The sequence below is a fragment of the Ambystoma mexicanum genome, chromosome 3p, assembly GCF_040938575.1.
Source record: "Ambystoma mexicanum isolate Mex_15411 chromosome 3p, UKY_AmexF1_1, whole genome shotgun sequence".
NCBI classification, from domain to species: domain Eukaryota; kingdom Metazoa; phylum Chordata; class Amphibia; order Caudata; family Ambystomatidae; genus Ambystoma; species Ambystoma mexicanum.
Window position 1 is genome coordinate 230,845,076 of NC_090925.1, and position 72,089 is coordinate 230,917,164.

Here is a 72,089-nt window from a genome sequence, read left to right on the forward strand (position 1 = left end):
AAAAGGAAACGCTGCCTTCACTTTGCACAGTGGAGTGCAAACATGCAGGGCAAAAGGCTACGTACACACATGTACATCACCATTGTCCCTGCACTTTTGCGCTTTGCCATTCAACCTACAAGTCAATACATAACAGCTCTCCACTGCCAAATTACACCTTTAAAGAACAATTGGAGAAGAAGTGGCATATTATTTTGAACAACTTGTCATGTTATAATTATTTTTACTACTGTTATTTTATTATATTTTATTTTAATGTTATGTAATTTACAGGCTAATCATAACATAAGAGTTCACATTTTAAAGCAGAACATCTCGAGCATTGGTTGAGCTGTGTGAATACAACTGCTGGAACGGCTCCCTTTGTCCAAAGTTGAATGCATGAACCTCTACACTAAAAGTTCCCTTGTTGTGAATCACAGACACACATATATAGGATTAAACACCGCCAGAATGGCACTATGCAGCAGGATGCATCTTGCGAATACTATTGATCACCAACACTTAGGAATGTAAATAGTGGTACATTTTGCATATCACTAAGATCTTGTGCTTGTGCCGAGACTTTTTCTTTTAGTACTTCACTGTGGAGAGATTGAAAAGGTGGAGTTGAGCATACTCAGGATGGGAAATAAAGAACTACTCATGGGTTAGGCAGCCCACTGAGATGTACGGTAAGGTAAGGAGGGAAAAGAGAATGCTTATCATGTCATTTGATATTGCAAATGTCAATGACAAGTACTGTAGCCTGCAAGATTCACTTGTGTCAGGAAAGACTCATGCCATGAAAACACACATGGATGCAACGTGAGTTCAACTGCACACTTGCTGTTGTAATGCTTTTTCCATGTGGTATTTCCATATCTCTCTTTGTTCTCTCGACACTTCTCTCTCTCTATCATTCAACACCTCCCTGCTCTGATATTCTGCTAACTCCTTTGTTCCCTGGTGTAGCCACATCTCCATCTCCCCGTCTCACTCTGTTGCTTCCCAGTCACTCTCTCTCTAGCGCTCTTCTCTTTCACCATATCTCACACTCTCTATAGTCTTTCTTCTTGGATTACCCCAGTCAGATCTTTTCTTAGCACGCATCTTCTCTCTGCCCACCTCTCTTTCTTGCTCCTTTCCTTCTGTGCCTGCGCCCTTCATGTTTAGCATATCTCAATCATGTTGTCTGATCTTTCACCGTCTTTTTCTGGTCAACCCAGACTCTAAACTGCTCTCTCTGGAGTAGACCACACCACTCATCTCTCTGTCTATCCCTCTCCCGCTCTCCCTCTCCCTCGGCCTCTCTCTATATCGTCTCATCACTGCCTACACTTCACACAGTTGTCCCAGTTCAGTCTCTGCGCCTACTCTGTATGTCTTTGTCTTGTTTCTCTTTCCCAATGTATCTACACCTTTGATCTCTTCCTATATGAAGCTCTCTCTCCATTTTCGTTGCCTCTTTCTGAAATGTCCCTTTCCTTTCTCATCTCTCTCCCTGGCCCTATCCTTTAATTCAAACACGGTTTAATCTATCTGTCTCGCGTTCACTCTTACTCTCCTCATCTCACGTTTCTGCTGCCCCGTATTTCTTCCTCTGTCACTGCCTCTCTTCTATCCGTGTAGTTTTGCACCATCATTGTGATGCCACCCTAGCTTTAGCTATCTCTACTAACACTTTCTCCAACTACCCTATCTTTCGTATCAATTTCTCTACTTCATCCTATGACTCTACTGTTTCAAAATCGGTCTTGTATTTCCCCAAATTGCCTCTTCTCCCCTCTCCATTGTTTCCCCTCTCAGTCCCTCTGACCTTTTAATATTTATTTTGATTGCCCCTTTCTCTTTCACTATCCTTTCTTTCACTGTGACCTCTCTCTATCTATCTGCCACTGCCCCTTCTCCATCTGCCTCTCCTTCTCTGGCCATTCCCTCATTGTCTTCTGTCTATACCTATTGCATTTCCCCTGTTGCATCTATGTGCCTTCCTCGGCACCGTTTATTTTCTGTCTTCATGTCTCCCTTTCTCTGCGTTCACACCCCTTCGTACTCTATCTCTATCCGCATGGGTTCTCTCTGTTCCTACCCATATCTTTCCTTTTCTCTCTCTCTCTCTCTCTCTCTCTCTCTCTCTCTCTCTCTCTCATTCTCTGCTTCTCACCTTCTCTCCTTATCTCCTTCTTTCCTTCTCTCTTTTTCTCTTTCGCTCTTTCTCTTTCTCTCTTCTCCCCATCGTTTTTGCACCGTGGCAACTTCTCTCTTCTTCCCATCTCGAGCTTTCTCAAAGTCTCTCTGAAGCCTGAGGGCTCTTGTGTTAATACAATAAATGGTAAAAGACATATATTTGCTTCTAACTCATCAGTAACTTAAACACATATATCCTTTCTTTCAAAGCGAGCCTTTTCTCATGCAGCCTGTGGCAAAAGCCTTGCGAAAACGAGCCCGCAGCTATGAAAGCAACGATTCCATCAAAACTCAATGCAGATAAAAATCCCCTCTCTTTAGGAAGGCGGCTCGAAGATCCCTTCTTGATACATGCCTTTCATAATCTCTTTGCAATTGTTTTCTTCTATTTCCTTGAAGTTCTGAATAATTCTGCCGTTCCCGAGTTTTGCATAATCTGGGCCTCCATTTCTCATTACCGCTTTACGAGGAGATGGTTCTATTTCCTTAAGTTTGTCTCTGTCTCTTTCATGTTCTCTTGTACAAAATTAATTACCTCCTCCCTCGGAGCGCTGTTGCCAGCGCTGTCTACCTTGTGCTGGAGCCGGCTCTAATTAAGGCATTTGTAATGCAGCTTTCAGAGGCAAATGATGCGATATTCTGACCATCAAAGGCATAAAAGACCCAGCCAAGAAGCAAATGAAGAAAACCTTCAAACGCTGTGTGGCACGGACCTCTGTGCTGACCCTCTGATCTCAGAATGGCGTCCCCAGGTGAAGCGCCTTATTTATAGGAAGGGAGAGATCACACCTCCTAGAAGGTGTGGTTTGCCATTGCACTTCCTTAATATTGATTGGCAGGTGGAGTCTCTGCTTTCTGTTGCACGCACCAGGGTCAAATGATCCCATGTCGAATTTGGGAGCATCCCCAACATCCCAAAGGCTCGACAAGGCTGATAGTGATTGAAAAGTCTATTTCATGCGAAGCCTGGCATGCCACTCGATTTGTTCCCAACTTCTCCATAGCCAGTCCACCTATACATCATAGCAACAGTTAAGGGGACAGATTATCAAAGATTTGCACTGGTGCTAAAAAGTGACCAAATGCTTTGATTATCCGAAATGGAACAAACAGATTTTGTCACAATCGATATGATCTAAAATCTTTTGCACACAGCAACAATGAATCTGGCGGGTTTTTTTGTACTGCTTGCTGCATATTATACTGCAAAAGGTGTCTACTACATTTCTTTTTATGGTACGCGGCACACATCGTAAACAAAACAACCTGCTCCAATTTGGCGCAGGTGAAAACATTTGAGATAATATTGATTGGGGCTAAACCTTTTTGCACCATTCTCTATTAACAACGCAGCACAATTGGTGCTAAATTCATTTACTCTGCTTTTTTGCACAAGTGCAAATCGTTGATAATCTGGCCATTGATGGAATATTCAATGATGTTGCAGTATCAGTATCTTGTATCTTGCTTGCACTGAATGCAACATAGCAAGTTTGCATTTAGCTGCAGAAGATATTCTCCTATTGTATATTTACCAGAGAGCCTGTGACATGCTCTTTTGGCATGTGACATCCAAGAGGGTTATTAATTAATTTCCATAACTGTTGAAAATGACTGTTTCTTCTATCTGCAAGTTTCATGTTAATGGAATAAGAAGCAGATATTACCATCAGATGATATAATACCCAGTCAGCGTGGAGAATTACATTCCTGTGCCGTCCCACAGGAACCCACACTCTTGCAGTTCTAACAGACCTCACCTCTTTCCTCATAGCCATCATGGGGAGGACTCCAGTGGTATACAGTGTCCTCTCACAGCACCTTCACACCAGCACCTCGCGCTGAATGGCCAATCATTTCACATGAATTGCTTCTGAGAAATGTGTTTCATCAATGTATGAAATAAAACAACAGGACATTATGCATTGTGTGGGAATCACACATTATGCATGTGTGGTGATCATTGTTGGTGAGAAGGCCACTGATGAAGGATAATGTCTGAATGATTAGTTTAATTTATTTCAATGATGTGTGCAAGAAAAGTACTACAAAAGAGTTTGCTGTTAAGATGGGCCCAAATACACCAATAAGGAGAAAAAACAAATAACTCCAAGTGCACGAGAAACCCAGCTTTATTCAAATACAAATAGCCACTGGGAGAGTGTTCAAAGGACAATCCCAAAATGGTGATAGGAACAAAAAGGCTTTAAGCCAGATATACATCATCGCTGATATCATAGTTAGTAATAGTTAGTAATCATCATACAAACTTCCTCTCTCGCTGTATTGGTAATTGTAATGTAGAACATATCGTTTTCTATAGGTGAATCTTTTACTCTTGGTTCTTCTACAACTAATAACTCCTTCTAGGTTCATGTTTCTACAAATGATACATTTCAATCTAACATGCTATTGGTTGGCACTTCGCTACACTAGAAAAACAAAATTTGACTGCCCAGTAATTTGCTCATTCGGCCGAGACCACTTTTGTGCAGTGCCAAGTTATGTGGTAGGGAAGGAGAGGTGGATGAACCACTATGATCCAGTTTAATGAAGGTTCTCTCTTCTCGTGCCCAGGTGTGAGGCCTTATATGCCAGTTGTTTGTGGCCTTGGCATGTTGTCTCTGTGTCTGGATGTGCTAAGGACGTGGCAGGTGCACTATCTAATTGGGCCTGGAATAAGTGACCATTGTTTCCGTCATATGGTAGAGGACCACTGTTCAGAGCACAATTTAATCTATTTATTATTTTTTCTGCTATTCTAACGTGTGTGCTTTCGTTCTGTAGCCACTTGGAGCGCTGCATATTCATTCATTACGGGATCCATTGGCACAGTAGCTTTTTGCACCTGACATTCAAGGATATATCTATTTCACATTGCTATCAAATGAAACTAATTAACCTTAATGACTGCATTTTGTGTGCCTATGTGGTGTTATCTGGTGTGGATTCAGCCTATAAGCAGAACTCCTCTCGGCACACTGACCATGGTTCTTGGGATTACTGTGTGAGCATTGTGAGGCCTAGAATTTCATGTTAAGCAATTTTATGTCTGGATGAAGTATTTCAGAATTGGGGCCTTGCAGGGTTTGGTCTGAACAATGGTGGTTCTTTGTTTCTTTTTCTGCCATGTGAGTTCTTCAAGTCCTTTGCCTGGCTCCATTCATTATTCCCTGCTTGTGTATACTGCAACCTCTCCCTGCCTGGCCATCTCTATAGCATCTTGCATAACCCTGTCTGAGAATTCTGCAACCTTTTTTTTACATATGAATGCAAACTACTTCTCACACTGTTTGTGTCGTGAAACCTATTCTACTGTTCATGGCGGCTGCTTGACCAGTAGTGGTTTACTGAACGTTTCTCAGCCTGTACTTTTGTTCATGCTCAGGAATGGGCGGGGGCATGGCCAGACCCGGTGAAACTCTCCTTTCCATGATCACATTGTTTTTTTGTGTAACTTTGAATTGTCTGCACATCATGCATTACAAATTGAATCACTGTCATAAACCTTGACACTAATCTGCAGCAGAGAATCTCATCACATGTCTTAAAAGTATTATTGCATTAAGAAACAGTTTTTTTAAGGTACACAAGATTTTGCATTCTGGTGTGTGTTGTCTGCCATTTATAGTGCTTATAAAAAAGTTATACATACTTTCTAGAAATTCCAATGACCAGTTAATTTATGTTAATTGCAGAATCTCACACACAAGTTTTTGAAAAACAAGTCTGTGAATAAACAATGCATCTAAGAACATTGACCAATGGCTTATATGCATTAATTTCACTAATCGGCCTCAGAATAATCACATTTAGCACACGTAGTTATTGTTCATGCAGATCACCAGTCTATGACACAAGAGGAAAAAAAAACAATGATCATCAAATGCGGTCCTCTTAATTGGCATGGTGCACAGTATATTTAGATCGGGTTACCAGACATTTCGTCGAAAAAAAATGGTTGACAGGACATTTGGTCGAAACCATTTGGTCAAATGTTCGAATGTTGTTCATTTTTTTTCACTTTTTTCTTTTTTTTTGGGGGGGGTCTAAAAAAATGGTCGACAGGACATTTGGTCGAAACCATTTGGTCAAATGGTCGAATATTTATTTATTTATTTTTTGGGGGGGGGGTTTGGGGGGTCCCCCCCAACCCCCTTTTTTTTCTAAAAAAAACCTTTTTTTCCGTAAACTAAAACCTAAAAAATATATATATAAATTTTAAAAAAAATTCGACCATTTGGTTTTCGACCAAATTCCGTCGACCAAATGTCTTTCGACCAAATGTCTGGACACCTTTAGATCACTGTGATCTGTAGAGATCGCTGTGCAACCAGAATCTACAAGTCGGAAAACCAGCGAGGGAACACAGGGCATCCATTTTTTTTACAGCAGAATTGTCACAGTGGAATGTATTAACCATACTTGTTTTTTTATTTTTTTTATTCTATTAGGTTTTTAACAAAACAGGTTACACAATGTACAGCTATTGAAAGAAGTTGAACATATCTGTCACAATCCAATCCCATCTAGTCACTTCTGAAAGCAAATACCTGCACATTATCTCAAAAAAGAACATCACCCAGCCCATTCTCAGCCCCCCCAGGAACGCGGTATATTATAATGTCTCTTCTGACAGAACGTGATCTTACTTGGAGTTTGGGGATCACATTCGAAGTTGGGTCTCTTTTTTGCATTTTTGGGCTGTCTTTTCAGCGTGCACACAAGGGTACATTCTTGATCCACATGGATCCGGAATTTACAGAGTAATACCTCATCTCATCCCACTTTGACCATGCATATCATCCATTTCATTGTCTCAGAAATCATTTTTACCTTTGATGACGTACTGGTTACATATTGACTCACAAAATCAGCCCACAAGGTCTCATATTGTGCTGATTTTCCATGTAAGGCAGCTGTGATTTTTTCCATCACTACTATATTGGTGGCCACATTCATCCATTCCCTCTTGGCCGGGACCATGGTAGCCTTCCATCGCAAAACACAACACACGCTTGTGCAGCGAGAAGGAGGGGGGCCGCTGTTGCGGTCACCCTTCTGAACTCATCCTCACATTTTTCCAGGCCAAATAACATCTGAAGTGGTGTAAATTCTCGGTGGATCCCGTCTAGATCTCTAATCCATCAGAGAACCTCATCCCAATACCCTCGAATGCGTGGGAATCCCCACCACACATGTCAATAGTCGGTTCGTTGTCCACATTGCCTCCAGCATAGAGGACTCATTGTTTGATACATCGTGGATAACCTGTGGGGGTCTTATTGCCATCTGTGGAGAAGTTTGATGGTATGCAATTTATGCTGAGATGCAATTGAAAATAGGAAGGCCCCCTTACATATTTTCGTCCACAACTCAGAGTCTATTTTTAGAATCATGTCTTTCTCCCATTTACTCTTCAATTGGGCCGTGAATCCTCTCCCTGCATTTATTCATGTTATATACATAATAGATATGAGACCCTTGATCTCCATGAAGGTTTTGAGAATAGTCTCGAAGGGGGTGATGTCCCTTTGAATCTTCTCCCTCCATGGTTCTCTCGTCAGTGTGCCCTTAAGTTGCAGAAAATGAAAAACAGGGAGGGGCTCTATTCCCAATGTGTTCTCAAGATCTGTAATTGTAAGGAAGTTGCCCTCCCTCCAAAGATGTCCCACCATCTCCAGGCCTGCCTCAAACAAGGATTGGAATTGACTATGGTCTGAAATCTTATCTCAGATTCCTGGTGCCCAAATATGACTCAAGGGCAATGGCCATGTGGTAATGCCTCTCATCTCTGCTCCCTCCCTCCAGATTTCCCAAATGGTACCTAATATGGGATGGTGTCTAATCCTCCTGGTACCCGGAGCCATTTGGATAGAGTGGCCGATGTGAAGTTGTAATTGTCAAGGTGTATCCACTGCAGGTGCAAGTGGTTTCACATTTGGGGTACTAGGATCCACAGTTGTACCTCTATATAGTAATTTCTAAGGTCAGGTAGGCCTACTCCCTCCTGTTCCTTGGGAAGGGATAAGGTCTCATACACTATCCTCATCTTTTTCCCTTGCCAGAAAAATCTCAAATGGCCCACCTCACTTCACCAAAAGAACGATTTTGGGATTTTGATGGGAAGCATCTGAAACGGGTATAGGAATCTGGGAAGGCACACCATTTTAACTGTGTTTAGCCTCCCCATCCATGAAATCCTGAGCTTCTGCCATATGGCTAGTTCCGCATGAAATTGGGCAAGTAGATGGGGGAAGTTGTCCTTGTATAGGGCATCTAAGTTTCGCGTGAGGTTTATCCCCAAATATCTCAATGTTGTTTCTCTAATGGTGAGACCAAGTGTAGAGTATTTGTCATTGTCTTGTTGGGCAGGTTTTGTGAAGGGGAACAGGATAGACATGGATCTATTAATTTTAAAGCCGAACAGCAGTCCATATTTTTCAATCAGCCGTATGGCTCTTCGTATTGATGTTAAAGGGTTTGATACATGCAACAATAGGTCATTGGCATTTAAGGCTATCTTATATTCTTTTCCATGGACTTTCAGACCTTCAACTAGGTGGTTGGCTCAAATTGTCTGTGCGAGGGGCTCAAGGGATGAAGCGCAGAGCATCGCGGGTAGAGGGCAGCCCTGCCTCGTTCCTCTACCTAGAGCAAACCATCTGGAATAGTCTGAATTAAATAATACTGAGGCTCTAGGGGATGTTTAGACTGCCTTCACCCCACTTCTGAATCTCTCACCTAGTCGCACCTTAGTCAGGACAGCTTTGAGAAAGCCCCACTCCACCCTGTCAAAGGCTTTTTCTGCGTCAACAGACAGGAGGACTGGATCCTCCGTCATCTTTTTTACTTCATGGATCAGGTGTAGTGTTTTGCTCATCGTATCTGCTCCCAATATGAATCCTACTTGGTCTAAGTGTTTTAATCTAGGCATGTATATCTCCAGCCTAGCTGCCAATATCCTTGTGTAAATATTTGCATTGATATTGAGTAGTGCAATCGGGTAGTATGATACGCAGTGTCTTGGATCCCTGCCTTCTTTGGGGATGACCGTGATCACCGCCTCGGAGAAGGAGTCTGGGGCTAACCCCGTCTCCAGTATATCATTAAATAACTCTACCATGAATGGGTGGAAAACTGAGAGGAAAGTCTTATAGAAGCCAGCCGTATATCCATCGTTCCTCGGGGATTTCCCAAGAGGTAGCCTCTTCACCGCCCGCTCCACTTCTTCAACCGTGATTGGGGCATCCATTGTGTCTGCCTCTGCAAGAGTGAGTTTCGGCATCTCCACACTTTCTAGATACCGCTCCATTTCCGCTGCATCTTGAGTCACCTCAGAGCTATACAGGTGCACATAGAATCATGCAAACGCCTCTGGGATGTCCTCTCTCTGCCTATCACAGGCAGTGTCCCCTGTAGTGTCTATGGCGGTCAGCTATCTATCTTCCCTCTGACCCCTCAGTCTAGCTGCCAACAGGGCATCTGCTTTGTCTCCCTTCTCATAATATCTCTGTTTGAGGAGCTGCAATTTGTGGACGACGTGTCCCTCCTCGAGGAGACAGAGTTCTTCCCTTTTCTATCTGGCTGCTGAGATTTTTTCTGCCCTGTCGTCGGTAGTGGTCTGTGTGGCCCAATCCAAGTGAGTGCTCTTTCTCAGTCTATTTTCAATAACAGCTCTCTTTCTTTTCCTTCACGCACCTTCCCTGATCAATACCCCTTGCCATGTTGCCTTCCTTGCCTCCCACACCGTTCTCTTCAATGTCTCCCCCGTGCAATTTGTCTTAAAGTATTCTTCAATCTCGGTGGTCATTTCTGTTCGGAAGATAGAATCCTTCCAGAGTGTTTCATTACACTGCCATTTCAACCCCCCATGTGGGAGGGCTACTAGATTTACATTGGCGGTGACCATGTCGTAGTCTGACCACGAAATAGGGACAATATCTGAGGCAGTGGTGACCTGCACAAACTCTTCCAAAATATACACATAATCAATTCTGGTAAAGTTGCCATGGGGTGCCGAATAGAAGGTATAGTCTGTTTTGCCCAGATGAAATCCCTGCCATATATCTCGTAACCCATATGTTGTCATCATCTCAACTACCGCTGCCCGCCCACCATCACCTGGATTGATCTGATCTGGGTAGCTAGCCTGTCTGTCCTCTCTAGTGTTCACCCAGAGGTCTAAGTCACCACGAGCACTACATGGCCAATAGCTTCTAACATTATCTTCGATATTGTGCGCAGTAGAAATCTAGCTTGGCCAGTATTGGGGGCATAGATTGTCACAAACTTAAACGTGATTTCGCACACAGTACCCACCACTATAAGTGCCCTACCCTTCACATCGGCCCAGGCCTGGCTGACCTTAAGATTCAATCCCTTTCTAACTAGCATCCCCAAACCCACTTTCTTGAGGGGGGCTGACCTCCAGTATTCCATCCCCACCTTAGATTGCAGGACTCTCCGTTCATCCCCAAGTGCATATTTAGTTTCTTGGAGGAAGAGTACATCTACCTCTGATCTCTGAAATTCCCTAGACACCAAGGACCTCTTTGTAGGGGAGTTTAGCCCCTTGACATTGAGCGTATTCACTCTGAGAAACGTACCCTTCATTACATTGGGGTTCACCGCCATTTTACCATTTTTGTCTGTAACACTCTCCTCGCAACTCTGAACCACTCCAGCCCAGATTTGTAACATCTCGAACCGTTTGTACCACTCTCACATAGACATTTGTCCCTGCCCTCCCCCTCCCCTTACCCAATCCCCCTCCCTGAACCCTTAGTGGCATCCGACTCAGCTCGGTTAACATCACCCGGCTATCATCGGACCACCAGTGAGAACCAGATCCGTCCCGGTCCCATCAAAAACCAATCAAATAACCAATGAGCCCCTGTCATCCAAAACCCCACGCAATCTTCAAAACCATTGTTTTTCTCTCTCAAGTCAATTTGGACATATCCCCTTCGTCAGTACGTCACCTGGTTCATCAGAGTTCAAGGCTTCGACAATCCTGTCTCCCCATCTGTTGCCTCTTCTCCGATGCTGGTCCCAGGTACGTTGTGAAGCGCTAAAGGGGTACCGCCACTCCAATATAGAACACCTGGAGTGTCAGTCGTGTGTTAAATGTTGCTGGTGGCACATGTGGCTTTCAACAATCTTCTTTTAGCCGATGTTTGTGTGTTGCGACAGTAAATCGAGTGAGTCCCAAGGCTGGTCTGAGCTGTTTTGCTGTGCAGTGGTATGGTGTTCAAAGATCTGCACCTGGCGAGGCCTTTCATTCTCCTATACTTCCTAGACCTTGAAATGAGCCTGTGCCTCAGGACCTGAATGCGCCATTGCCTGTCCTCTTTTCCTTTTTCCCCTTGTTTCACTCCATTCTCCTGGTTTCTCGGTAGGTCAGTCGTGCAGTTCTGAATCTCTCTCTCAGATCATAGTCTCACCGTAGACCCCTCCCATTCAAATGTAAGTGAGAATGGGTAACCCAAACGGTACCGGACACCATTTTCTTTTAGCCATTTGGTGAGAGGCATACACATCCTTCTCATGGCGAGAGTCAAAGAAGACATACCTTGAAAGATTGTCACTCTAGCTGAATCCAAGAGGATCTGTTGGCTGTGTTTGGCTTTCTCGAGGACCCTGGTCTTGTCTGCATAATTGTGGAATTGCGCTAACACTGTCTTTGGGCCACCCGCAGTTCCGCCAGCCCTGTGTATGCGGTCAATTTCCGGTTAATTAATGGATTTGTCTTCAAACAGAAGTTTCATGATCGTGTGGAGGGTCTTCTTCAAATCCTGCTCGTTCTCCCCCTCTCTGTCCGGAATGCCAAAAATGCGCAGGTTGTTCCGTCGCTGCCTGTTTTCCAGGTCATCCAATTTCAGTCGGAACTCCCCCCTCCCTATTTTCAATTTCAGTGATCCCTTGTTCCATTTGGGACTTGAGTATGCCAAGTGAGATTTGGTTGTTTTCAACCTCTTCCAGTAGTGTGTCCATCTTGTCGATTTGTTGTGATATTCTATCGACATTTCCGCATACGTCTGCTCTCATGCTTCTCATTTCGGATAGCATGACTGCAATATCAGCTTTCATAGCTGCTGGTTCCACCTCCTTTGCTGCCATTGCAGGTTCTGGAGAGGGGGTTGGATCGGCACGGTGTGAGGCAAACCAACACGTTGCAAATTTCGGCCTTATGTCCATGTGATTCTTCCCTGGGCCTTGTCAGCGTTACATGCACTGCTTCACTGTACTATGCCAACGTAATCTCTGTTGTTCTCAGAGGACAGTCCTTTTGTCGGATCAGTTATGGTCCACCTTTAGGCCTAATTCCGCTAGTGCGAAGAGGGGTACACTACTCCATCAAAGGATTCTGCCAGCGGAAGAGGGCACATGCCCCAGAAAATGGGGGCCCAACCTTTGCAATGGGAGGGGCAGTCCGAAGCCAGGATGAAATCTGTCTGTTTCTGGACCTTTACCCAGAATCTAAGCGAGTTTGCCCCTTGTTCCGTCCCGTTTCAACAGTGGAGGGTTTATCCACACCAGTGGGTGGGGGCGCAATTCACATGCCTCACGGGACTAAGATAATCCACCAGGACGCATTATACATCTCTGTGGGGCGTTACCTTGACTGGAATGCTCAGTTTGCGTAATCATTTATTTCATGCACATGTATAATTAGGCAGCACCCAGGAAAGTTTAGGTCGGCAGAGAGGGGGTGGGAGGACTCTTCACTTGAGTCTGGACGTGCCTTTTCCGTTCACATGTAAACCCACTCTGTTTCTTATTTAATCACCGCGCTCTTAGCTGGTTCCGTGGGGAGGTTCGCCTCGTGGACCAGTCTGGGTTGCTGAGAGTTCATTGTGTGATAGGACAGGTTCCGTTTCCCCTTTTCAGGACAGTCCAAAAGTTAGGGGTGGGTCAAAGTCAGGCTCTCATGGTCTTCTGTGGGGTGTGAAGTGTTCTATACGTGGCTCAGGACGTGTAGATAGAATAGACTTCTGTGTTCGCTGGGAACGGAGGTTCGCAGGGAAGCATTCAGGTGTGTCACCTAGCGGGTGAGGTCTCAGGTAAGCTGTTGTAGCATCAGTCTATTGCCCCTTTCAATTGTTGATATGGTGGGGCCTTGTGAGTGTTGCTGGAGGTGGACTGCGTTGTGCGCGGTCAGTCCATGCTTGGGGTGTCACGGGGATGGAATACTCAGGCAGATACACAATCTGCTGCTCCGTTGAGGCGTGTGTCTCAGGGGTTCATGCTCATGCTACAAATAGCAGGCAGTGCATGGGAGATGGTCACGCCAAGCATGCACAGAGTCTCCGAGGGCATAGCAGACTTCTGTATATCTCTGGTTTATTTCCAAAGCCAGCAGAGCCGGATCGCCTCGCCTGACGGCATACAAATGTTTACATAGCATGCTGCCTCAGTCAGCGGCGGAGGGTGGATCGGGTCTCCACAAGGAAAGTATGGGCAGGGTGAGCTCCCACTTGTCCAGTCTCTTCGGGCGGGGAGCCCACCCGACCCACTAGGTCCCTTTTCGCACTAATATCTACAACTGGTGCGCGGAGGGGGAAGCCGGGTGCCCACGATCAAGAAACAGACGCTGCCTGCCAGCTCACCTTCAGCAGGTCCATGGGAGGGCCTCCGTCAACCAGCTCCGCCTCCACGACGCCTCACCTCATGGGCTCCAGGGGGGGCGGACAGGCCGTCGATCTCAGAAGGGACGCCTCACCCAGTGGGGATCATCTGGGGCCGCAGACCCCTTCCAAATGTTGTGGGAGTCTTCAGATCGCAAGCTCCCCTCGCAGCAGGGCTCCCCTGGAATCTTATGGGTGTGCACGTCAACGCCAAGCAATTTCAGTTTCAAGTCACGTGGATGGCACAGCACAGTGACACACTATTAGCTTTTCTCGGGATGTCTTGGTCCGATTTAGCATGCCGCTTTTGGGAGCTCAGGAAGTGGAGCTCACACGGAGGTCAGATTCATCCATGCGCCCCCCTGGTGGCCAGTCAACCATACTTGCTTTTAATCAAAAAATTGATGCATAATACGATTGGAGTGCAAGGGAGAGGTAATATTGGATGGGGAAACGATGGAGGGTAGGTGGGGGAAGGGGAGAGGGCGATAAAGAGTCACATTTTGTCGAAAATCAAATGCAGCAAAACATACTGTGGCAACATTTCTGCATTAAAAACTGAAGGAACTGTGTGTGACTTCATCATTGTAATGACAATACAATTGTTACCAGTGTGTTGGGTAATAGTAACAACTGCTATTTACAGGATTATAAAAAAGAAAGCCTGTGATAGAAAAGGGAACTCTTTTGCCACGAGGCCTCCTCCCAGAGGCCAGGGAGCAAACTGCATGGCCAACGCAGCACCTTCACCAGAGATGTGATGCCACCTGACACCTTGCTCCTGGTGCCTTTCAGGGTGCACTTTCTGTGGCATGCCACATCAGATTTATGTAATATATATATATATGTGTCTCCTTCTGATTGGCACTAAAATGTCACCCAGGAGTTAAAATGTATGTTGCTCAAAAGCAATCACCTATGAGCCAAAACGATTGGTAATGCTAAAAAACCACCTTTCAGTCAAAATTTTGTAAAGTCGCCTTATATTACTAAAGCGCTCCCGATGAGCAAAAATGAATCCTGTAAGAAAAGGTCACTTATGAGCCTAAACTGGTAGCCGCGCTAAAGATCCTCCTGTAAGCCAACATACAAACAAGACAGTTGGGGCCTGATTCACTTTGCAGTGCCAACCAACACCCTGATTCCCAGAGTGTTGCAAAGTGTATTTTTGCAGTGCAAAGTGACTTTGAGCTGCAAAAAAAAAAAAAAAAACCTTTTCACCGCTCTATGAATCAGGGTGGTCACGTTGCACCGCGATAACAATTCCATGAATCAGGCACTAATTATGAGGAGACCTAAGTAAGGCCACCCTGGAAAATAGGGGGTATGGAATAGTAGTTACAGACATTGGCTGGGGTAGATGGGGAAGATGTGACAGAAAGATTAAGGTTTTAGCATATGTCTGATAGTAAAGTAGCTGCCAATGCAGCACCCAATCCCCTAATGTATTTTCTGTATATATGCATAAAATTATATAAGAGATTTTCTATGGTGCAAATGCGTCTGGGAAGCAAGGAAGTGCTCTACAAACGGTATGTACAATATTGGGATATGGTTGGGGGTGGGGAGTTTGAGCATTTGTTTAAACTCTGTGATTATCTGTTGGCAAAATGTTCTACAATTTCTTGCTAAATGCAAAAGTGGGGCTTGTGAGAAACCTGAAGGTGTCTCACTAGCAAATTCCCAGGAGTCTGTCATCCAGGTGGCCAGGACACAGCTATGGCTATTGCATCCAGTTCCTGGGGGGTTCACCAGTGAGGGAGAATCCCCTGGATGCGGGACCCTTGGGGAGTGGAAGTGGGACACTGATGGGTGAGAAGCGGCAACCCCCTTATTATGATACCTTTTCCACAATCAACCACACACAATACACAAAACAGTTACCGCCCCTTTTCTGACAAAAACACGTTTGCTTATCAAAAAGGATGACGGACTAACCCTCGAGCCATTTACCTAACATGTCCCAAAGCAAAGGTCAGGCAAAGTCAGGCAATTGACCAAAATCACACAGCTGACGGCCCTTTGGCTTCCCCACAGGGATCAAAAGTGGAGCACAAGAGGGAAATTCATGCAAGGCAGACAGCACGCCCACAGAGCTAAATTAGCACGGCAGTTCAAGAGGAGGAGAAAGATGGCAAATACGGAGAGGCTGTCAAGGGGAGAAGCGGCCTTGCCCTTTCTAACCAAGGCTTGTGGTACCTCCGCAGAAGGAATCGTAAGACTGCAAACAATAGCCACTGTGTGTTGCAGCAGATATCAACGGTACACAAGACCCTCCTCCGCTGATAACCAAGCCAGGGAAAGATGCATGTCTCTGTGGTACCAACCTTGACTACAAAGAGAAAGAAAGCCAAGTGGTTCATCAAAGCCAGTCAGTCAAGGGGAATGGTTATAAGAAACCAAACTGTGTTGAACGAAAAGTGGCAAATGGATAATTGAACCTTGAAAGATGGAAAAGAACTATTGATGTTAAAAGGGGAAAAAAAAGCAAGAGAGGAGTCCGGCACCACGTGGGTGCTCACTTTGGAAACTCTGGGTGATTACTTGATTGTGGAAACTACCATAACCAGAAGGCCTTAGAAAAGGTGAGAAGGGGGTCAAAGTGGTCATACAGTGGTCCTGTAAAATCCTCTCTACAGTTGAAAGTCTTTGACCGACAGATGATCGTGAATTAAAGGGAAACGGATCCCACATCATAAGAGTTGAATAAGACAGACAAGATTGACAAGAGTGAACCCGATCGACGGATGCTGATAAAGACGGGGCAAAGTCTAACGTCCCGAAATACAGTATGTTGACATGAGTGAACTGTACAAAAGGACATTGAGATTTGTGAATGTCACAAAGAAGATTGTGTTGAAGGCCATAGTGAACCCGGTGGAGGGAGGCTGATGAATGAGAAAGTTCTGAACCCTTAAGAGGGGAAACCCAGGGGTGAAAGACGACTACCCAAAGAAAGAGAAGAACTTTCTGTTGAAATTTTGCTTTCATGCTTTGAACCATAGGCCCTCAAAAGCAAAGGAAAATAACTATTGGAGATCCTGGTATCAGGAAGGAAACTTTTTGGGGATCTGCACCCCGGAAGAGGGTGCTTCAGGGGTGAAAGACATCACCCAATGTACATGTGAAAAGGGACTTTCTTTATTATTTATTATTTGAATACATCCAGCCTACGGCGGCAAGAGGCATTTTACCAGAAAAGAGAAATAACCATTGAATTCCCTGATTGCTGAATGCAAAACTGTTAGCTCTTGCTGGGAAAGCTCAAGTGTGTGCGCTGTGCTCCACAAGCCCCACCTTGTCCCGTGCTGAAATGTGGGGAAGGGAGACCCTATGTACTGCATCCTGACGTCTTATTTGTGAACACTTTTTCTTAAGAACATTAACCAATACTACTTTTGTATTTAGAGTAAGGATTTGGAAATAGGTTTCTTATTATAGGCCTGTTTATTTTGACACCACAAGGACAGCCTTAGTATTGCATAATGGTTGAAGCTTGCTCCCATCTTAGATTCAGGGTTAAATTAGGTGTTTTTCCACCTTACCTGTACAGTTTAATAAACGCCCCTGAACTGTGATCACTTGTGTCTGTCTTTACTGTTGCAGCCATGAGTTCCTTACAGGAGCCTGTCCTAATGTCAGAGAGAATGTTGCTCCCAGGCGCAGGTCCTTAAATAAAGTTGGGGGACTCTGGTGAGATTTGAGAAGTACGTCACGGGACGTCAATGTGAAATATCTAAATTTCATCCAGGCATGTCTTCCACTACTGAATGAAACCACTCACGACTAAAAAGCATTTGCTAAGAGATCATATGTTCATATTACCTTGTTGTTTAAGAATATAATGTACACACCTTTTAAATCTGAAAACATATATAAAAAACATGTCCGTATAGAAAAATGTCTTGTGAGGTATTTTGCAGCTTTTTTCTGTGGTCATGTGGTTAAGGCCCTGATTCAGGCACATATTTTGCTGTAAAAATCGGGGCCTTGCAGGCCATGCTGCATGCAAAACCCTGTTTGTCGATTCATGGAATTGTTTATTGGGGACTTTTCCGGGACTTGCATGGAGTTCATGCAGGCTCAGCACGTCTCTGCAAGTGGTTGAATGCCGTGCGCGAGGCTCTTCGCAGAATATGGGCCAAGCCTATGCAGAGACCCAAATAGGGGGCCGAACATGTTATGTTATGTTATAAATATTTCTAAAGCGCATGTACACCGGGAGGTATCTTGGCGCTAGGTAGAGCAGGAGGCAGCAACAGTCAAGAGAAACCTAATACAGATAAGTCTTTATCGGAACATGCAGAATGAGAAAGAACAAAGGAGGGTAGCTCAGGGGCAACGCGCTCGCCTTGGAAGCAATACAACGCAGATTAACACAGGTTTGATCTCCGGGGCCATGCTTAGAAACCTCTGGGTATAGCGCACATTATAAATAACCAATTACAAATGACAATTAAGGAAAAAAGGTTGGCGTATTGAGGGATGGTCCACGCCATGCAAACGCACACCATTCCACTGCATACCCAACCAAATCCATGGATTACAGAGCACAACCTCAGGTCAGGAAAAGGCACACGCAAATCTTGTAATCCATCCTCCACACGATAGCAGGCGTAAAGTTCAATGCGCATAGGACCCAATGCGTATAAAGCATGCAATGCACACCAAACTAACGTTGGCAGCTACTATGAACCCAGCAATAGCAGGCGCTATCGTATATGGACACCTAAGGAGGAGGAGGATGCCCAGGGCTTGGATTTTCGCACAACGCTCCATGCTGTTCAGGATGCCTGATGACCAGTTATATGCCACATACCCGATCCCACCTTGTAATCCTTGACCAAGTCAGGGGGTGGGAACATGACCTAGCATCACCCACCATCTGCTCTCAGGCCCTCACCACCTTGAGAAAGTACTTACTGCAGTCCATTTTATTGCAACTGGTCCCTTCCAGCAAACCACAGCAATAGTTGGTGGGATATCGCAGGCCAGACAATCCTGCTGTCTCCACCAGGTATTGCCATGCATTCCAGCATGCGTGTTTGTGCACAGGCACATATATATGCCAGGAATTCTATGCATTACCACACTTTACATTGGTACTAGGTGCAATTGACTGTACACATGTAGCGCTATGCCCCCTGCAATTGATGAAGTGCATCTACTGCAATCAGAAGCACTGGCACTCCATTAATATGAAGGTAGTGTGTGACGGTAATGACTGATCTTGGAAGTGTATGCAAATTTCCCTGGCAGGATGCATGATAACTACATCTACAACCAGTAACCACTCCACCGGGCCGTTCCATCTGGAAAATATGACAACGCATCGCTCATCAGTGAGTACGAACTGACACGTACATGCATGCATGTCACAAACTGAAAAAACGACTATGACAGTAAATGCCAATAAAACTCTTTTGAAAACTCCTAGAATAAACACAATGAGATGGCCAAAGTCTTAAAACGAAAATAAAATGTAAAAACTTGGTTAAGGGACACCATTTTAATCTAAATATTGCTGATGCTGAACCAATGCTTGGTTCTATCATTTGCAAAGATGCATGTTCCTTTTGGAGATTGGTCATAGACCACCTATCTCATTGTTCCTTTCAGAACCCAACTTATTAAAGCTGAGGTCTGGAAGGCCCACTTTTCCAATCTCTAGTGTGAAAATGGCTTATTTATAGGTGATTCTGTTTACGACACATGTTGGTCCCACTACTTACGATGATTTAGCAGATATTAAACGTGTAATAAAAAATAGTAAAGCCTTGAGTGCTCCAGTCCTAGCTGGTGTGGCAAATGCTACATTAACGTCAAATGTTAACCTCTGGTCTGCTCTCCTGAGTTTCTTATTTCAAGATATCTTGACGTCTAATAGACTGCCCCCATAGTGGAAGAAGGAATATATATATATATATATATATATATATATGTTGTGATATATAAGAAGGGTGATAGACTAATTCCTTTAAACTATTGCCCTATTTCCATGCTGGACACATCTAGTAAAATCTTTGGGGCACTCATTTGGAAAAAGTTAGTCTTGGGCCCTAACAAATGGTTGCCTTGACAAATATCAATCTGGTTTTCCACCTGGTCTAAACACAACATACAATTGTTTTGCAATTAATTTGCTACAATTCCATGTCATTTTGGAAATAAGGTGATTTCTTAGCTATTTCGCAGGCCTTTGATTGGAGTGAATCATTCCTTCTTCAGAAAAACCTTTACAAACTGGACTGTTACCATGGCATTATCAGTATGCTAATTGCACTTCATTTTGAGAGCAAGGTAAGACTCCAGCGAGACCAAAAAGGTAACTTTACGAGATGGATAAATACCTGCTGTGGTCTGTATCAAGGGTGTATACTGCTGCCATTTTTATATAGCATTTATCTCAACGATCTTGGTAAAGTTTTTAAGAAAAAGATGAAAGTTTCCTCCAAAGCTAGGAAATCTCCAAATTAACTAGCTGCCTTATGCTGGAGACATATTTCGGTTCAATTTAGTCCCAATTGGTCAACAAAGATCTCTGACAGCTATTAGCAGCTATTTAATATCTTTGAACTTACCATTGAATGTTCTTAAATCAAATGTTTTAATGATAAACTATACAAAAAAAGGAAACCAATTTTGAATTGGATTAAAGGCCACCTCCGTTTGGAAGTGGTCTCAAGTTTTCAAATATTTGGGCGTGCATATCTTTGCAAGCAGGTCAAATCGGACTGACTTAGATACATTGAAAAATAAAATAAGACTCCATTCTTCTGAACTACGAGTCTTTGATAGGAAATTTGGCAGATTCTCAGCACTTCCGATAATAAAGTATTACCACCAAAAAACTATTCCCTGTCTGCTTTATGGAGTAGAAACAGGTCTCTTAACTAGTCGGTGAAAAAGCTTGGAATCGTTATTATGGAAAATGTGACTTACGCTTCCAAAAGGAACTTCTATTGAAGTCTTTCAACACAAGATGGGCTCAATTTCTTTACATGCCCGCGTGTATTGGAAGAGGCTGCAATTAGTGAGATCAATGGTACAATATCCTGACAACGGTTTGTTGTTTGAATTACATACTATATTGTTTAGTAATGCTTGTAGAGTTCTGACTGAATGGGTCCAATATTCTCTGAAGATTTTGGGTGATTATGATTTAGACTTTCAGGACTTTGTGGCTCCATCAATCAACAGTAAAAATCTTGTTTTTGAACTTCATTATATCGAGAATAGAGGTTTAGCAATTAATTATCACCTTATATATCGTTTCTAGTATGAAGTAAATGCCTTCATATCTTAAACAGCACCCTCAAGGAAGCATTGATTTGACATGCTACGTTTTAAACTGAACCTCTTTCAACTAAAGAGGTTTTTGCTGCAATGCAGGGTATTCCTCAGTCTTACCGTGATTGTAGATATTGTGTTTTTTTTAAAGCTGAATGGTTCTGGTCAAGGATCCTAAACTATAGAGAGCCTTCATTAGACATATCGATTCAAAAATGCTTGACCATTGTGCTGCAGTAATTGAAGTGAATTGATGTATTGTGTGGTTTTAGTTGAGGCTTTTAAATAGCTGTGATTTTGTAGTACTGTTTTATCTGTTTTTTTTTTAAATTTAAAGGTTTTCTGTATTTGTTGATGTTTTTATTGTTTGATATTACAAAGGTTTTGTTAAACCATAAGCAATTAAATAAATACATAAACACCAATAACATCCATGTACATATTTGCAGGGGACATTGCCTACCTGCTGTCACCATTCAACGATGCCGTACCTGAATCCAGCAACACCAGCTGAGGTGAGACACTATTCAGCACGTTTCCTCTAGAGCCATATTTGAGCACACATTAGGGGTGCTAAAGTCATGTTTCCGCTCCCTGAGCACTCAGGGGGGCGGGGGGTTGCTATATGCCCCACCAGTAGCATGTAAAATCATAGTGGCAGCATTTGTACTGCACAATGTTGCCACACTGCATGGCATACCAGTGGAAATGCAAGTGGGACACCGCCCTCAGCCACCGCCCTTGACATTGGCTGGCCAAAGGGCATGTGGAGAGACTGCACACACCCAGCTGGTGCAAAGAAGCTTCACCTAAAATCCTGCCCCTGTGGAGCACACACAGTGAAGCTACAACCCAGGTGCCATTCAGTTATGAATTGGGGCCTATCCTCCGTGCAACACAACACACTGAGAATGTGTGTCTGGGATAGGAAAATTATGTGTGTGCATTACAAAATAACATGGACAGACAGTGCTCTGGATAAGATTTGTAAGTGGGAGTATTGCACTCCCTATTTTTAAAGTAGTGAGTAAAATGATTTCATAGGGAGTAAAAATGTAAGTCCAATTCAAAATGAGAGTTATTCCGAAGTGGGTAAACATATGTTCTAACTGAAAAACTGAATTTGTTTGGTAATATACATTCCTTTGCACCTAGTCATGTATGCACATCAAAAGATACATGTTTACTTCTTCCAATCGGGCTGCTGAAATAGTAATGTACACCTGTGGTACTACATGCACCGTTGGGCTAAACATATCCATGTAGTTGTGAGGGTGAAAGCATGTTTGCAAGATTCCACATGTCTTTTACATATTTATTTGATGGGAGTATTTTTTCTCCCTATAATTATATTACATGAGTATCTGCCAATTTGTAAGGAGTGAAAGTGGCTGATACACCACTTATCTGTAAGGTTGTGCACAAATCACCAATACAGTCATAGCAACTGTAACCAACAGTGTCCATATGGGCCACCCAAAAGCACAGAAAATAAGCAACAAAGTCCCTGAACACCATCATATGGATTCCAAACACTATTCTGCATGTAGCCCCCAAACTACACACACAAGAACACAAGTAGGAAGGCACAGTACACAACTGAAATGAGCAACTCACACTGCCCTGGACCACCTATGCGTGTTACACAACAATATAGAGGCCAACCCATTCCCTGACAAGTATGTTCACAATACAAATTCACATCAAAATAGTCATGCAGACTTTGAGAAATGCAAGTGCACTGCAATAACGATGCACATCTCACTGCACACCTTTTTCCCTTGTGAGCCTGTACCCGCTGTACCCTGATATGCATGGATGTCCCCCTCTTTAGGCCTGCAAACCACCCAACTCTGATGATGAGGTCTGTACATGGATACAACAGCAACGTCCCCTTCAATCACAACAACCATCGACCCCCAGCAGAATTCCTCTGTAGAGAAAAACAACACAAGATCAGGGCAGGCAACACATCCATGCACCCAATTACAGAGCAATATGTGCCCCCCTGAGTGCCATACAACAAATGCAAACAAGAACCCACCAGCCACCCATCACCATGTGTTGCTGCACCCATGCAGCCAGATCTGCCCACCTCATGCCAATGCAATGAAAACACCCCACACAGAGACACCTTACCTACCCAACACACCTGCGCATGCTGCCCCCCAGAGTGCAATGAGGTGAAGGACCAGGTACCACTTACCCGCGTGTCATAGCGATGGGACATTGTGAACACTCAGATCCGGCCACAGTCAGCATGACACCTGGATGACTCCAAAAAAGAGATCACTAGAGGTTGGAAACCAAGGATCTCCTTGGAAGTACTCTCAATGACACAAAATGGCATCCCCTCATTAACATTGCTGAAGGACAGTACAGTTAACACTGGCAGGGCAGCCGATGATGTAAAGGCCAAGACAATGGAAAGCAAACATTTCAGCAATTGCATTGAAGACAGGATCCAGCAGAAGACAGCTGTTCACAGATGCAGCAGTCATACAGAAAGGCAGGGCACAAAGGCAACTGACAATGAAAAAGACAAGCAGACATGATACACAGAGGCCAGCGAGACTGCCACACAAAAGGGAGCAGGCAACCTGCAAGAGGAGGGGACGGCAGACTTCACAGGGATTGGATTAAATTGGAACCATTTTGCTTGCAACTGAAGGGAAAGGGAGCGTTGAGATGCACTAAGCAGCTTTCAACAAGCTGTAAAATATCTGCTGGTGTACCATGCATGGTACATTTTCACCATGGCAATCAATAACACCTGGCCAAATGTGTGTGCCTGGTCTATGGTGAACATGGCATCCGCCATATGGCCATCAATGCTGTGCTGTGTGTGGATTTCTCTCTGGACAGCACCCCAAGAAGGGGCAGTAGGACCAAGAGTAGACTTCCTGCATGGGTAGATCTGACTAGAAACGCTCAGTGAATGTGATGCAATTTGGCAGGCAAGATGCATGCAAAAACAGCAAGGAAACACTCCCCATCACTCCCATCACCATGTGACCCAGCACACATACAGCCATAATTGCCACTCTCATTACAACTCAGTAATAAATACCTACGGTGACAGCCTCCCTCACAACAATCACCACACAACCAGTACCACCCTGACTGTCTTGGTAAAACTGCATGCACCGACACACAAGCCTACCATCACTATGTGTCACGTGCATCCATGAAACTGGGCCCGCTCACCTCAGTACAAGGAAAAGAACAATAACCCCACACAGTGACATACTCCCTGCCACCAACGGTTCAACAAGTGCCACCCTGGTACCCTCAACTTACCTCCATAAGGTACCCACCTGTCTACAATCCACTGCATCCCACCTGAAACAACATGTTGAACTTGCAAAGACCTGCAGTGCATCAATGTAAAGATATTGGACAGCCATGACAACTCCCTTATGGAACAGGGAAATACACATGGACCACCCAGTGTCAACATCTGGAAGTACAACATCTGGAAGTACAAACAGCCAAGTGTGAGCAACCATCAACATCATGACAGCAAAACTGGTGAAAAGTGATATCACTGGCATCAAAGCAAACAGATTACAAGCACAGCACAGCACAACATGCACGCTGGGATTCAGGCCCAAGTGGGGACGATGATTGCAGGCATACAAGTTCTGTACACCCACTGTCAGGTCTCAAGTGTGCCTTTGTGTCAACCATGGATGCAGTTTAGGAAAGGGACACCAAGTGAGAAGATGATGTCCCGGAAATGGAAGTGCAAGTGTGGTAGCTGATGAGAGGGATAACAGAGGGCAACAGGGAGACAGGACACAGAGTGATGAAAGCATAGCAGTGGAGTGGAGCGAGAGAGAGAGTGGGATAGGGAGAAAGCAGTACAAGGAGGAGACTAGCTGATGGAGAGATTAGGATGGATATCTCTGACATCACAGTGGGTGAGGGCAGAGAGAATGTGGTGAAGAGAGGAAGACAGAGACATGAACACCTGTAAAAGAAGCAGTCTGGTCAGAAAGCCTGGAAGGTGTATGCATGTTAAAGTAGCACATGTAGTGGGTGAGTAAGGACACAAGTGGGTGATGGAGAAGGGCAGACTGGCAAATAAAGCCCACCTGTGAAAGGTCAATCAGCAGCTTTACATAAAAGAAACAACATGAACAACCCACCATTGTATGCAAAGCAGAAAGACACCCATTTCCGCAAGATCCCCGCAAAGAATTGCCCACAATCACATACCCATACCACACACCAACCACCCCTGTTGGACACCACTGTAAATGGACCTCTGGACAATATGTAGCTGCTCACTCACCCTCCAACAGACCACACACTTTGTGTATGACAGTCCCACTAAGTGTGCATGGATCCTAGGGTGCACTGGCAACAACAACAGGGAGAGCATGTGAAGACAAGCTGGGGGAAGTAGACGATGTAGCATATGCATGGGCCCACAACGTGCACACACACCATGCAGTCACTCACAATGCTCGATTAGATCCTCAAGTAATGTAAAAATAAATCATGCAATACATCCAGGTTTAGAGAACATACAGAAATGAATGATGAACAACAAGTTACCTTATTGTGGAGTACAGGAGAAGTCCATCAGGAGTACACATGCGCTGCGCATATCTGTACAACCCAACATGTAGCAAGTATGACAAACAGGTCCTGTGGAGTCAATGTACATAAATACTCATAACTGTATTGCCAGAAACAACACCATGAAGTGAAGCAGCTGAGGATGTGTAGACCTGACAATGATCGTGTGTGTTACATGAGGAATAGTAGCAGGGCAGGTGTGAGCCGATAAAGGAGTGGAGTAGGCAGTGGCACATGTCAAAGAGTAGTGTGGACAGGGAGTACAGCTGCAGGGCCCTGTAGGAAACATGGGGCAGGGGGAGTAGAAAGGTGTCAGTAAGGAGACATCATCACGGTCAGTGAGGCAAGTGTTGGAAATCCAAGATACACAGAGTACAGATGCACATAGAATGCATGTTGTCAATCATCATGTACATCCAGAATGTGGGAAATACTGCCACTGACTCAAGTGTGACAAGTGCTGCACAATCACTTTCATTTTTGTCATCAACTGTGTAAGTGAGTCCTCCAAAACAATGCACACGCATCGAAGTGGAAGTGCACATACACACACATGCATGTGAACAGACACATATCTGCAGTGACATTTACTGTGACTCAATGATTACACCCTCAGCTACCAAATATGTGTAATGCATGCAAATACTGTGGTTACCAATAATATAGACATAACACAAGAGAAAGTGAACCTCCTTACCTGCTGACAGAGCTTGCCTGATGTGATACCCTCATCACCTCTACTGGATATTGTACCTCCTAATTTGTGAAAGAAGGGACAGTGCCTGCAGAGGGCATGGGGATTAGGGACATGAAAGGGTACAGGGCGGACCGCTGATTGAGTGCAGTCACTGGATGAATCAGGACAACTGCAACAACATGGGACAGTGTATTTCACCAGCCACAGTTGATAAGAATGCTTACAGCACATATATGTCGATATTCCATCAACCCATTGTTACCTGCACATGGCATCCTGTCGTTCTCAAGGCAACCATGGCAGTTGACACCACTTTGTATGGCTGCATGTCCATTACTGCACTCATCATTCCTTTGAGAGGGCAAAAGCACATCTCTCAAGGAAAGAACAAAAAATCAAAAATCAGTAAATCTTGGATTGAGTGAAAAAACAACACTGTCCCCATTCTGGAAAGGGGTACGAAGAAAAAAGTGTGCGGCACATCCCAATGAATGTGTAAAAATAATAAAAAATCAGACCAAATCTGTCACGTAAAAAAAAAGTTGCATTCTTGACCGCAGGTGGGGGGTGGGGATATGTGGTGGCTCTTGGGGTAGTCCACACTGAAGGGGGAGGGGAAAGGTGATTTTATTTTTTTATTTTATTATTTGTATCGCGCTCCAAGACTGACTTAACTGAATATGGGCACAGATGGACAAAGGGCCTCAAAATTAGTTGCACAGCAAATCATGTGCATGTGCTATCCCTGAGCTGGATTGGTCTACTTAAACAGATGGGTTTTTAAAACCTTCCTAAAGTGAGCCAATGACTGGCAAGCTTGAATCTCAATCGGGAGATGATTCCAGAGCTTGGTTCCAAAGACTCCAAATCTCCTATCCCCCTACAGACGAATTTAAAACGTGGAGCATTCAAGAAAAGCTTGTCTCCTGAGCATAATGCTCTGGCCAGATGGTAAGAACTAACTTTAGCACTAAGATACTCTGGGACAAGCCCATTGACACATTTGTAGATTAAACAGGCTACTTTGAATTTAATTTGGTCCTCGGTTGCCAGCCAGTGCAGAGATCTGCAGAGCAATGACACCTGGTTCCTTTTTCCCAACTGCCCCCACCAGTCTAACTGCTGCATTCTGGGCTTCTGAAGTCTATATATCTGCTTAGCTGGTATGACAGCCATCAACCTATTACAATAGTCCAGGTGTCTGATTGTCATAGCCACTTCAACCACTGCAAATCTGGCGGTAGCAAAGGTAGTACATGGTTAAGCATCCCCAGGGAGTAATACACTGACTTGACCTTGTCCCCCACCTGGGCTTCATTACCGAGATTCCCCTGCCACACACACACCAAGTTTTCGATTTTTGGGGCAAATTGGAACTTCTCACCAAGAATATATGGGGCGACTGATTGCTTCTCGTCCTCAACTCTCCCCTTGGGCCCGAACAGGATAACCTCAGTCTTTGTTGCATTAAGTTGTAGCTGGTTATTGGCACTCCACTTATCAACATCATCCCTACACTGGTTAACTCACCTAAACGCGTCCTCAATGTTATTCTTCTCAATACAGATTTGAGTGTCATCGGCGTAGGAGTGAAAACTCAGCCCGTAACTCCTCACTATATTTAAGAATGGACGCATTAAGAGATTGAAAAACAAAGGGGACAGTGATGATTCCTGAGTGACACCACATCCAAGGGCAATGGCTTCAGATGTAAAACCTCCAATTAGCACCCGCTGGGATCTGTCCATCAAGAAAGATCTAAACCAGTTCAAAGACTGTTCTGAGGCTTTCCCCACTCTTGTAAGAGCATCCAACAATATGTTATGATCCACTGTATTGAAGGCAACGGCGAGATCCAGCATCAACAAAAATGTTCCAGTCTGCTCCAACTCATACCACGAGAGGACGTGCGTAATGCTTTTTCTGCTTTGGCTGGACTTTTTGGAAAAACAAGCCCAACCTCCATAAAAACCCTTCTTCCGCGCGGAGCGCGCGCAGAGTTCCGGGCAGAGTTCCAGTCTGCTCCAACTCATACCACGAGAGGACATGCGTACTGCTTTTTCTGCTTTGGCTGGACTTTTTGGAAAAACAAGCCCAACCTCCATAAAAACCCTTCTTCCGCGCGGAGCGCGCGCGGAGTTCCGGGCAGAGTTCCAGTCTGCTCCAACTCATACCACGAGAGGACGTGCGTACTGCTTTTTCTGCTTTGGCTGGACTTTTTGGAAAAACAAGCCCAACCTCCATAAAAAACCTTCTTCCGCGCGGAGCGCGCGCGCGGAGTTCCGGGCAGAGTTCCAGTCTGCTCCAGTCCGCTCCGGGAGCTGGGGAGCTGGGGCTGTCGGGCGGATCACCGATTCAAGAGAGCTGCAAGAGAACCGCTAGGACACAGAGGTAGGCGTTCATGGCCCATACTGCCCAGCGGCACCTCTCTCTCTGACCTGCATTCCCACTTTTCTGTCTATCGCGACTCCCCTTTTGTTTTGAACTGAACTGAACTGAACTGAGCTGAACAGAAAACTGAAACGAGTCCGGGGTCTAAAAGTGAGCTCTGAGCCCCCCTTGGTCTTGCCTAGCCGACCGATCCCTGCTATCTGCCGACACTGATACCTTATCTCCTGCTCCTCTACATCAGTCTCCCCATCCCGCCCTATCCGCTCCCACCCTTCCCTCCCCGGTCCTTCGCCCTCCCTTCCTCCCTTCCCCTTCCTCCCTTCCCCTTCCCCCTTCTCCCTTCCTTCCCCCGTCCCCCCTCCATCCCCATCCTACATCCTATATCTGAGATGGAGGAAGATCCAGATCAACGCTTACTAAGGAGCCATACGAAAAGGACCCCACTCATCTCGAGTCAGCCTCCAGCTCTCAATCACAAGGTCTCCTCAGTCATAAGTCATGGTCTTCTCCCAGACCAACGACAAGGCACGGCAGCACCACCCGGTGATGGCCGCCCCCCCACCGCTTCGGCGAGCGACCCAAGCTGTGCGGGAGCCGGAGGGCCCCTGCCAGGGGGTCTGAGGGTGGCCACATCGCTGGCGGCTGCCGCGTACGACGTCCATCGTTCGCCGTCCTCGGCTACCACCCTAAAGCCGGCGGCCACCTTTGAAGCGCCCAGCTCCCGAGCAGAAACGGGCGGACGGGCATCAGCCCCGCTTGCTGCAGAAGCCTTGAGCTCTACCCTGCTGAACGTCAATTCACCTGACCTGGAGAATCCTCGCAACCGGCTGAAGAGCCCGACCCTCCGGACCACCACGGCCCAGATCCACCTGGCTCAGGAGGCCCAACTGGGCAGACCTAGCCCCGTTGACGCTACTCACTCACGGAATTTAACCACACCTAGTGGCGCCGAAGAGGCCACCCTATACCCGACACCCAGTATGTCTATGTCGCCTCTGATGCCAGTGACCACAACGCCCCTTCAGACTTAACCGGAACCCCGGAAAACAGGGCCTGTGCTGTCACGCACTCTCACACCCATACTGATCCCTTGCTTACGACTCCCCTGCATGAGGAGAGTCCGGATTCAGATTCCGACAACTCCCCTGCCACATTGGATAATCCCAGCTGCAAACTTTCCACTAACCAACCCACAAAAAGACTAACACACAGGAACAAAGGCAAATCGACACTTAAGCCCATGGCGGCTCCAGCCACAAACTCCAAAGTGGCTCTTTCTACAAAGAAACAGCAAAACCCAGCGCCCGGCCTGGTTTATAGACATAATATCGAAAAAATAATGTCGAATTACAAAAATGTCGAATTCAAAAATGTCGAATTCAAAAATGTCGAAAACACATACATATAATAGAAAAAGTCATTAATTCGAAAATAAAATGTCGAAAAAAAATTCGAAAAACCAATGTTAAAATAACTATGTAAAATGTCACACATACTACCCCAACCCTCCACTCCTCCCCATCCCCCCCAACACCCCCCATGGATATACCTTTAATTTTTTTTAAAAAGTATTTAATAAAACATTAATTAAATAATTAATTATTAAAAAACCCCATCCCAAACCCCTACCCCAACCCCCCCTCCTCCCCATCCCCCCCACTCACCATGGATATACCTTTAACCATTTTAAAAAATTATGTTTTATAAAATATAATTAATTAATTATTTATTTAAACATTAATTCGAAAAAAAAAATCGAAAAAAAATTGACATTTTTGTAATTCGACATTTTTATTTTCGACTAAATATTTTCGACATTTTGACTTTTGACATTATTGTATTCGACATTATGACTGGACACCGCCCGGCCTTCATAAAGCTAGCAACCAGAATAAAAAGGTCGTTTCACAACAAATACAAAGGAAAAAGGGCTATGCAAAACTTGCCCTCTCCACTCCGCGTTTGTCTAACGCTCTGATGAACTTTTTCAAGACACAAGGCAAAAGAAAATTATCCAATGACTCTGAACTATCAGACGCGGAAATCCTGGAAGTTTTCGACGAGATACCTCCAGTGTCCAAATCCAGAAAAACTACAGGTTCAACCGGGCCTCATCTACTCTCAGTCGGGCAAACACCGCCTCTGAGTACTCCCCTCCTCGGATCCTTACCGGACGCGCCAATTAATCCCCATCCAGGCTCTGACTGCCCGCCTACTAACATTTCAACCACACCTTCAGACCTGCTGGCGAAGTCCCAACCATCACCTACCCAGGGGCGAGTGGCATCCGCAAACGCAGATCCAATAAACACCACTAGATTGCCACATCAGGGCCTTTCAGACATTCTAGACCTACCGCAACCAATAGCAGGGCCACACAGAGAAACGCCCCCCCATCCGCAGGTAAAGACCCACTTAACTCCTGCCACGTCCACGGCCAACCACCAAGCCCCCGCACCCCAGTTCTCTTGTCGGGACGACTCCAACTTCCAAACGAGACCAGCAGCTTCAAGACCATCGACCTCGCTTGATATTGGAGGCCCCAACCCCACTCGCAGACACTCTTTGGCGAACCCCTCTTCCTTAGGAACAAGAGACACGCCACTGAAGACGGGAAGAAGATGGGACCTTCCTTCACCGCCCCATAAAGAGTCCCCTAACAACAGAAAGGATCTGACCACAATCATGTCAGCCATAACCATTGCCATGGCCCCATTCTGCAAGCTGTATGAAACGCTAAGTGACGTCTCAAAGGATAACACGGCCATTTTAGCGAACATACAGTCAAAGCTTACCTTCTTAGAAGGATATATAACAGCCATCGACCTGAAGTATGACCTTCCACATACAACAAGACAGGAGGCAGTCTCTGTGTCGCCCACGGCCGCAGCTCCCTCCTGTTTGAAAAAAGGTTTTGCATCAGACACACCACTGCATAAATCAACTCAGACCTCCCACCCCAAAAACCTTAATGAATTTGCCACAATATTCGCAAACAAGCTACAACCATTGCCAAGTACAAACACGACCACATCCAAGAAAGTTCTAAAATTAGCCATGACTGATCAATCACCTGCCCCAGCTCGCCAACCGACCCAACGAAAGCATGAACCTGGAGTGTTGACGCTCAACCATCACACCGCTGTTGGAACCCCCGCCCGCGGCCCCATTCGAGCGAGCTCCATAACGGACCTAATCAAGGCCTCGGTCTCAACAGAAGACTCCCTAAACTCAAGCCTCATACTGACGGATTCATCTTACAACGCTCCAGCAGTGCCTGAGTCAGGTCCCTTCAAAGGCATTCTCCCACCAACATCGCCGTCTACCTCCAACTTCAAGCACTCAGCTGACCCCCAACTCCAGTCACTGACGATCCAGAGTCCTCACAAGTCCACTCAGGGCGTTGGCAATAAAGACCCTCCAAGACATGCGACGGCCTTACAAAGGAGATCAAGACCAAGAACCAGATCAACGAGGTCGCCTATGTCAGGCGCTCGCCCTACCCGACAACAAGCACTACAACACGCTGACCACATGAGGGCCAACCCCACCCGTCTTTTCAAGCTAGAACAAATTTCTAGCAAAGACAAATACATCATCTTGAACAGAAGTACTGTGCTAAAGATAACATCGTCTCTACCCTCCCTAAAGAACCTAAACTCGGCAGACTTTAAGTGGATCGAGCCTTATCACAGAGACAACAAGGCTAAAGCCTACCTCCACATTTACTCCTCCGCAATACAAGATATTTGCCGCGAAGCCGGTGAAGATTTAAAAGCTGAAGGCTTGTGGCTTTCTGAATTACCAACTCTGGATCCCAAGATCCCCATCAGGGAAACATACCCTAATAAAGGAAGGTCCAGCGCCCACACTCCATCTCATCGACATGCTAACCGAAGAATCGAATTGAAATCTTACTTCATACCCTCACCCGGGTCTCCGAAAACGCGCCCAGACTCTCCTGCCCGCTCGCCACGCCCAGTCTGTGAACATTCGAGCTGAACCCATCACCACAGAAAAGCCACTATATTAGAAAACAAGATCTTGCTAAGATTCGCCCGCCCACTCTCAAGTCCACAGACCCCGTCGGGAGAACAGAAAGCACAGCTGGAGAGACCAGTCCCCGCGAAGAGTCCGGCTCAATTACAGTCCCCGGGCGCAACTTAAATCACCTCCGCCGACGGCCAGCACAAACTCGACAATCCCATCCGGCCCATGGGAATGGATAAAGGGTGCCCTATCTTCAAAGCGCATTAGATAGCAATTACCAAAAGAAGCCGACACCCAACCTCATCAAAAGTCCTTATCGTTGGCCTCTTGGAACACCAGAGGACACTCCCACCTAACTGATCACAATACCGTCGACCTGGGTCAATTTGACATATTTTGTCTCCAGGAAACATGGCTCCAGGAAAAACCATCTATGGACGGATACGACATTGTGATCTCGCCAGCTGTCAAAGGTCTCCTAGGCCGCCCTTCAGCAGGCCTTCTGATTGGAATTCGGTCAGATCAAAACCTAAAACTTATCAAAACAACGGCAAGATCCTACGAGGTGCTGGCGGTCTTAATTGAATGGAACCCGGCACCTGAATTCCCGAAATAACACGCAAAGCAGTCCCCAGCACTACCGCTCGCTCTGCTCACTACTTACTGGAATCCACAAAGGTCATCGACACTACTCTTCTGTCAAACTATGGCTGAGGCAATCGACGAGATTCTTACTGAATGGAATACCCCTTATCTACTTATCTGCGGGGACCTCAACGCGAAATGCATTCAACCGCAAAACATCCCCTTAAACCCGACCGTCACCACAGCAGCGGAGCTCAGGGGCCAAGCCTGGATGACCCTGATGACATCCAGGAACCTGCATAACGCTGCCTGGATTTTGGAAGGGCAGTCCCACCTACCGACCTGGGAGAGAGACCGGTCTTCAGCTACTCTAGATTACATCTTTGCCTCCCCAGCACTGTGTGCAATTATCCAAGATTTTCGCGTAGTCAAAACTCTACCAAGCGACCATAATATGCTAACTGTATCTTGGCCCTCTACCGGCCGCATTCCACCTTGCTACCTGACATCGGTCGAAACGAATCCCCAACAAACGCGCCTTCGCTTGACATCGGCCAACATTAGACTGATCACTCAACAGTACGTCTCAGACATTAAGTCAGAAATGGTTCTCGACCCACCTCCAAGGCCGAACTACCTACCTATGCTTCTCAAGCATAAGTATCACGTGAAACAGGGGCTGGCGACCCCAAAAGCCCATAACCATCAGTACGACAAACAAATAGCATTGAAAAAAAAGCACTGAGACTTCTCAGAAGACGCGCCAAGGCTGACAATACCATTGCTGCATGGGACCGATGGAAAGACGAAAACAAAATCTATAAATCATGGATCAGAGCGCGCCGAGCCGCACTATACCAACACGATGCCGAATTAATGACGAGAGTCTTAACGACAAAGAAAACTGCGGACTTCTGGTCCCTGGTAAACGCCTCCCATGGTATCACAGCCTCAACTATGATCAACGCAGTCCCGGAACAAGTCTGGGTCACATTTTTCACTAACCTTTTCGCCAGTCCGACCTCTGCCACAAATACGTCTTTTGATACTACGGCCGACCCCTGGATCGACTTGTCAGCTCCAGCAGACATAAGTGCAGCTATTCAAAAACTAAAAGCTTCACGAGCTCCGGGCCCAGACGGCCTGACGAACATAGACCTAAAGAAACACCACATGGAATGGTCCAGCTTCATCAGTATTCTGTTTGACCATTGCAGATCCATCAGAAAGATTCCAGCATCATGGTCCAAAGCAATCATCATCCCAATCTTTAAACAAGGCAGCAGGGAAGCGCCTGAAAACTATCGCCCAATTGCCCTACTGGACATCATGGGCAAACTTTTTGCGACTCTCCTCCTGGACCATTTCAACAGATGGGCGAAATCGGCCCCCTGCAGTGACCCATTTCAACTAGGCTTCAAGAAAAACGGTGGTACCGCATTAAACATCTCATACTCACCATCCTGAAAGCCAAAATAAAACAAGGGTCTCCCACAGTCTACGTGGCGTTCATCGACCTCTCTCAGGCCTTTGACAAAGTTGAGAGGTGTAGACTGTGGAGAAAGCTGGAAAACTGGAACTGCCCGAAAGACGTGCTACTACCAATAATAGCCCTCCATACCAATACTACACTCAGCGTCCGGCTGAACAGACAGGGAGCACTGTCCAAAGAAATCCATGCTCACAGAGGAGTAAAACAAGGCTGCCCTCTAGCCCCTGCGCTGTTCGTGGCTTTTCTGGGGGACTACAAAGACTCGGAAGCCCAGGTCCGAAGCTTCCCGCCGAAGTTTGGCAACAGTACCCTCTCCCGTCTTCTCTACGCGGACGATCTGATTCTGTTTGACCAAACCCCGATCGGCCTCCAGCGGCAGCTGGACAATCTGGAAGCCTATATGACCACCAACAATCTTCAGATCAATCAGACGAAAACGAAAATCATGATCCTCTCCAGATCGGGCCGCTCCCAGAAAAAAACTCGACCCTGGTCATTGTGTAAAACCAACATCGAAGTGGTTCCGCACTTCAAATATCTAGGAGTGATTTTCGATGGCTCCTCGCAGGAACTCACAATGCAACAACGTCTGTGGTCTAAAACCAAACAACTTACTTCCCAACTAAGAGCGATCGACAGAAAGTATGGCAAATTCTCGCTAGTGCCGGCCATTAACTTCTACAAAGGCAAAATGGTTCCGACCCTGACCTATGGCATGGACGCCATGTTCACTGTTCCGTCCAAACCTTGGCGGTCACTGGAAGGCTACATTTGGAAATCGCTCCTAGGCCTACCCACCGCCATTCCAATCGAAGCCATCAGACGAGACCTGGGCCTCTTATCACTAAGTGCCTCCGTCAGTGGGTCCTCATTGGCCCTCTTCAGGAAGATTCTCATCAAGGACGGCTTGCCAATTTCCAACATCATTGGTCAGGAACTCGAATCATCGAACTGTAAGGCTGTCCAAAAATGGACTCACCTCCAAAAAACCAAACTGGGGGACTTGCACTGTACATTAAACGACCTGATCTCAAACCCGCAAAGAGTCAGTGAAAAACTGAAACTACAAGACTGGATTAACACTACCGACAAATCGGTTGCAACCAAGTTCCTTAACCATCTTCCACCGACTTACAACAAATTGAAACTTCCCATGGCGTACTATCTGAGATTTCCGGACAAAAAGCTTCGCTCTACATTCCTAAGATCGCGCTTAAACCTGCTCCACACTCGTGAAATCTTAGCGATGAGAAGGCTGTCGATCGTCACCACATGCAGACTGTGTAAACTTCCGGACTCTACTGAGACCGTCGGCCACCTTCTCCTAAACTGCCCCGCTTTAACTCAAGTTCGTACAGCTTTTCTATCTCCTCTATGGCTCGACTCGGTACTGATCGATGAGCAAACATGGTGGTACCGTTTGATATCTGGTGAAAAATCCCGCTGGGCTGCCGCGACGGCCAAAATAATGGAAGCTGCCTTCATCAAAATCAACGCTGCAACCTAGACGCTGCCCTGGCCACTCACTTCCAGTGGCAAGGCTCCCAGCATCTGATGACCATGTCACAGATAACCTCTGAGACCACTACTGCACTCGACACGCCGAGATTCAGACCTCAAATCTCAAGATGCCCTCATCTCATAGGACGCATCCTTGTAAAAATCATTCTCTCTGATTATATACAAGTAAATAAAAAATAAAAAAAATAAAAAAGTTGATCCGCCACCATCTGCGACCTCTAGCAAATCATCATTTACTGCCAACAGCGCAGTCTTGGTCCAATGTTTAGGTCGTAATCCAGATTGGAATTTGTCCAACAACCCCTCCTTGTCCACACATTTTTGAAATTGTGAGGTTAAAACTTTCTCCAGCACTTTCACCCGCCAAATCCGATTGCCAGTGGACGATAACTCTTTTAAATAGCTGGATCTATTTTTTTATTTTTTTAACAAAGCTTTCACTATTGCATTTTTTAAAGCATCCGGGATCTGGCCTTGGCTCAGGGATTTATTCACAAACATGGTCATGAATGGTGTGATGTTTGAGGCTAGCCGCCTAGCCACTCACGCGGGCACACACATGCCAAACTATCTGTTGGCTTAAATAGAAGAATGAGGAAATATATAAGTTCCTCGATCACAAGCTGAAATCCAAAGCTTTCCTCATATACCCAATTCACCATGTTTGATTCCTCAGCTGGAAGATCGGACGGTACTCCCCCACCTCTTGAGGTTTCAATACTCTTCTGTATTGCTGCAATCTTTTCCTCAAAAAAGATGTTAACATCATTAGCCTGTTCCTGTGAAGGAACGAGGGATGCAGCAGTACAGTTTGGTTTCCAAAATGTGGACAACACTGAGTACACTGACCTTGCCTGGGTCCCAGCACTCTCGATCTCTCCATGAAGAAAATTAATTTTTGCCTCAAAAATGGCTACCTTATAGGTTTTAATGCTGTTTTTGCCTAATAGGCATCAGAACCCAACATACTTTTCCTCCATAGCTTATTTGTACAACACACCTGCTTACGGAGCAGGGGTAGTGAAGGCCTCAACCAGGGCATCAAAATCCTAGTTTTCTTTGGTTTCAAGGGGGCCTAATTAGAACACATTCTTCCAATATAGTAGTACCCTCATAGAAATATTCCTTGCTTGGAGGCGTATTACCAATGCTTGCCAATCTCGCCTGCAATTCCTCTCCTGTGATTTTGGAAACATCGCTTATTATGCATGTCAGGCATGGAGTTCTGACTGCACCCTCTACAGTCTATTTCCCTTCCATGGTCAAACCAAACAGTTGGGCATGGTGGTCAGACCACATAATGGGGAGAGTCTTGTAGAACAATACAGATTTCCCCCTAGATGACACTAGACCCAAGCAACATGCAAGCGTGTAGTGGACAGTATAGATAAGCCATGATTTCCCAATAATTCAAATAATTCTATATAGACAAGATGCAAACTACTGTCCAGCCAGATGTTCCAATCCCCTTTGCATAGGATTTCATTATGTCTGCTCCCAACCAAGTTCAAACGTATATCTAACTATCCAACTTCTCCAGAAATGTCCCTGCTGGCCAAGGAGGTCTGTAGCCCAGTATGACTTTTACTGACCGTGAGGAAGAGAGCATAATTGTCAGCTGGCCCATCTCAGAGTCGTCAGGCCAATCTAAGGCCTACAAGTGGGAGATATGAAGGGAAGATCTGTAAATGATTGCACTCCCTCCACATCTCTTACTCACGCGATTGATGGCCTGGATACAATAGTTGCCAGGGACTAAATGATGAAATACTGTCAGCCATCCCTCCCTAAACCAGGTTTCTGTTAATAGTAATAGATCAAGTTAATTATCATTAATAAATTCACCCAACTCCACCACATGGGCCACTGCTGTGCAAGCATTAAGTATTGCTACTGAGATAACTGGGAGCTGCTCCTAATGCACCCTTCCAACCTCATTTCCTCTGTATTACTCTCCAAATTCCAAAAGAGCAGGTCCTATCCAACGCTCTAAGGGAAATGCTGCCCATTATCACAATCTTTTAAGGCTTGAATAGAGTGCGTAAGGCCCCCTGACCATGCGCCCCCCTGTGGGGGCATAACTCGCGCTCTTGTGGCAGCCCAGTTTTCTACAAACAGGCAGATCGACCTGCCGACTGCCGTCCACGGCCACAAACAGGCCTAAACAATCTTTTCGCTGATGCATGTCAGTTATGACGGGTTTCGTGCCAAATGACGCACGAACCAGTGTGCCGTGCGATGATGAGGGAACTTGTAGTCCCAGCAAGGCACAAATGCAATAGTAAGCGCCGGATTCCCCCTGCGCTCGCTGCGATAATTCTTGTTGGCACAATGATCACATAAGGAAGCAACTGATCATAATTTCAATGGACGAACTGCCTATTGATAATAAAACTCAGCAAAAAACGACGTTCGCCTAATATTAGCCCAAATTACAAATAAAAATGGCGCACTTTAAAATAACCACCACAAACCATCAAAGCTATTTTAAAACAAGACTAGCGTTTGTGTACACAACAAGCAACATGTAGGACAAAACAGCTTCTGACGCAAGTCAGCTAAGCCCTGAGTCACCTGCGTGATGCACTAACCAGTGCTCCGCCCATTGATGATGGGACTTAAAATCACAGCAAAGCACAATCACAATAGTAAGCGCCGGATTCCCCCTGCGTTTGCTGCGATAATTCTTGTTGGCACAATGATCAGATAAGGAAGCAATTGATCGTAATTTCAATGGTCCCACTGCCTCACATAATGAAACTCGGCAAAAACAGAGGCTCGCCAAATACAAGCACAAATTACAATTAAAAATGACGTGATTTAAAATAACCCCCACAATGCAGCAAAGCTATTTTAAAACACGAATTGCGTTTGTGAACACAACAAGCAACATTTAGGACTAAACAGGGTCTGACTCACGCTGACGCAGGTCAGTTAAGCCCTGTGTCGCCCCACGTGACGCACTTACCAGTGCGCCACGCGTTGATGATGGGACTTGAAGTCCCAACAAAGCACAATCACAATAGTAAGTGCCGGATTCCCCATTAACTTGCTGTGATAATTCTTGTTGGCACAAGGATCAGATAAGGAAGCAATGGCTCGCCAAACATTAGCACAAATTACAATTAAAAATGACACAGTTTAGAAAAACCCCCACAAGCCAGCAAAGCCATTTTAAAACAAAAAGCATTAGCATAGCTCTCAACTCACACGCTTTTGGCGGGTGTCACCCGCCTTGTAAAGGGCTGACTCACCCGCCAAGCCTCCTGCACGCCCATTCATTCCAATGGGCGTCTCACACACCAAAAACAAAATCGGGTGATTTCACCCGCCTTTGCAACACAAATGGTTGAGAGCTATGCATTAGTTAACACAGCAAGCAACATTTAGGAAAAAACAGGGAGGTTGCATGTTGATATCCACTCAAAATAAAATCCTTACAAATAAAAATTCCATTCATGGGCTCATGGACATCACAGCACTGGTGGTTCGGGATGCGTGGGTGTGCTGGGCCCCTCATCCTGCTTTTGATCTGCTAGTAGTTGTGGTGGTGGATCCAATCCACAGAGTGCCAAGTCCTGGTCTTCATTCGCACTGGCCAGCCTTTACACCGATGCATGCAGTGGCAATCCAATGGTGGTGAGGTCTCGATGAGCTTCCTCACGAATGGCAACAGAGTCTGTATGCACACTCACTCGTGACAAATCGAGTTTCTGTGACACTGTCTATCTTATGGCAGCTATCTCCTCATGGAGATGTGTTCTTGTGGTAGAGAGTTTACCATGCATTGCAGTCCTCAAGGCATCCATCTCACTCCTCAGGGCCTATCCATGTGCTTGAGCATCTGCATGCAGGGACTCCTTTTTCTCCTCCTCTCCCCGGCTGACTTCCTGGCTGAAACTGATACTGCACTGGTTACCTGGCAACTCTCTGATTTCGGGCCCAGGTGCCGGGTCACCTGTGGGCTGAGGCATGCCACGTCCTCGACAGGCTGGGGCAGATGTGTCCTCACCCCGCCCCCAAGCCTGTCTATTCCCTTTCCCTCTTGTGGCCTCTTCACTCATGTTTCAGATGTAAAGGATAAATGGAAGGCACACCAAAATATTATTCTGGGCATATAAGGAAGGAAACAGTGTACGTGATGTGCAACATAGATCTGTGGTCGAGCAAGGCTACAATGTACCCCAATAGAATAAAAATATGGTACATGATACGCAAAGGCACCCCGAAACTCAAACATTGCATAGGTGATACCCGGAAAGCTTCCAAAAAATGAAAAAAGAAGTATGCAATGAGCAAAGGCCAATCAGAACTCAGTAATTGTATACACAATACCCGGGATGCTTAGGAAAAGTGAAAAAAAAGAGGTAAGCGATATGCAGAGTCAGCCCAAAACCCAAAAATGTCATATGCGACACGCTGATGGCCTCAAAATTGACAGAAATACATGCACATATGCGCAGAGGCAACCAAAAACAAACATTTGGTATGGGTTACCTGAAGGAAATGGCTTGCGTAAAATCTACAAATATGTGTAACTGATACTCATCCATCTTGGTTCCTTCATGCGCACAACCAGTGCTGTGCATGGAAACTCTTAAATATCACTGTCAATTCTGTGAGCCACATAGGCACGCTGCGTGCACCGTGTGTCACATAACTTAAGTGCTAAGTGCCTTTACTCTGTTTTCAGCTGCCTTAGTAGCTAGGCATGGGAGAAATCCCTCACCTGCCTCTGTGCCAATTTAACTGACTCCTCTGCACTGTGCTGCCTTCCACCTTGCCATCTGCTGCTACCTGCCCAGTGTGAGTGGATGCTGCCCACCTGCTCAGTGTTGGCAGTGTCTGCTGACCTGCCATTGCCTATGCTCCTGTGTCCGGCCCTGTGACCACCTCAGCTGCTGTGTCAGACTCCCACCTTTCTATTCCACCACCACTGCTCTACAGCCCATCTCCAGGACCACTTTGCCCACCCACACATGCCTCAGGGGTTGCCATGTCTGCACCATCTTTCTCTGAACAGAGAGGCAACCCAACAGCAGTGAGGCAGAGTACTGCCAACTTCAGCTCCAGGGAAGTTGGCATCCTGGTGGATCAGGTCCTGGAGAACTATGTTGCCCTCTTTGACCCAGCTAAGCAACGCAGAAAAGAAGGATGCAAGCAGTTCTGGGTGAATATCATGACTGCCATCAATGTGGAGGGTGTGGCAGTCTGCTGCCCCAAGAGGATTGACAAGCACAGGGAGAACCTCAAATCCACGACCCACACTAAGTCACTGTGCACCCTGAAGGCCAGTGCCACCATGAAGGTGCCCCATTCGGGCTGGTGCAAGTTTTCCTGCAAAAACATGCAGGTCCTTATGAGGTTCTACTCAGAGCTATATACATGGATCTTGAGAATGGAAATGTCTGAAGGCCACTGGTGAGTAGCCATGTGGTGTACTTAAATGCTGTGCATGTGTATTGTGCATGGACTTGCATGTTTGTCGTTACACTGTTATGTATGCAGCATGTGTGATTTAGTTATCCACAGCGGCATGTAGCCCCCCAGACAATTTTCCCCATGTGTGAAGTGTGACATGTGTTCATTGGATGGACATGCTGGTATTTGCAGTGTCTAGTTGCACAGTTGTTGGTTAGACAAGCTTGGAAAGCAAGGGTTCCAGGTGAATATGTGGTGACCATGTGAGGGGCATGCATGATGGACATGATGTTGTGTGGACTATTGCAATGTGTGGCTTTGCACCCTCAACATCTCGAAGAGACACAGCTCTATGGCTGTTTTGCAGTGTCAAGTTGTGGTAGTCACATTTCAGGGACGTTGATGTGATCTGTCATGGCGCTACATGGGTACTCTGAGTTGATGTGTGTGCATGCCATGTGTATGTACTTGGGCTATGGCATACTCATATGTGCCTCTGCAATTGATGCATGTATGTGTTGCATGCTCACAGTTCAGGCTGTCAAGGAGGAATCTTGTTTGAAGTGATTGTGTGGACAGATGCCCAAGCAGGTGTTGGTGTTGGTATGGCCATGCTGTGAGTAGTGTAATCATGAGTGTCAACTGGGACCCAACATTAAACTGTATGTCTTGTCACCAATGTGTACACAGCGGTACCCCAGACCATCTGTGCTTCCATGAATTCCATGTTTGACCAACCTACTCCCTGTCCATCCCTGTACCCCTATGTCATGTCTCCCACAGCAATGCAGCAGGTTGCCATTGGGTCACATTGCCTTTGCCAGTGTGCCATGTCTTATCTCTTGGTATGTGTCTGTGCACTGCCCTCTTTGTGCTGTGTTTACATGTGAATGTGTCATGACTGTGTTCATCCTTGACTCTGGATTGTTGTGTTTATTTAAATGGGAATTGCATGGCCATGTGTGTGAGTGTGGATGTTACTTGTTGTACCATGCCGACTTCATGTTACTGTAATTGAGTGTATGCCACACAGGGATTAACAGTGTACACTGATGACAGTGTTCTCTGTCTCCTTTACTGCAGTTGCTGCTGCTGGAGAAGAGGGAGAAATGGTGCTGTGGAGCATGGATGCAGGGACAATTCCACCAGACCAAGGCGAAGGCCCCAGCCACTCCCATATGACAGCTCATCTTCGGGGAGTGATGTGGCTGAAGTAGCACCAGGACCATCAGGCATGGCTGCTGAGGATAGGTCCCATAAGGTGAAGGAGGCAGGGAACTCCTCAGCAGTGGTGGGACAGGGTGATGCCACACATGGGCTATACACGGGGGAAGACACCCCAGTGTCATCCAGGTTGACAGAGGTGGAGCCAGAGGAGGTGGCAGAGAAGGTGGCCATTGGAGCCCAGCCAGTGGGGTCAGGTGGGGGTTTCAAGGTGGGTGTTCTACCTGCAACCCTTTCCCAGGGTCCGGAGGCTGTGCAGGCCACCATAGAGGTGCATGTTCAAAGTCATGTCTCTGGGCCATTGTATGCCGAACTGTGCTCCTTCTGGGATGCCTCCACCCAGACCAGCATCCCCTCACCACCTGATGGGTCCATCAGGGATCAAGTGTTGCCCCTGCTGGCTGGCCTCACGAGGCAGACCGCAGTAATTCGTTCTGATGGAGACGCTACTCGTGGTATGCTTGTCCATCATCACAATGAGTTGTGACGCTGCATGGTCTTGCTGACAACATGCCTGTTCTCTGATGGGCTCCGTTGGCTGTTTACTGCTAGTTCCCCACTTCGGCTTATTCATTGTGCACCAGTTGTCCTACAGTGTGCCTTCCCAGCCACATACCACCACGGCCCCCTGTGCACCAGTCCCACCAGCAACACCCCGCAGCTGAGCTGGTCACCGTGCCTACTCAGGCACTGACACAGACACAGGCAATGGAGGGTCAGCAGGCACCATGGAGCAGTGCAGGTTCGTGCACCCCCAACAATTACCATCATGTCGCAAGGCATACCAACAGAGCCTGCACCGGACACAGCATTATAGGTGGCAAATTTGGGGAGGCACACTGTCACAGGGCAAACCACGCGAGGAGGCAGGTGGTGATAATGAGGCAGGATGACCATGTGGGGGTAATGAACTCCATTTTTCATCTTCTGGCAATATGAGAGGCAGCTGCTGGCAGAGAGGGAGCGGGCATGGGAGGCACAAGTGATTGTGGCAGGGCTGAAGACATGCTGTGTCAGGTGACTTGCAGGTCGGCACGGGATGCGGAACATCAGTTTTTGTCCACCCTATAAGCCCTCCAGGCAACAACGGAGGCCCGGCTAAGGAAGCAGGACATGGCCTGAGAATCAGCTCTGGTCGACAGGTGTCTGAGATTGGTGGGGGTTCTTTTCCCACTGACTTTAGCGACATTCCTTCCCAGTTTTTCATGTATATAGCTGTTTAGGAATAGGGTTCACTTCTGTTTTATTTATTTATTTATTTACTTGATTTAATCAAATTCATTGATTTTTACAAAACATTGTAGAAAGAAGACGAAAAGAAGATGAAGAAGACAAGGAGAGAACGGAGAGAAAAGCGCAGCAGAGAAGCTGTAGAACAATTTCAATTTCAGTTTCGGTTTCAAACCCGAACAGGGCGATTCTCAGAGACTCAGTATATTAGCATCTTTTCAAAACACGTTTCTACTGTTTTATTCTTTTACCACAGACTTCTTGAGAATTTCTTCTGCGTTCTTTTCGAGTATGTAGTTTAATTCAATACAGGTTTTATATGAGCACACTTTAAGTTTCATGCAGTTCATTTGTCTCTCTGCACATTTGATTGTTTATATTTCACCCTGTATATCTCTTCATTACAGGTCTTGTGTATTGTGGCGTGCCTGTGTGTGTCATGTTGATGCTGTGATGTTTGCGGGTGGAGGGATGCACATGTGCCTGACATTTGGGGTTGAGGCCATCAGAAAACTGGAGGCTGCACTCAATGATTTTCATTAAATTTTTTATTCAATATGCCAATATGCAATATGTGCATATATGCAATATGCCAATATGCAATATGTGCATATTGGCATATTAATGCCAATATGCAGATGCAACTTTGCATTGCATTCCCATGCCACATGTGGATGTGGTAGCCACAGTGTTGTTGGTGCAATATTGTGCTGTCCAGTTGAGGTTCTGCAAATTCAGGTCTACCAGGGAGTGACAGGAGATTCTCTGATCCTGTATTGCTTTCAGTTCTCAATCATGTTGGTGGTGGACATGTTTGAGGCCTGCACAATGTTAGGCAGCCCACAAAGGTTCAGGTGAGTTCCAACTATATGTTGAACTGGTATGGTGGCGGGCTGTCAGGGGGCTGGCTGATGTAGTGTCAGCAATGCGGGAGGCTGGTGGGTGGTGTCTGGGCTTGAGCGGGCTGTCTCATGTGGTATCAAGGTGAGGCTACTGGTGGGTGGTGTCTGGGCTTGACGGAGCTTGCTGGTGTGGTGTCAGAGGTCTGGGGGGCTGGTGGATGGTGTCTGGGCTTGAGGGGGCTGGCTGGTGAGGTGTCAGAGGTGAGGGGGATGGTGGTGGTGTGTGGACTTGACGGGGCTGGCTGGTGTAGTGTCAAAGGTAAGGGGAGCTGGTGAGTGGTGTCTGGACTTGAGGGTGCTGGCTGGTGAGGTGTCAGCAGTGAGCGGGCCTGGTGGGTTGTGTCTGTTCTTGAGGGGATTGGCTGGTGTAGTTTCAGAGGTGAGGGGCCATTTGGTGGTATCTGGGCTTGAGGGGGCTTGCTGGTGTGGTGTCAGAGGTGAGGGGGGCTGGTGGGTGGTGTCTGGGCTTGAGCGGGCTTGCTGGTCTGGTGTCGGACATGAGAGGGGTTGGTGGGTGGTGTCTGGGCTTGAGGGGCAAAGTTAGTACAGAAGACATTTGCAAAGTTGCACATTGAAGGACCAGTGATTAAGAGCCCACGTGTAGGGCAGGTAGAACTGCAAATGGCACTGGTGCAACCAAGAATGGTGCTTGTAAGAAGATTCAATTCAACACTACAGCTAAGTCAATGCCTAGTCTGGGATACTGAATGGAAACCCTTATTGATATATCTTTATGTCCAGTTCATGAGTTCTGGATGACTACCCCTATATAACACCCCTCTCTTAGAATCCCCCTGACCCCACTGAGCCAAGAAGTAGTTCTGTTTTGCAAGTTTAAAAGGTTTATTTGAGAAATAAGACAAAATATAGATACCACGCTTTTATAATAAATTAATAATCAATATCGCCCTTATAAATATAATGTTAATCAACAATGGGTAATCTGACACTAGCACACTTCTTTATAATCAATGAGGAGTTAGTATAGGATGGATCAAGTAGCAAAAATACTTTTATGATTTCAAGGGAAAAGCAATGAGGAATAAAATGCAGTACAGAAATACTTGAGATGATTTTAGCAAAAGAAATTATAATCACTTTTTCTCTGGCAATTCACCCCCCTCCCCTATGCAATGTAAGAAATGGAAGGAGATGGAAAGAGGAGCACACAGTTCTCAGGAATGCAATCAAATACAATACGAAATTCAGTTCCCCCCCAGCAAGCTTAGAGAAAACCGGTATGAGTTTTAAAACACAGGCCCAAGTGCTTTGAATGTGGTGGCAATGAAGTGAGAAATATGCTGAAAATGCTTTTAATTCCCTTTAGGAGGTTCAGGGTGAGTGAGAGATACTTGGGATGAGTTCAGGCTCACTTTAGCAATGATTCAGAGATGGTGATTAAGAGGCAAACACATTTTTAGCAAGGAAAGAAATGACTGCTGATGGTTACACGTGGCTGGATTTTTAACCAAATCGCAAATCGCGGTAAAATTTGCGAGTGCGTGAATCGTGATTACGGCAAAAGTATAAGGAGTAGTCGGTTCTAGGTTCGTTGGAAAGCTGAGATTCTAAGCTTTCAGAGGAAAGTTACATTTCGTTCCTATCCCAAACGGTTCCAGAGATCAGTATCCAGAGATACGGACGATTAAATAAAGGTAGTTTTTCGGATCTAAAGTAAACTCAAAATGACAGGTGACAGCTTGCAGCTTCAGAATTGACAGGTGACAGTTGTGCAGCTTTACAAATGACAGATGACACGATTTCTAGGAGGCTGTTCTACTTAGGTTAAAATAGTTTGGATTAGATTATTTTAACTAAGAGATTGGTTCTGCACAGTTCTGCTAGGTACTCACAATATAAATTTGAAATAGGCCTCGCCACGGATCTGGTCAGGTTTTGGACTGGGCTCCGTTTCTGGTCTCGACATTTCACAGTGATCTGGGTCAGCTCTCTGGTTCTGCTCACAGCGGTCTGGGTCACTCTGGATCTCTGGTCTGGTCTGTCTGGATACAGCGGTCTCTGCACTGGTCCTGGCAAAAGTTCTTGGCAAGGGATTCAAGCAGCTCGCCCGGCTGTGAGTAGCTTGCAATGATTTGAGGCCTGCTGCAGAGAACTCAGCTTGTGGTTTTAGGCCTCTGATTTAGCTTCTAAAGTATAAATTCTAGGTTCTGGAGTATGTAGCCGGAGTCAGTCTGGAACTGGTATCTTCTGGATGTTGTGTGGTCCGTCAAAACGCTCCGCAGCAACTGGATTTGAATGTCTCTACCTGTCCCAGCAGTCTCTTTTTATGTGTTTTGAAAATGGGCGTGTGCCTGGGCCTAGCTAAGCCTGCCCCTCTCTACTTGTCATTGGCCCAATGCTCCCCTCTCCCATGATTGGGGGAAGGAAATGTGAGTCAGAGTGATGCTGTAGGTTTTATGGGTCAGAGGATCCTCCCCTGGTCAGTTTGCCCACAAATCTATATTTGATTCAAATACATCCTTCCCAGATATACAATTTGTTGAAATTACATGTGCACATTATATATTCCTTATGGTCCATGCTTGTCCGCCTCTGATCTTCCTGGGGGCTTGCATTCAAAAATGACAACATTTTGCGCTATTTAACTGGTTTTGCAATATCGGACAATTACCCAAATTTACACACATGTGCGCAAGGAGTATGGACATTAATTGATGAAGTGTCAGATTTTTAACATGCAGACATTTGGAGTGAGACCCTATTTTCCGCTAGCAACCCCCCAGAATACACCACAGGGTCCTAACGCATCTCAAAATGTTCACAGAAAAATCACAAAAATAATGATATTACTTATATAATTCTGACAAGTCCGCACTTTGAGTTATCTATCTTTTTAAAATTATGCCCTGGTCAAAAAGGGGTGTGGCTTCCCACATCACAGGGTGAAATAACTGGTTTATCCACTTCCCCCAAGCTCAGCTGCTAGCAGAGGCACTGCCCCTCCCAGTTTCCCCTAAGAGGAAGCCACTTTTACGACGCCCCCAATATAACATTTGCCTGAGTCCAGGACAGGCCTTTGTTCACCTCCCTGTAGTCCCCAGCTGCTCCACCCCTAATCTAATCAACAGGGCCATGTGACCTCAGGATGCAGCCAGGACTGGGAACGGTGTCCAGTCAACTGGTCGAAAAAAAAACTGGTCGACTGCAATTTGGTCGACGCAATTTGGTGGAAAACCAAATGGTCGAATTTTTTTTTTTATTTATATATTTATTTTTCGGGTTTTCGTTTAATATAAAAAGGGGTTTTTAGAGAAAAAAAGGGGGTTGGGGGGACCCCCCCCAAAAAAAAAAAAAAAAAAGGGTTAAAATAAAAAAATAAAAAAATTCGACCATTTGGTTTTCGATCAAATTGGTTCGACCATTTGTCTGGTCGACCAATTTTTTTCGACCAAATGTCTGGCAACCCTGGGAACACAGCTGTTGATCCAGTATCAACTCCTGTCGGGGGTAGTTGTCAGGCAGAATTCAGTTTCATTAAGCCAGGTTTCAGCTAAATGTCACTTTTTGTTCCCAGTTTTCTACATTCAAATCAAACTGACAATTTTTACATATATATTAAATAATTACTTCCTTCAAGTCATTTCAGAATATAGTTTTACATTGTATCCACCTCTTAGCAAGTCTTTCCTTGGTCTGGTTTTGTTTCATTTGTTCAGTTTTACACAAAAGTCTGGTGGTTTTAAAACGCCGGCTTTCTGATCGTGGTGAGTACTGGTAATGCAACCATTTTTGGGATTAAGAAAATTAATTCCCCACAAGAAGGTTGTATCTTTGGAGTGGTCTCGTGCCAACTGCGCAGTTCTCCTATTCTGGCGTGAATGTGGGCGGCGATAGCTCATCCCCACATCCACCCAGTCTATTGATTTAGTTTGTTCTGGGATAGAATAATGGGCGGCGACAGCTCATCCCCACATCTACCCAGTCTATTGATTCAACATGGGTCAAAACCCATGACATGCTGGAGTGGACAGAAGGGTATGAAGGCTACCCAGATATCAGAGGCTACCAGGAAGTGTTTCAGTGAGGTTACCAAAGAGATCGAGGAGGATTTCATTGAGGTAGAGGAGGATTTGGAGGAATGGGGCCAAGTTTGGTGTACCAGGACTGTGTTGGTCGTGTGGGAGAATAGGCCATTTTGCATGAACATTTAGGATTAGGCAAGTGGCTGCAAACGATTCCTGCACATTTCCCAGCGATCCGCTGTCCCCGGTCCCATATCCACATCAGTATGGGGGGATGCCTCCAAGTACCCCATAAGGTACGGAACCTGTGCAGCTGCCCCAATAGGACCAACAGACCCACTATCAATATCAGGCACCATATTACCACAAATGCAATACTAGCATGCCCAAAACATGCCAGTGTATGCACAACAGCAGCCCTAACAGCTTGCACCACAAGTATGGGACAGAAAAATACGGATCCCTTTAGTGTCCTCTCACTGTTCTACATTCTTCAACCTTTCCATGGGCTCTGCTTGCTTTCCCTCTGTTTTCAAAACAGCTACGGTCATCCCAATCCTAAAAAAGCAAAAGTCTGACCTGAACCTACTGGCTAAATTTCGCCATGTGTCTCTCCTTTCGCGTTACTCTAAAGTGTTTGAAAGGGTTGTGTTCAACCATTTTACCAATTTCTTAGACATCCAAAACCTTCAAGAACCACTACAAGCAGGTTTCCACTCCTGTCACTCCACGGAAACTGCTCTCTTGAATGTATCCAATGTCATAGCCTATGATAGGTTCCCCAACCTATCCTCTATCCTAATTCTCCTTGAGCTGTCTGCTGGCTTTGACAATGTCGATCACTTTGATCTCCTTAATACTCTCTTTCTTCTTGGGATTCGTGATCGAGTCCTTGCCTGGATTGAATTCTTCCTTGCACCTCACCAGTTATCTGTCTCCTGGATCAAAAACACCTCTCAACTCACTCCTCTACCATGTGGTGTTCGACAAGGCTCTGTCTTGGGTCTGTTTCTCTTTACACTCTACAACTCTGCTCTTTGGGCACTAATCTCCCCCCATGGGTTCTCGTACAAACTCTTCATAGATAGTACCCAAATGTTCTTCTCTTTTCTGAAACTGTCTTCTGATCTCTCTATCAAAATTCAAACCGTCTCTCTGCCATTAAATATTGAAAGCCTTCACACGCTGTTATGTTACACTCAACCAATACAGAGGTGCTCTTCTTCCCTGCAAAAATCTCACTCTCATCTCTTCCTCTGAATATCCAGTTCCCACCTGACACTCACCCCTACTCTTCTTCAGCTAGAAACCTCAGTGTAATCTATGACCCTTCTCAAACCGTCACCACTTTCATCAGCAAAAGTGCAATAGCAGCCCACCTCAAACTTCTTAATATTAGGTAAATCAGGCACCTCCTTCCTTTCAACATTGCCAAGCATCACCCAACAACTCTTCTTTTCTCTAAACTGGACTAACTGCACCAGCATCCTCTGTGATCTCTCCAACTATGCATTCTGTCCTCTTGGCAGGATCATTAACATTGTTAACAGAACGCTCTTTGAACTCCCTCACTTCACACCTACTACCTTGTATCATCAACATGCTGGATGGCTGATGATGCAAAACAGGGCCAGATATAAATTTCTTCTCAGGGTTCACAAGTTTGTCCATGGTAAGGCACCACTATATTTTTTCTACTCTATCCAACTCTACAAAGCTTCTTGTTTGTTTGTTTGTTTGTTTGTTTATTTACTTTTATTGCGCACCAGACCCGTAAGTAACAGGGCGCAGCAGTAAGAAAATGCAAAGCTTACATAGTTACAAGAAATACAGTATATACAATAAAAGCTTACATAGTATCCATAGTAATACAATATACAAGATATACAATAAAGACTTATGTGATTACAAAAATATGCAATGTACAAATATACAAGTTACAGAGAGACACAGAGTTTAAATGAGAATATAAGGCGAGTGAGACTCAACTGATCAAGGTACGGAGTAGGCCTAGAGGTAGGAGACTAGTGGTCGGTAGAGATGAGGTGTTTGATGACATTTTTTCGGAAAAGTGGGTAAGGTTGGTCTACTCTTAGATCTAGTGGCAGTAGGTTCCAAGATTTAGCAGCCTTCACTGGGAAGCTATTACCACCAATTGTGGTGAGTCTGTATCTAGGTATGGCCAAGCAATTAGCATTGCCAGCTCTAGTAGGTCTGAGAGAGATTCTTCTATGAAGTTTATCTGTGAGGTAGCTAGGGGCAGCGTTATTTAGAGCTTTGTGAGTCAGGGATATCTTCTTTAGCTGTATTTTGTTACCAGTAGATTGTCATTTATGATGGTGTCTAATGGAGGAGATATGGGTTCTTTTATTTATGTCAAGTGCTGCTCTCAAGGCATTATTTTGTAATGTTTGGAGCTGCTGGATGGTATTTTTATCAGCACCACTGTATAGGGCCTTACAGTAGTCAGTTCTGAATAGTATTAAGGCTCTGGCCAAGATCAAACCGCTGTCATTAGAGAGGAATGGCTTGCCAGCTCTAATCAGCGTGCAGGTGTAGGCTGTGGTGGAGGCCAGGGATTTTACCTGTTTATCAAAGGACAGGGTAGAATCTAGGTAGAAGCCAAGGGTTTTTACTTCCTTGGAGACTTTGATGGTATTTCCATCGATGTTGAAGGAGGAAAATTCCTGACCTAGTTTTATGATATTGGCATGTGTTCCCATGATTATCAACTCGGTCTTATCGTCGTTCTTGTAATCTATGCTCTGCCACCTCGACTACCCTTGTTGCTCCTCGCCCGCCCTGTGCTCCGTCACACTTCCGCTCTTTCTCTCTTCTTGCTCCAATTGCATGGAATTCTCTTACCACGGACATCCAAGAAACAGTCCACATGGATTTGCTCAAAACCAGACTGAAAGCCTACCTCCTTACCATGGGTTATCCTACCTTTCATCTGCCGGCTAGTTAACATTTTCCCTCACCTCTAATCTGTCTTTTTACCTCACTTCCTCTGCCTCCACTCAAGCACTTCACCCTCCAACATCACATCAAAGCACAGCTGGTCGTTCAGCAAACCTTCACTTACAAATGTCCAATGTTGGTTGTCCTTAATCTATGAATATCTACTTATGTATTGTCCTCGGTCACTGTTCCCTTTACTCCCCTCCACAACCTGGTCAGAATGTGCCTCAAACTCCCCCCATTGTAAGAAACTCGCTGCTTCCTTTGAAATCCCATCAAATCTGATTTCTTATCTATTTTATGTTCTTTTATGATCAAAAGATCATTGTTCCTCCTGTAAATAAATAAATACATAAATACATTTAAACACGTTTGCCAAATGGCACAGTGACACACTGTATACAGGGGCAAGTGTGGTGGATGGTAATCCTGTTGTGTTTCCAGGATCAAACACATACCAAGGTTAGGACAGCCCACAGAGAGATCTGGCATGCCCAGTCCTATCATCCACTCCCTATGCGGAAGAGGAACCCTTGGTGGGTGTGGAGATAGGTAAATCTCCACATGTAGTTATGGTTAAGTTGGTGTTTCCATAGGAAGAGCACATTTTGGGCGGCTTATAACTACGCTCTCCCTGGACGAATCCTCACCAAACTTTGCAAAAAAAGTATTTGGGTCACTCTGAATTTTTTTGCAAAGTTTGGTGAGGATTTGTCCAGGGGGGCAAAGTTATAGGGGGGTCCCAAAACCTTTTTTTTCCCCATAGACATAATGGGAAAAAGCTTTGCTCACGCCTACAGCCCATACCGCTGGACGGATTTACACCAAATTTGCGGCAGGAGCGGCAGCTTGGTCACAAAAGCGTGCTTTGCTTTATTTGGTGTAAATCCGTCCAGTAGTTTTTAAAAAAATGACAAAAATGTAAGTGAGAAAAATGAGTGATATCTGTGTTCGCTTCGCGGACACACTTCCCTGTTCGCTCCGCGGACAGGACGGTGATTGGGCAATACCTTGCGTAATGTCTGCGGACATCTGATGTGCTCTCTCATTGGATGCGGTGAAAGCGTGCAGTGCGTCTGGCTTCAGAGATGCCCGCCATCTTTGTTCCTCGCCGCCTGCACAGTAAGTCTTGTGTCTGTCTCCTGTTCCTCCCACCCCCGCTCATGCCCCGTGTGTCCTTCTTGTCCCCCCCACCCCCACTCATGCTCCGTGTCTCCCCTGTTGCTCCAGCCCCCCGCTCACGCCATCGGCACACGGTGGCCAGCGGAGGGCCGAGGAGCGGGATCTGCCACCTGCACATGAACGCCATGTGTCTCTCTCCCTTCCCCCACCCCCTGCTCATACCCAGTGTGTCTCTCTCCCGCCCCCCACCCACCGCGTGTGTCTCCCTCTCCCGCCCACCCCCGCTCATGCCCCGTGTGTCTCTCTCCCTCCCCCACCCCTGCTCATGCACCGTGTGTCTCTCTCCATCCCCCCACCCCCGCTCATGCCCCGTGTGTCTCTCTCCCTCCCCTCCACCCCCGCTCATGCCCCGTGTCTCTCTCCCCTTCCCCCTGTTAGGCGGAAACCTGTGCAGTTCCCTCTGGGACCACTGCAAAAGATTTAGGACTACAGGTGTTTGGCACTATACCCACTTGGTAGCAGTCTGTACCACACAGATTCACTTGGTAGCTGTGGCTGAGCAGTCAGACTTCTATCAAGAAGAGTTAGGCAGTATGTGGAGTATACAAAATAGGGCAATCTACACAATAAGACAAGCAAACACGCAACAAGGCTTCGGTGTAAAGATATATAGTTATTTATTTATAAGAACACATCTATAGGAAACACTCTGGCACTAATACGGCAAACGATTTCAATCACAATTACTATACGAAGAAAATATCAATCCCCCTAACAATAGTTTGACAAGTCTAGGTTCAACGGCATCACTTATTTGCAGACAGAGGTGTATGATTTAACCTAGATGGCACTCTAGTATTCGTTAGGACGGGAGAGAAAAGGCGGGTTAAGAAATCAACTCAATACCAATATTTTTAAGAACAAATGCAAAGCAAGAAGACAGGAACCACTGTAGATTCCAAAGTTCAGAGGCCAGGCCCACTCGGAAAGAGGCAAGGCGATGTGTCCCAAAAAGTATCTTAGTGGAAATGCGCTTCGAGTCTTTATCGCAAATTGTTATGGAAAGGTTGGACCAGTTCAGAGCAACAAGTTAAAGAAAGCTTGGCGGCGACCCAATGGAAAGGCGAGGATTAAGACACCTCACTCTATCCGGAAGAAAGGGAAGCCAGGCGGACACGGTACCTTGTTTGTGGAGAGACAGCTCCGGCGGGGACAGTTATTCCTGGTGGTGGATGCATGTCGGGTCTTTGCCAAGAGTAGAGATGATCTCGTCGTCGAAGAAAAGTGAAGTCCGGTGCACCACCAGGGAAGAGACCAGCCGCGGAGTGCAGTGGCGGCTGGTGAGTTTTAAAGCTGGTGGGGCGTAAAGTTCCCAGGTGGAATTTGGGAGCGAGTGCAAGCAGCGCGCAAGCCCGCACCACCCAAGGAGGGTGTGGGAGGGTTCTCCCCGCAAAACATTTTGAAAAATGGCCTCCAAAATGTGCCATTTACTGTCCAAAACCCACCGAAAAATGACATAAAATGCATTAGGTTTTACCTACTAATGGTGGTACATTATTATTACGTGTGCAAGTGTGATGGTGTATTTTACAGCAGCTTGTATTAAGAATCGCTGGTACTATGATGTATGCATAAAGAAATTCATCATTATATAGTCAGTAATGATGGAAAAATATCATTTTGTCATGCTGTTACTGGCATTCATATGCATTCATCCTCTCACTTCTAAGGCCACTTCTACTCCTCCTACTCCTCCTGTTCTCTGTGGCCCCGGTCTTCTATTTCTCAGGCCTATTACATTCCTAGCCCTCCCCTTTTCTATAACCCCTGTCCTCTACCTTTCAGGCCTCTTCCACTCCTAGCCCCCACACCCCCTTCTCTGTACCCACGTACTGTACCTCCTAGCCCTTTGTACCCCCGTTCTCTTTCACCTGGCTCTGAAATATCCCATAAGGTGGGCGCAGCTGCACTCAACAAAAGCACTTAAATAATTCAAAGATGTGTTGGAAACAGATATATCTGCTTAAAAGTGTGCTTTTGCTTTAACAAACACTTTTGCAATTTGATTCACATTTTTCTTAAAATGAGCAAAAGTGTTGATAGAATGCATTTTCCTAACCAAGACACCATTTCATCAAAAAATAAACCTCAAACTTGCGTTGCATTTCTGGTCTTCCAATGAATCGATGTGAGCAATCGCCTCCCAGTCCCGACCCTAACCCAGGAAACCGTGAACCCCCATTTGTCTGCATCAACAAAATCTGGGTTCATCCCGCCGTGAGAAAGAGGGGCTGACAGGGGAGGAGGGGTAAGCAAACCCTTCACAAACTACATCCTCTACAAAAGATCATAAAACAGCATATGGAGAACAGAAGAATAACTCATCTAAATAAAATTCAAGTCAACAGGGGCTCTGACCGTTCTGTCGAGCACAACAGACACCACAAGCTATGTCTGCCAAGAACTTATTAGATATAGTTCAAATAAGCAAAAAACATATGTTCCCAAAAGTTTCCCTCTGTCGGGTAGGGCTATTACACTAAACTCTATTAAATTATACTGGCTATTATGTAGATGGTACATCATTATTATTATTATCAATGATGATGTAGGATCTGGGGCAGATTAGATAGCGTTTTGTGCACTTCTTAGGGGCTTCAGTGGCAGTGCAGGGTTGCATCACTTACGCATAGCTGCAGCAGCGACGTGAAAGGTGCGACGGGAGTTGCTTGGCGGGATTCGGGAAGGACCACCCTGCCTATGTGTCCGGCATTGCTGGTCATTCAAATCCCTCAACATTCTACATGCACCATGCCATGGAAACACAGGGCAGTTTTCGTAAGCACGCCACTTAAGGTCCCGCGGGCGCCCCTTTTAAGACCTGCTCTTCAAATATAAGACTGTGTAATACTCATTTTACCTACCCCCAATTTAATTCGTCAGGGTTCACCAAGTGCATTAGCGAACAAATGCACTTTCAACCCGCTACCTTCCCATTTCGCACAAACTCACACCAGCAGCTTTCAGTGACTGATATATTCCTCCATACCCAATCCGCCTCCCTGAAAATTTACCATTTCCAAAAATATTCCAGCCCTTTGTACTATTCCCTATCTCCAGAAGGACGCCTGATGGTAACCGCATGCACTGCTTTGCCAAAAGCTGCGCACGTTATACTGGAAAAGTCTCTCATGTTAAATAGCAAAGCAGGATCCTCACAGCCGCACCCTTTCAACTCAGACACTCACATGGAGCTTTTTTAAATCCCCGCTTTGAGGCCATAAAAGACTCCAGTCAGAAATTAAATAGTTATAATTAGACATACCACTGCTACTGCTACCTGGGACACTTCGATGACAGTGTATAGCACACGGAAGAGACCCAGGCCAGCCGCTGAGCCGCTAAAAGACATTCAAGGCCTCGACAACATGATAGGTGTCTTTTACTCGGGAGGACACAGCATACATCTCTCACTGAGAGTCAGGTAGAGGTAGGCCAAGTGTCCCGCGGCCGCCATTAAGTTTTAGTTAAGGAAACTGTCTTCTTAGAAGACTAATAGTTTCCTTAACTGAAACCTAATGGCGGCTGCGGGACACTCAGCCTACATCTCAGTTTTAGTTAAGGTTAAGGAAACTCTTAGTCTTCTTCGCCAATGCGGCATGGAAGACTAAGAGTTCACTTAACTAAGAAGCCAACACAAACACAATTTATATGCTCACTTACCTGGGGCTGCAGCAGCACACGTCCGTCCGTGGATGGGCCTGGTTCTGGGCCTGGGTCACTGCGACGACGAGTCCTCGACCACCACACCAGCAAGCAACTAGGATCAGATGGAAAGAACGAGAAGAAGGTGAGGCACACTGTGTGCCCATGACCGTCACCCGACTCCACCCACACGGATTGTCATTGGCTGGTAGACAGCCAATGACAATCCAACACAACCTGTTGCTATGGTCCTGCATGGCCTGCAATGCTAGCACAGGAGTCAGGTTTCCTCTACTGCTGCGCTGTTTGCGCAGAATACCGACAGTGAGGGGCCACCATTCCACCGCCCCGACAGCCTCCCAAATGTGGGAATGGGATACGTAAAGTGCGTGGAGCTCAGAGCTCCACGCACTCTACATGGTAGAATATGGACGTAGTCTACGTAGATCCGGACGCGCCCCGCTGCTCTAGGTTGGGCAGGAGCAGGCCTGGCAGCCCAGCATACTGCAGACATAGCGGCAGATTAATAAATAAATAATCTGCCGCTCTGCAAAAATTGATTAAATTAATTCCAGCACAGCAAAAAGAGTTGTCTCTTCTTCTTTCTGTGGTGGGGAGGGGGGGGCGGCGCCCCCCCGCCCTAAGTAAGCAGCCGCCACTGGCGGAGTGCTCCGTCACAAGGCACCACCTTTTGGTCGCGGTACAGGGGTAGTGGCTATCCGGTTGCCGAGGTGCTCTGCACGGGCAATTCGACCACTGCGTCCTGGAGCGAAGAAAAAGCAAAGGGGACTGGTTGTTCCCACCAGTCAGGGGAAGAGACTCTCCGGCAGGGAGATCTCCTCTGTCGTCGGGAAGTGGTGAGTCGGTTCCGCAGGGCTCCACCGGAGGTGTCGTCATTGCAGGTCGGCTCAGCTTTACCCTCGTCGGATTCTTAGGTCCTGTGGCGACTTCTGAAGATCCAGTCCCAAAAGCCCTGCTTTTATGCAGAAAACCCCCATTCATTCAGCCTAGCTGTCAATCAAAACACGCTAAGTGGTGAGCGGGGTGGCTCACCACTTGGGCCAATCACACCAGAGTGCGACCGGAGTTGGCAAGGCAACTCGGTCCAGGGTGCCTAAACCCCCTCCCACACCCCTGTGGTAACCCAGACAGAATGGCATCACTTTGGAGGGTCTCTGTACAGAAGCCCGCCAAAAGTGGAACAAAGGGCTCAACCTTTGGTTTAGGAGTCACAGAGACGAACACAGAGGCCATTTTACAAACCGAGTTCTGGCAGAAAATACCATCCGATAGACTTATTTAAGATAAGTAAACCGGTGGCATGTTAGAGATTAACGAGAAAAAGTATCAATCTCCAACAATGGGAAGAATCCCGTAGGGTTATATTCGGGGTCGAATATAACAAGTAGTTTCCACTGCCACCAGCCAAAACTCGCCGAGGGGGGACGGGACAGTGCCCCCTCGAATAACAGACCCAGGAGTCATCGAATTACCCCTACTTGTACGTCCACAATAGGATGGTTTGTACTAGTTCTGTTAGTAAATTTAGGTCTAGTAAAGCCAATGGTGACTTTACATGCCCGGGGAGACAGTAGTCAGTCCCCGGGTATGGAGTCTATGATGGAGGTCCGCTAGGATGCCCCAGTGCTACCGCACGGAGGGTGCAGTGTTACACACATATCAAAACATATGAGACCCTATGGAGTAAAAGACCCCATAGCCCATAGAAGACATTGACATTCAAAGGAATTACACACATTCATGTCCAAGAGTGGGAGAAAAAGAGTCTCACTCTTGGCAGGATGGAAAAAAACAAACTCTAGAAATCCAGCAAAGCTGCTGGGGGACTCACTAGGTTAGGAAATTCAGCCTAAACAGAGAATTCTCCCTAACACCCCCACCGCCCGCTCATGCCTCGTGTGTCTCTCTCCCTCCCCCCCACCCCGCTCATGCCCCGTGTGTCTCTCCCCCTCTCGCCCACTCCCGCTCTTGTCCCGTGTGTCTTTCCCCCTCCCACCCCTGCTCATGCCCCGTGTGTCTCTCTCCCTCCCCCCCACCCCCCGCTCATGCCCCGTGTGTCTCTCTCCCTCCCGCCCACCCCCCGCTCATGCCCTGTGTGTCTCTCCCCCCCGCCCACCCCCACTCATGCCCCGTGTGTCTCTCTACCTCCCCCCACCCCCAGCTCATGCCCCGTGTGTCTCTCCCCCTCCCGCCCACCCCCCGCTCATGCCCTGAGTGCCTCTCCCCCTCCCGCCCACCCCCCGCTCATGCCCTGTGTGTCTCTCTTCCTCCCCCCAACCCCTGCTCATGCCCCGTATGTCTCTATCCCTCCCCCCCACCCCCGCTCATGCCCAGTGTGCCTCTCCCCCTCCCGCCCACCCCCGCTCATGCCCCGTGTGTCTCTGCCCCACCTGCCCACCCCCCGCTCATGCACCGTGTGTCTCTCCCCTTCCCCCCACCCCAGCTCATGCCCCGTGTGTCTCTCTCCCTCCTCCCCACCCCCGCTCATGCCTCGTCTGTCTCTCTCCCTCCCCCCCACCCCCGCTCCTGCCCCTTGTGTCTCTCCCCTTCCCCCCACCCCTCTCATGCCCCGTGTGTCTCTCTCCCTCCCCCCCACCCCCGCTCATTCCCTGTGTGTCTCTCTCCCTCCCCCCCACCCCTGCTCCTGCCCCTTGTGTCTCTCCCCTTCCCGCCCACCCCCCGCTCATGCCCCGTGTGTCTCTCCCACCCACCCCCCGCTCATGCCCCGTGTCTCTCTCCCCTTCCCCCCACCCCCTGCTCATGCCCAGTCTGTCTCTCCCCCTCCCGCCCACCCCCGCTCATGCCCCGTGTGTCTCTCCCCCTCCCGGCCACCCCCGCTCATGCCCCGAGTGTCTCTCCCCCTCCCAACCACCCCCTGCTCATGCCCCGTGTGTCACTCCCCTTCCCCCCACCCCCGCTCATGCCCCTTGTGTCTCCCCTTCCCCCCACCCTCACTCATGCCCCGTGTATCTCTCTCCCTCCCCCCACCCCCGCTCATGCCCCATGTGTCTCTCTCCCTCCCCTCACCCCCGCTCCTGCCCTTTGTGTCTCTCCCCCTCCCACCCACACCCCGCTCATGCCCCGTATGTCCCTCCCCCTCCCGCCCACCCCCCGCTTATGCCCCGTGTGTCTCTCGTCCTCCCACCCACCCCCGCTCATGCCCCGTGTGTCTCTCTCCCTCCCCCCACCCCCGCTCATGCCCCGTGTCTCTCCCCTTCCCCCCACCCCCGCTCATGCCTCGTGTGTCTCTCCCCCTCTCCCCCACCCCCGCTCATGCCCTGTGTGTCTCTCCCCCTCCCGCCCACCCCCTGCTCATGCCCTGTGTTTCTCTCCCCCTCCCTGCCACCCCCCGCTCATGCCTCGTGTGTCTCTCCCCCTCCCGCCCACCCCCCGCTCATGCCCCATGTGTCTCTCTCCCTCCTGCCGCCCCCCGCTCATCCCCGTGTGTCTCCCTCCCGCCTACCCCCCGCTCATGCCCCGTGTCTGTCTCCTGTTCTCCCCACCCCCCTGCTCATGCCCTGTATCTGTCTCCTGTTCCCCCCATGTGCCGTGTCTGTCTCCTGTTTTCCCCCACACCCCCCTCTCATGCCCCGTGTCTGTCTCCTGTTCTCCACCCCCACTCATGCCCCGTGTCTGTGTCCTGTTCCCCCCACACCCCGCTCATGCCCCGTGTCTATCTCCTGTTGCCCCCCACCCCTGCTCATGCCCCGTGTCTGTCTCCTGTTCCACCACCCGCTCATGCCCTGTGTCTGTCTCCTGTTCCCCCCACCCGCTCATGCCCAGTGTCTCTCTCTTGTTGCCCCCCACCCCCTGCTCTTGCCCCGTGTCTCTCCCAATTGACCCCCAACCCCCGCTCATGCCCCGTGTCTGTCTCCTGTTCTCCCCACCCCCGCTCATGCCCCGTGTCTGTCTCCTGTTCTCCCCACCCACCCGCTCATGCCCCGTGTCTGTCTCCTGTTCTCCCCTCCCCCCGCTCATGCCCCGTGTCTCTCTCCTGTTGGCTCCATCCCCCGCCGCTCATGCCCCGTGTCTGTCTCCTGTTGCCCCCCACCCCCGATCATGCCGCGTGTCTCCCTCGTGTTCCCCCACCCCCCGCTCATGCCGCGTGTTGCCCTCGTGTTACCCTCCACCCCCCCGCTCATGCCCCGTGTCTCCCTCGTGTTCTCCCCACCCCCCGCTCATGTCCCTTGTCTCTCTCCTTTCCCCCCCCGCTCATGTCCCGTGTCTCCCTCGTGTTCCCCCCAGCCCCCCGCTCATGCCCCATGTTTCCCTCGTGTTACCCTCCACCCCCCCGCTCATGCCCCGTGTCTCCCTCGTGTACCTCCCCACCCCCCGCTCATACCCTGTGTCTCCCTTATGTTCCTCCCCACCCGCTGCTCATGCCCCATATCTCTCTCGTGTTCCCCCCACCACCGCTCATGCCCCGTGTTTCCTTCCTTTTCCCCCCTCCCCTGCTCATGCCCCGTTTGTACCCTGTTCCCTCTCACCCCCTGCTCATGCCCATGTGTCTCCCCTGTTCTCCCCCACCCCCCGCTCATGCCCTGTTGTGTTCTTTATACACCCTGCCTTCCCTTTCCATGGTGGCCATCTTGGTAAAAGATTTTCCTTCCTACACCGAGACGCCACAGGCGTCCCGGTGTAGGAAGGAAAATCTTTTTGGTTTTTTTACCACCCAGTGTTCCCCCTTTGAGGACATAAGATGTTAGTGGTCTTCATCTGTTGAAAAGGATGTTATGGTGACGTTGCACTAATAAAAACCTTTAAAATTTAGTTAAAAACAAATGTTACAGGGACGTTATAGTTAAGTTCAACGAATAAAAACCTATGAAATTCAATGAAAATTTTTTGTTAAAGGGACGTTATGGTTAAGTTGCGCTACTAAAAACCTATGAAATTCAGTGTAAAAACTTTGTCAACTGGACGTTATGGTTCCAAGTAAAACCGAAAAACCCTTGAAATTTGCCAGTTATGGTAATCTTGGCAACCATAACTCGCGTCACCACCGTGCACTGCTAAGACTAACACCCAGGACATCAAAGATGACATCACAAATGTCATTGATGACATCACTGATGACATCACATGTCTGGCTCACTCTTTTTTCTTTTGCTGACATATTTAGGCCACATGGTTTTCTTCAGTAACAGTTAGAAACTAAAAATGTTATTTTATTTGTAGACATATCCTTCAAGTAGGTTCTTACAGTAATTCACTTAGAGTCCAGTCACATCATATGAAACATATACATACGGGAAGACACAAGCTTGAAAGACAGCAATCCTTTTTGTGCATAAAGATAATCAATAGACTTATGAGCACTTTCTGATAGTTCTGTTGTTTTTTCTTTATGGCTGTACTTGCCCTATATATGGTCATATGTGTATACATTGTACTCACACTACTTTCCGTAGGGTCCAGTCACATCAAGTGATACATATAACTAGGGTAAATAGCAGCTTTGAAACAGAGCAATCATTTATTTGCATGAAAATAATCAGTTAAATTATGAATTGTTTCTGCTACTTCTTGTGCTTTTTTGCCAACTTCACTTTCCCTGTATATGCCCATATTGGTATGTGTTCTTGTGTCTTTGTGTTTTGTCTATAGTAATGCAATTATGTAATACATGTGTTTTATTAGCTACTTATTGCATATTTCACAGTACACAAAAATCTATTAAGAAAACAATTATAATTTCATTATTCAACATATTAACATTACGAATATTATACCTTCATCTTGTACATGGCACACAATGTTATGTTTCTGTGTGAGTAGATTAGTATACTAGATAGAACCCCATAATAGAATGCTATTTATATCAATGCATCGTTCAATGCACTAATTAGGGTATGATATTTATTGCAATGCTCCTTGACACTCGCAAGATTATAATAAGAATCCCTTGTGCACATATTTCATGAAAAGTACATACACATGTGATGTCATCAGTGATGTCATCAATGACATTTGTGATGTCATCTTTGATGTCCTGGGTGTTAGTCTTAGCAGTGCACGGTGGTGGCGCAAGTTATGGTTGCTTGGCTTACCATTAGAGGCGAATTTCAAGGGTTTTTCGGTTTTACTTGGAACCATAACATCCCTTTGGCAAAGTTTTTTCACTGCATTTCAAAGGTTTTTAGTAGTGCCACTTAACCATAACGTCCCTTTAACAAAGTTTTTTTCACTGAATATATATATATATATATATATATATATATATATATATATATATATATATATATATATATATTTGTAATGGTTGATACAGTGGCAATAAAATAATGCATACTTGATAGGTTCCCCCTTGTCAGGGAAGGTAATGGACACACAAGGATTCTCTGGAGCAATAAATGTGGTTCCATTTACAGAAGACTTATCAATCAAACTAGGTAATCAAGAGGTGTTAGCACCTTTACTGTTTTCAAATACAACACAAATTACTTTGTTAGGCAGGCATCTGTTAAGCAATTTGAATATGACAAACTCATTTTGGAAGAAGGTTTGGTGTGCTCTACACCAGGAATTAGTTATGGTAGGGTGCTGGCGATATAAAGAGCATTGTACAGTGACGGCACCATGAGAGGGATACATATGCACCAGTGTTTTGTTATGCATATGTAAGTTGATTCTCCCTTATTTAACTGTTTTCTAACACCTCACTGCACACATGTGCATACCAGCAGTACCCAGGGGGAAAATGGGATGGACCTTAGTGAGGACCAACGGAAAGTACATCCCTAAGACAGGCAAAACACTGTTGCCGCCTTGGTTAAATTAACAGACACAGTCTGGCTTAATGTAAAATGTGTGTACCGCTTTTCTTTATATATTTGAATTCGTCAAAACCAATCCTTGTTACACATGGATCATTTTACATTTCTGAACTCCTTTCTGAATCTTTATCTTGGATAATACTGTAAATTAACAATGTTCAATAGTTTCACTCCATCAACTTCGCAGTATCATTATTTACACATTTGTCTGCTTTAGTTTTTCCTTAGGGTGTCCTGTGAGACCTGTTGGACCCAATTCATTCCCATTTTTTTGTTAAACAACTATTCATATAGTTCAGTGTTGGCACCTAGGATATTGTGTATTCCCCTTTGGCTAACTGAAAACTCCCTTATGGCCTGTAGGCCTCAGGCAACTGTGTGCCTTCACATTGGTTAAATAAATAATTGCCTATCCAAGATTGGTCCTCTGAGAAAGCGTACCCTTTACTTTTGTTCAATAAATATTTAAATTTGTTATGTGGGTCACAAGATAATGTGTGCATTCTAATTGGTTAAACACACATTCAAACACCTCAGAGTGATCCCCTGAGAAAGTGCACATTCACCTTTGTTCAATAAATATTCAAATACGTTAGGTGGGTCACGGGATAATGTGCACATTCAACTTGGTTAAATACATATTGGTACACCTCAGAGTGGTCCCACGAGAAAGTGCACATTCACCTTTGTTCAATAAATATTTAAATACTTTTTGTGGGTCACAAGATAACGCGTGCATTCACATTGGTTAAATACATATTCGTACACCTCAGAATGGTCCACTGAGAAAGTATGCATTCACCTTGCTCAATACATATTCAAATATGTTATGTGGGTCACAAGATAACATGCACATTCACATTGGTTAAATACATATTTGTACAACATTCGGAGAAACACCCTCGGAAGACATCCTAGCAGGATTTATGAAGTTCTGCCCCCTCACAGGGCGGGTGAAGTGTAAGATGCGGAGCAGGTCAATATTACATGCTCCCCTCAGGGATGATATGGCACAAGGCCCCGGATAAATTCCCCCTAAAACAGTCTGGGCCTAGACTGGCAGCATGACAAGTGACAAGTGAGAGGGATTCTCCAAACACCCGAGTGGGCTCAACCCCCCTTCCGTGGACCACACCGCCTGTTTCCAATGTCTCCAAAAGCTGGCTGCACCCCTTATTCTACTGAGCGTCAGTTAACTTACAAAACCCTTCCCTGTGTCTTGTTCGGGACAGGAGAGGAAAACATAATCCTCCACCAGGGCACTCTGCGGCCTACATGTAAACTGGCAGCTGGCTAACACGAGGCTCGAAATCCCATTCTTCAGGGTCTTCCTTTCCTACCTGACTCAATATTCAACACACGCTCACTCCCCCGTTCTCTCTCTCCGTAGCGGGCTCGCAGGTGGAAGCACCCGCCAAGTGCACCCAGATATTCGGCCTCCGGCACACTCCCTCGACCTCTGGATGGGGGAGAGAGACTGGCATTGACCAGGCGGGCGGCCTGACAAGCTCCTGACTTCGTTTGCATCTCTTCTGCTCTCGCCCTGAAACAATCCCCTCTGGCCCTTATCCTCTGCATGGACGGCTCACTGTATCTCACCAGCAGGGGGGCCCGTGGCATTCCTGAGGTGAAATCACCTCACAAACAACCCCGCTGCCCCTGCTGGTGGAGCCTACCAACTTGGTTCTAAACCTTCTCTGCGCACCAAAGGGAAAGAAAAAAAAAATGAAAAAACCCTTGTGTAACAGTACAGTGAAACGCGATGGTAAACAAACCTTACAACACCACAAAGTGACACACATCCCAAACTCACAGAAACACACAGGAAATGCAGGTTTATACATGGAGCAACGGTGTTGTTTAGTTGAGTACCAGGCATCAGGGACAAATCATGGGGAGTGTCCTCAGAATTTCTGTTTAGGCCAGTAGTGCCCCATGATCATGCTCTGGGTAGCATTATTTTGCTACATTTGGAGGAGGTGCTGATTTCAGATTACAAGGTAGTGTTGATGGGGAATTATGAAGAGAGAGATGAGAGGCATACAGTTTTACGTATTGACACGGCTCAATCCCTGAGCATGCTGTCAGATGGGCAGCTGTTCGAGGATGCTGATAGTGATGGTAAAACTATACTGGAGGTTTGTGTCCATATCAAATAATTATCCAGCAAAGGAATACCCCTTGTCTTATACTTATTGCTAAAGCATGCCTGTACACTAACAGGAGGACTTGTTATAGGTCCCAAGCACTTTATGGACAAACAACCCCTATGATGTAGGGCTCTTGAACAGCAGAGGAGCCATAAGCATCACGCTGAAGCAAATCACAGTGTTACCTAGAGTGTGAAAGTATTAAAAAGAAATGACGACGCAAGACCTATCTATGCTTAATGGTATGGTGAAAGGTGACACGCCCCCTAAACCAATGTGACACCGGCAAGAATCACACAGCATACTTGATTACATCTGGGTATCCAGAAGCTTTGGAAAAAAAATCTCAGAGATGCAAATTCGAAAAATTAATTATAGTGATCATAGCCTCCTGCACCTCAGCTGTATGATGGCCGCCACTTCTGAAGTCGTCGTATATCAGCAAGATTTAGAAACAAACTGCAAGGGCAATCGGCTTCGAATGAATCAGAAGCAGATCCATGGGCTTGGGATGAGTTTAAAGTGTACTTCAGCTACCCAAGGCATTGACGACATCCCTCTGCTAACGGACTTTAAGTTTACTTTTTTTATTTATTTATTTTTTTAATTTTGCGTTTGGATTACAAAATATAAACCTTTACAAAAGAAGACACAAAATACTTTTTTATACAAAAGAAAGGAGTTTTCACGCTCAATTAAAAAAAGGATAAGCTAAACAAAACAGTTAAAACCCTATTTTACATACAATATATACAACATGAGATCAGATATTAAACCATCAGTCCCATTAACAGCAGTTTTAAGTTACTAAACAGGTTGCTTTCCTAATAGGAACATACATACATTTACAGAGATGTATAACAATTGTCACTTCTAACGAAATTTACCTTTTAACATTATTCAGTTGGTAAAGTTAGTGGCTGCTGGTAGATTACAAGCTTCATGCAAAAATGTCACTACAGCCAATTTTAATGCGTTCAATTTGCCATAAAGCATATTCCACCAAAAATCTTCGATATCTACTCTTGAAGGGTCATGAACAAATTTACCAAAAATTTCCAGACGTTGGGTTACCAATGCCTGACACTTCAGTAGTAGATGCTTCAATGTTTCAGATGTTTCATTACAGTGACAAAAACAACAGGGGATTCTCTGTGTAGTACCAGAGCGAATTTCTAAAATTTCCCCTGTCAGCAAAACGTTGAAGCGGAATCTCATATATGCAGCCCTCTTTTTAGCGTCAGGAAATCTAACTAAGTATGACTCCAGAGAACCCATTTTCTTTCCATCATAGATGATCTGTTTATAGATCCTGGAGGCCACCGCCCTTTCCATGGATTGCACCCAGTCCAGAGATTGAAGTTTTTCCTTAACTCTCATAGAGTTAAGTATCAGGGTTTCCAATGTTAAACAAACAGAATCAAGACAATTCAAGCAATCTATTTGAAGGTTCAACAACCACTTCGATGTTGAGGAACCAGTTCTCAGTCTGCAACCCATCAATGCATATAAGGTATTTTCTTTGGCAACAATAAGATTCCGGTACCGGGTTAGCCTTTTCCACCTGATTTTATTGTCTAGTGAGAGAAGACCCAGCTCAAAACGGATAGCTGACATTGGAACGCCCCTCGGTAGACAATAGAGTATTTTCCGCCAAATTTTAGACTCCAATTTGGCAGCCAATCGATGAGTTTGAAAGGGGAGAATTTCAAAACCATATAGAAGTTTAGGTAAAACTTTAAGGTTATAAAACCCGATTACCGGCATCACTGAGTACTTACAATATTTAGTAGCTACCTTTTTCATTTGGTAAATCAGTTTATCAGCTTTATCAAAATAGTAATTCCTGTACATATGGATTGTAGCGCCACTGAAGATCGGGAAACCCAAATAACAGAGTGATCTAACTTTAAGCAGTAAACATCCCTCTATCTTCCATTTGAAGTTGGGGAGTTTTCTCCGATTTGTTAGGGAAATTACAACAGATTTTTTCCCATTAATAATCAGACCATTATTGTCCACATATTTTGAAAGGGCGACCAATTTCCGTTGGAGACCCACAGGGGTAGCATCGATCAGAAGGATGTCATCAGCATAGGCTGTCCATGATATTTTCCCACCCTCGATCCTTGGTGAGACAAGCGATGCTGCTGTTAAGGGCCCATCAACATCCCTTAAATATAGATTGAAAAGGGCAGGTCCAAATAAGCATCCCTGTCTCAGACCATTACCTGTTTGTATGAGCCGTGACAAATCCCCTGATAGATTTAATCAAACTTGAATGGCAGAATCTTCATGTTAATGAATGAGAATGGTCAGGAGTCCCGATGGGATAACCATTAAGGCCAGCTTAGTCCACAGTCTTACCCGATCCACCTTGTCAAACGCAAGGAAGCGATCGATTGACGCCTTCTCCAAAAGGAGAGAAAAAATGAGGCCCCCTATTTCAGTGCCCATCCCTTTTCGAAAACCGAATTGTTGCATGTGGAGTATCCAATTTGCTTCTGCCCATTCGTCGATTTTCTGAAGGACTATTCCTGCAAATATTTTAGAATCCGAGTCCATGATAGATATCGGACAGTAAATTTATGGGCACCTTCTGTCCCCTTTTTTATATATGGGAACAATATAGGAGATACTCCAGGAGGAAGGAATAGAACGGGTCAGTATAATGTCTGAAAATAATATATAAAGAGCCTTAGCCCATATTTCTGGGTTTCTCTTTAATGTACTGTTAGTGAGCCCATTTGGGCCAGCAGCACGAGAGGTATTAGCAGCCTTGATCTGTTTTTCTATATTATCAACATCAAAGTTACATAGCCAATTTCCCATTTTGATTGTTTCTAAGCTATTTGTCATAGAAAACTTTCCTTCATATAGAGTAGAGAAGTGTGTAACCCAGACGTCCTCTTGTACACATACAGTTTGTAACATTACTTGTGTTTTTTCCAACAAATTTATTAGCGTCTAAAATTGGCGGGCAGATGAATCTCTTAACGCCGTTAACATTGCTGTGTTATCTTTCTCCAGCATATTCATACTATGGGTTTTCAGCCAATTTGCTTGTTTGATAGAATGGATTGCCTTAACCTTTATATGTTGGTTAGATTTTTGGATTGCTCTAATCTGACGATTTGTTTCATTTTTTTTCGCCCTTATCATAGGATCGTAGATGTGCACATGATGGGGCCTTGTATTTCCAATTATTTTAATTTTTACTGATCTGTCAATTAGACATTTAACATATTCGCAGAAAAAGGGGACTGTAAACAGTGTTAGTCTTACGGACAGTGGTGTACAATGATGTTCATAAAGAAAGGCGGCATTTAATTTATCAATGTTGCCATCATGCCATCCGATTTCGATTCCCCCTGCATGACACTCTCATAGTCGTTGGAAGGGATTCCTGAATCTGTTTAGCGCAGTTCCAATTCAGTTTAGCCTCTAAGGTTCTATGATCGCTCGAGTAAGATTCCCCCACACAAAAATCAACACAGCGGGCTGCAAGTCTATCTGAGAGGAACATATGATCTATAGCCGATTTTTGTGTGCCATTTGACCATGTATGCTCATTAGCCGAGGTATCGAAAACAGGATTTATATGGATGAGTCCCCAAGATTGGAAAAGTTTAGACCAGATGTGCCCCTGAATAGTTTTACGAGAGGTAGAATAGGGTGCCCCATCTATCGGTCCCAAGTTACCCATAGATCTAATCGAGATGGAGCCTATCCTCTTGTGAATTCCCGCACCATATATAATTTCCGAATCAAGGTCGCCCAATATAATAATATCAAGACCTCTGCATTTGAGCAACATGTTCAAAAGGCAAGTATTTATGTACGGAACAAGATTGTCCATTGCATTTTTTTCAGATTATAGTAAATGTTCATTACTAACATAAGACTCAAATAATCTGAACTCCTATATTCCAATACAATTACCAAAACACCACTCGCGATAGGGAAAGATTCCATTATTCGCGTACTATTTGCTATTTTGACTGCTGTTAGGAGACCCCCAGACGATCTGCCACGGGGCCCTATCGTAGCAAATTGGTATCTACATTCAAAACCGTCCAAATGAAGCAGGACTCTCAACCAAGTTTCTTGGATACAAATTACATCCATAGATTTAAGTTTAGCACCTACCACATTGGAGGTCACCAAGGTTGAATGGCCCCTAGAATTCGATGAAAGGATTTGCCAAAATTGCGTAAAATCTGTACAACTAAAGTTTCTTTTGCATGGTTTGGATTTGAGAGATAGATTCTCTCAAAGATAGTGCTAACCATCTCCATTCTTGATCATCACAACCCCTCGTAGGAGTATTGACATCCTTGTTCATGCAACCCTCCTCCCGCAGTGGTGGCGCGTTAGGTTTCTGGTCTTTAGAATTCCTATCGCTATCCCAACCATAGCTGAAAACAAGAATGTCGTACCCCATCTTATTAAAGTGCTCCGTCTCCTGTGTTATGAGGTCAAAGATGTTTTGAGACCTCGGGACTATTCTCACGTGATCAATAAAGTCCACCAAACTAATGTCCGCAGAGGAGATCAATCTCAATTTTGGAATCTCATAGAACAGTGAAAGGACACATGATCTATTTAGGGAAGGCGGGCCACCAATATCACATAGGTTATATAGCAGAATACTAGGGTAATCTGGGAGGGCCGGTTGCCGCCAAGTCATATTGCGCAAATCACTATCTTTAATATGAATTGGTGTAGTTGAGTGTTGGCTAGACCAAGCATCAGCGTCCTGATTATGTTTGGTTTGAGTGATTCTGGGGTTAAAAGGCTGTTCCAGTAAGCTCCCTTGGACCCTTTGTGGGTTTTCCTCCATGCTTGGCGGGGTTACCCGAGTGTGATGTTTCAGTGGCTGCTCGCCATACATGTTAATATTGGTGGGGGCCTCCTCATGGTGCTGATGGAAATTTCTATTTCCTTCCTCTAGACTTTCCCGTTTGTCCTGATTTTTGAGCCTAGATGCCTCTGGAAATAAATCCAATAGAATTTTCTTAATGATCATTGGAAGGTCATTATTGTGTTTCCCCGTTTCCTCTATTAATTGTTGTGGAGCAGTCTTTAACCCTGGTAATGTGTGGTCAATATCATCCCTTTTCTTAGTGTCGGCCAATTCAGTTTTGGAAGTGTGTGCCTTATCCGGCAAAAGCCAGGAGACCACATCCCGATTACCAACCAATGGTTGTGAGGTGAGGCCCAATCTATTAGATTCCAATGATGTCATCAGGGCTTCCTCCTTCTGATTTAGGATCTCTTGCGGTAAGATTTGGCTAGAGGTTGATTTTTCTAGTACTTTATAGAAGTTGGATAATTGGAGCTGTTTTACTTCTTTAGTATCCTCCGCCTTCGAACTGAGTGAAAGAAATCTGTTCTCGGGTCCTGGAATTGTATTTCCACCCACTGCGGTCTTCCCACCCCCCCCCCGTTCAGTCTTTGTTTTTTGTGATTTTTTATTTTTTTTATTTTCCAAGACTGGGCAGGAATTATTTAAATCAGGGAAGACATTATGTAGCTGCAAAGCCACTCGGCTTTCTTCATTTAGCTGTATCAAGTCTGACAGTGCAACCTCGTTTGTCAGGACTTTACATTCCTTAATTTTTGTTTGAACCTTGTCCGGTATCTGGTTTTTCTTTAACTGCCTTTTTTTTGCTTTCAGTGCCAAACGTTTTTGGCGTCTTGAGAGAAAATAACCCTCACATTCTTGGATTGATACATCATCTGTGTTTTGAGAGCCCGCAACTGAATTATTTACATTTTTGGACTTTTCCAAGAGATCTGTCAAGGCTGATGGACTATCTGGGGGCTCTGGGGTAGATTTTGTTTCACCCTCCCCTCCAGTTGTTTTAAGGGAGGAAGACAAGATCAAAGTTGACACACCCTGTTCTACATTAGTCATTTTTGGTGTAGTTCTTTCATTGCCGTAAGAATTTGTTTATCCCCTTCATCAAGTATTTTTGAAGTAATATTCGAAAGGGCAAAATCAGTCATTGTCGATTTGCTTACTGTAATTTCAGCAGGGCTACAACTTGGACGATTGTTTAGATGTTCGCTAGTCTGAGAGCCCTGGGATTTAACAGTTACATCGAAGGGTAAGGTTGTCTTTCCTGCTCCTGAGATGTCGGTACAGGTTTTACCCATTAGGAATCCTTCCACCCTATTAAGTTTGGATTGTGTATCTAATACAATCCGTTTCAGGTCTCTGATTTCCCAATGAGTCA